This window comes from Kogia breviceps, chromosome 3 (assembly GCF_026419965.1).
Source record: "Kogia breviceps isolate mKogBre1 chromosome 3, mKogBre1 haplotype 1, whole genome shotgun sequence".
Taxonomy (NCBI): Eukaryota; Metazoa; Chordata; class Mammalia; order Artiodactyla; family Physeteridae; genus Kogia; species Kogia breviceps.
The window spans coordinates 136,547,815-136,617,662 of record NC_081312.1 but is presented as its reverse complement, the minus strand read 5'-3'; the positions used below and the strand labels follow the sequence as shown (position 1 = coordinate 136,617,662).

General features: G+C 48.7%; 4 protein-coding genes and 1 pseudogene across 6 annotated transcripts; 3 read left to right on the top strand and 2 right to left on the bottom strand.

The window, feature by feature from the left end:
- The first annotated feature begins 958 nt into the window (after nt 1-958).
- On the top strand, nt 959-5,149 carry SLC51B (SLC51 subunit beta). The gene is made up of 3 exons (XM_059057838.2): nt 959-1,122; nt 2,160-2,250; nt 4,925-5,149. The coding sequence occupies exons 1-3, from the start codon at nt 1,026-1,028 to the stop codon at nt 5,127-5,129; spliced, it is 393 nt and encodes a 130-aa protein (XP_058913821.1). The 5' UTR covers nt 959-1,025; the 3' UTR covers nt 5,130-5,149.
- On the bottom strand, nt 1,313-18,817 carry RASL12 (RAS like family 12). Of its 3 annotated transcripts, XM_067029648.1 has the most exons (6): nt 18,777-18,817; nt 18,297-18,406; nt 16,283-16,339; nt 10,659-10,732; nt 9,742-9,932; nt 1,313-7,147 (listed from the first exon to the last, which is right to left on the bottom strand). In XM_067029648.1, exons 2-6 carry the CDS (start codon nt 18,397-18,399, stop codon nt 6,772-6,774), a joined length of 801 nt encoding a protein of 266 aa, XP_066885749.1. In that variant the 5' UTR covers nt 18,400-18,406; nt 18,777-18,817; the 3' UTR covers nt 1,313-6,771. The 3 variants fall into 3 exon arrangements, with proteins under 3 accessions (XP_066885749.1, XP_058913786.1, XP_066885750.1); XM_059057803.2 differs by lacking the exon at nt 18,777-18,817 and having other exon boundaries at nt 18,297-18,542; XM_067029649.1 differs by lacking the exon at nt 18,777-18,817 and having other exon boundaries at nt 5,210-7,143; nt 18,297-18,558.
- A 6,678-nt stretch (nt 18,818-25,495) lies between these two features.
- Nucleotides 25,496-28,807, top strand: KBTBD13 (kelch repeat and BTB domain containing 13). The gene has a single exon (XM_059057783.2). The coding sequence runs from the start codon at nt 25,561-25,563 to the stop codon at nt 26,935-26,937; it is 1,377 nt and encodes a 458-aa protein (XP_058913766.1). The 5' UTR covers nt 25,496-25,560; the 3' UTR covers nt 26,938-28,807.
- A 13,950-nt stretch (nt 28,808-42,757) lies between these two features.
- UBAP1L (ubiquitin associated protein 1 like) lies at nt 42,758-63,367 on the bottom strand. The gene is made up of 5 exons (XM_059057786.2): nt 63,176-63,367; nt 51,331-51,945; nt 48,957-49,163; nt 45,086-45,187; nt 42,758-43,916 (listed from the first exon to the last, which is right to left on the bottom strand). Exons 1-5 carry the CDS (start codon nt 63,293-63,295, stop codon nt 43,782-43,784), a joined length of 1,179 nt encoding a protein of 392 aa, XP_058913769.1. The 5' UTR covers nt 63,296-63,367; the 3' UTR covers nt 42,758-43,781.
- A 3,762-nt stretch (nt 63,368-67,129) lies between these two features.
- On the top strand, nt 67,130-67,229 carry LOC131753953 (U2 spliceosomal RNA; annotated as a pseudogene).
- The last annotated feature ends 2,619 nt before the right edge of the window (nt 67,230-69,848 follow it).

Genomic DNA, 69,848 nt, shown 5'->3' with positions numbered 1-69,848 from the left:
TTTGCCTCATTGTTTTCTTAGCCCTATGACATGATTTCATGATTGATCTGTTCAAAACCCTTCTCCTCCTGTTTTCTTTACTTGGATCTCCATTTCTGTTACCTGTTTCTTCTCCCCACCCCCAGTGATAATTATCCAAATGTGTTAAATGTGTCTTTTTAAAAATGTGTTTTTGTAAAATGTGTGTTGTTTTGTGTGCATATGTAAATTTTCATAAATGGTGTGGCATGCCCCCTTATGATCCTCAGGGACACTTTCTTTGAGATATAAATACACTCAGGATTAGAACTGCTGGGTCATGTGTACACTTACTTTGCCTAATTTGCTCCCTAGATGGCTGCCCCAGTCTACACGCCCTGGCAGTGCATAAGGCTATAGCCCCAGAGCCCCGCCAACACACGGCATTATCCACCTTCCAAACTATGCCAATCTAACAGATGTCAAGTGGTATTTCATTTTGTTTTAATTTTCATTCTTGTTATTTCCAAAGAGTGTATTTTCATATTCTTGCTAGCCTATTGGTTTTCCTATTTTGTAAACTGCCTATTTATATCCTTTACACATTTATTAGGGTTCTAGTCTTTTTCTTCTTAATTTGCTAGAATTCTTTGTATATTCTAGATATCAGTATCTTCTCGGAGAACGGGAGTCCCCTGCAAGAGTCCCACAGCCCATCAGTGGCTCAGTCCTCCTCACTCCCAGGTCAGTGCTCTTCCCCACACATGATGAGTTTTCATAAAGATTTGAGTGACTCCCACTTCTATGGTCTCTGCTTCTCCAGGCCCGACCTGTTCCGGGAGTTCCAGCTGTTTTGGTCCTGTAACTTTGGGCCTGAGGAGAGCTGGGTTTGGGCAGGGAGGGGAGAGTAAACTGGGGTGGGATATCCAGTCATGCTCTCTGCTTTGTCTCCAGCAGGCTTTGGGGCTTTGCAAAGAGCCAGAACCTAGGAGGCCAGGAGAGCACCTGGGGGCGAAGGGGCCTAAGGACTTTGTTGTCAGAAACATATCCCAACCAGAAGCAGTGGAATGGGCTACAAGGAGGAGCTTACTGGAGCCCCACCTGTCACCGAGGTGCCTCAGGAGCTGCTGGAAGAAATGCTTTGGTTTTTTCGCGTAGAAGATGGTAAGGGGTGGACACAACACTAAGAGAGGAATCTGGTTGAAGCCCCCTTCATGGTCCCCTCCTCTGCAGCAGACTGCATGTTTCCTCCAAGCCAGGGACTGAGGCTGAGGGGTCTCACTACCCAGAGGGGTCTGGCTAAACTGCACCCTCCTTTTCTCAGGGCTGGCCACTCATTTACTCATCCATCCTGTCATTCACAAATATTTATTAAGTTCCTTCTGTGCACCAGGCACTGTTCTCAGCACTGGGGTTACAGAAGGGAAAAAACAAAAATCTCCGCCCTCATGGAGCATACCTTCTAGTGAAAGAAACAGAAAATCAACAAATGACTAAAATGCATAGTGTGCTGGTGATGCATAATTCGGAGAGAAATTAAGCGGAGAAAGGGAATAGGAAGTGTGCTGCAGGGAACATAATGTGGTCAAGGAAGGCCTCCCTAAGAAGGTGGTGTTTGAATAAAGCTTGCGGGAGGTGAAGGAATTAGCCATGAAGATTATGTGGGGGAAGAACATTCCTGGTAGAGGGAACAGCAAACGCAAAAGCTCTGAAGCTAGATCCTGTCTCACTTGGGTACAGTGTGGGCCAATCTTGATTATCCAAATTCAGATTAGCCACTTTACGTATTGTCTGTGGACAGTGTGTTGAATCCAATTTAACTGCCACCCCTTCTTTCCTCCCTCCCTCCCTTCCTTCCTTTTCCCCTTGTACTGAACTTGGCTAGCCTCTAGCAAAACTCTGAAGACTGTGAAGTTTATCTTCACCCACACTCCTCCTTTGCCCACTATTATTACCCAGCTGCAGTGCTGTCTCCCGCAGGTAGATGAGAGCTTCTTCAGAGCAGAGATCTTATCTCCCTCTTCCCCCCCAACACTGGACTGGGAGTTCCCGCAGGGCAGGGGGCTCATTTTCAGCTTAGAGTCTCTCTACAATACCTGGCCCACAACACAGGAAGGTTGATGCTGTGAGCTGGTCTGTTAGAAGCCTGAAGGGCACCCTGCCTATCCTCAAGAGGCTCTGTCCTGTGTGTCCCTCCCCAGCAACTCCTTGGAATAGTTCCATGTTTGCCCTGGTGGCGGTGGTGGTCGTGATAAGCATTGTCTTCTTGGGAAGGAACATCCAGGCAAACAGGTGAGGAGCTGGTCTGGGGGTGGTCTATGGAGGGGATGGGCCCTGCCCTCCCAAAGGAAACCTAGAGAGGGGTCATCTAGGGGCCTTGGCTGTCCACCCTTTGGGACAGCAAAATGCATCCTTTAGGGTCCTTTGAGAACCCAAAGCTGCTGAAAAACTGGCAACTGTCCCTGATGACCACTCCTTGGCCCTGGCCAGCAAACAGGGCACGGGCTGGTGTATCTCAGAAGTCAGGATCTCTGGCTCTGGAGTCACACAAGCTAGGTTCAAATTCCAGTTCTGCCACTCAGTAGCTGGGCAAGACACTCAATATCTCCAAGCCAGCTTCTTCTTCTATAAATGGCAGTAATAACGGATTCCCTCCTCCTAGGATTGTGGCGAGTGCACAGTGGGGGCTTTTGCAGAGTTAGGGCTGTTCTTAAAGGGGAAAGCACCTGGGGTAATTTTGACATCTTTAATAACAATACTCCTTAACCCTGGATACACAACCAAATCACCTGAGGAGGGATATTAAAAACACAGAAATCTGTACCTCGCCTTGGAGATTCTGACACAAAGGGTGTAGGGTGAGACCTGGGCATTGGCATTTTGTTAAACTCCCTGGATGATTCCAGGGCTAACTTCTGAGAGCTCCTTGAAGGCAGGGACCACATTTGACTCAATTTTGTTTCCCCAAGCAACTGGCACAAAGTCTGGTTCTAGAAGTTATTCAATAAATGCTTGGTTCACCCATTCCCACTCATTCAATAATTACTATAGCCCTAGTAACTAGCAGTAACTTTTAAACAATGAGAATCTCTCCCTCAGATCTGTATCATGTTTTCCAATTTTTATTTTTTATTTTTTTGCGCGGTACGCGGGCCTCTCACCGTCACGGCCTCTCTTGTTGCGGAGCACAGGCTCCAGACGCGCAGGCTCAGTGGCCATGGCTCACGGGCACAGCTGCTCCGCGGCATGTGGGATCTTCCCGGACCGGGGCACGAACCCGTGTCCCCTGCATCGGCAGGCGGACTCTCAACCACCGCGCCACCAGGGAAGCCCATGTTTTACAATTTTAAAGGCTTTACAATTTTAAAGGCACCTTCACATTCTCTCACTTGATCAAGACAGCCCTGTAACTACAGAATAAGGTCACTGAAGATCCATGGAAGGGTTGGCCTAACCTCCATGCTCTTCCTTCTGTGCTATATTTTATGTCATCTATGAATCCTCCTCACAGTTCTGCTGTAAAGCCAGAAAGAAATAACCCAGTGCCCTTTGCTCACATTGGTAACTAGTCGTTATGAACTGCTATGGCCCAGTCATCATTCATTCCACAGAATAAGCTGAGCACCTGCTCTGCGCTAAGCTCCGCACTGACAGCGGGGGCCGCAGGGCTGGGCAAGATAGATTCAGCCCTGGCCTTATGGAGTTTACAGTTTGGTGGGGAGATAATTGTAGTTTAGAGTGACAGGTGGCGACTGTGGGACATATAGAGTATTGTGGGAGCACGGAGATGGGATCTGGGGCCTGCGGGGCAAAAAGAGAGAGAGCGAGGGTGGGCTATGGAAGCCTTCCAGACCAAGGGACAGCACACACCAAGCTCGAGGCGGGAGGAGGAGGGCCCGTGGGGCTGCAGTGTGGAGTGTGGGGAGGGCGGGGCGGGAGGAGGACAAGAGGCAGCAGAGCCCAGAGTGCACAGGCCCTGGGGGCCACCCTAAGGAGTTCAGGTTCCGGCTCATGGGCATTGGGGAGCCACAGAAGAGCTCTGCACAAGGACATGAAAGGTTTATGTTTTGGCAAGATCAGTCTGGGTGCAGGATATAAAAAGACCCACAGGGTATAGCCTCTAAGAAGGTGACCTTTCCTCTCTCACCCTGTCGGGAAGCATCCCCCTCAACAAGGTCACTTCAGAGACAAGGCAGGTGTCCTCAGAAGCAGCAGACAGTGAGATGCTCCCCTATGGCCCAAGCAGATTGGGCAGTCAGCTCTAACCACAGCCGGGTCCCTCTACTATGGCCAGGAAATAAATCTAGAGGTGGGTACTTTGAGTAGAACCACCTCAGAGGGAAGATATTTGGGAAAGTTATTGGAAGGAAGACTGGATCTTGAATGCCAGGTTAAGGGAGTGGGAGTGGGGAGCCACGGAAGGTGCTTGAGCTGGGGAGTGATGTGTACACACAGGGACTTCAGAATCATGATTTGGTGTGTGTAGGCCAGTTTGGAGAAGTAAGCACCTAGAGGCAGGAAGATTAGTTAGGAATTTCCTGAGGTAGTTTGTCTAGAGATGGGGTGGAGTGAGGGTGGGGATGGGGTGTAGGGTGACAAGGACCTGCACTAAGTAGGACGACAGCCCTGCAATGAGAAAATGTGGGTTGGTGAAAAGAACACGGGACTCAGAGTCAGGAAACTTAAACGCACGTCCCAGGCATGTGCTCCTTTGGCCCCTTGGAGCCACATTACATCACCTGTAAGGGGAGCAATAGTAGTTGAGCTCACAGGTGGCACTGAGGAAAGATGTTTCTCTGCCAAAAACCATGGCACCATCTTGGCTTCTCCCAAAACTGTTCCCAGAACTGTGTACTGGATTTCTACCTCAAACTCACTAACCCACCTGGGAGACCCAATCCTGCCCCAAACACTCAGTACCCCAACTCAGGGAACTCACGTTCCATAGTGTTTTCTCTCCTCCCAGAAATCAAAAGAGGCTGCCACAGGAAAAACAAACTCCAGAAGTCCTGTACTTGGCCGAGGCCAGAAACAAAGATGACAACAGCCTGACCATCCTGAAAGAGACTCTGCTCTCAGAAAAGCCTAAGTTGGCCCAGGTGGAAATGGATGTAAAAGACAGTGATGTGCCGCCAGTCATTCTCCCAGACCCACGAGAATCTGAGAGCTAGTTAGGGTGCAGGGCAGTGCCCCCGTGGTGTTAGCAGACAGAGTGAGTGAACTGCAATCAAACTAAAACCCTGTTAGGAAAAAACGAACAAAAACCTTTTTATTAAAATGCTTCTGGATGTGGGCAGTTGGCATTGCATAGTTTGTTCAAATGGCAGTGGTCCACACACAAGCGGCTTGAAGCAAAAGTGCAAAATCCAGAGCCAGCCTGTGGGTCAGGAAGCCTGGCCAGGACTCCTCACGTGGCCTTGAGGAGTTCACAGCCTCCCTCTGACCTCGGCTTCTCTGTCTGCAGAAGGTGGCTGAAGCCCGGGCAAGAGCTATTGTTTTCAATCCAAGCTCCTGGAAGGGCCGAGTGAGGGAGGATCAGGATTCTAGACTCAGAATCCCCTCCCCCTCCCTTCCCCCACCACAGGCCACTCCTCTACCTGCTGATCTGCTGAGGGTTCATGAAAGATTTCCTTTGGGCCAGGGGCCCTGCGGTAAAGAGAGCTAGAAAACTAAGAAACTCCCTGCCTCTGAGACCCTTCTCTTGCTAACGGAGGAATCCCAAAGGAGTGTCTGAGCCACCGTGTTGCAGTATAAGCTGTGGTGGCAACCCCAAATAATTTATGCAAAAATTTGCTTTATGAACCAAAAATGCTTTAGGTGGTATCTTACAAAAGTGGACTTTGAACACGCAGACCCACTGCCAAGGGTACTAGGTCCTGCTGCACCAGACTACAAATAGAAAACTGTGTTTCTCCCTACTGGATGTCTGATACAGCCAGTTGTGGGCTCCCTGGAGTCCTGGGTGATTGTCACTGGAGAGAATGACTTTGTTCTACAGTTTTGATCAGTAAACTTAAGAAGGCTGGTCCTGAGGGCCTGTGGACAGAGTCCTTGATTTAAGGTTGGAAAATACGGGGGCCCTGCCTCCTGGTGGAAACACACAGGAGGCTCCCTACACTGGCCTACCCGCGGCCCTCTCCCTCTACCCTCATTGAGAGGCAAAGGACCTGAAATAGGCCTTCCTGGGACACCTTTGCTTCTCACAGGCTGTACTGTAGGATTATTGCAACTAGATTTTACTTGGATAAACTGTGAGGTTTGTTGCCTGGGGGTTTTGTGAGGTCAGAAGGCAAGGGGAGGGCCAGGCTCTGGCCCCGCAAAACCTGCAGCTGCCCTGCCCTTCCCGTCCACCAGGAGGCGCTGAGACCTCAGGGCAGGATGCTCTCAGGCCCACACTTATGCAGTGCCTCCTGACGCTGTCCACCCAGAGCTGTCCACCAGGGGCCACATCAGGCCTGGCTGTAGATGGAGCAGGAAGGGTGATGGCGCCATGATGGACGCTGCAATTTTCTTCCACTTCAGGCTGACCCCAGGTCTCTGCGTTGTCACAGTGGCTGTTTCCTTCAGGGTGAGGGATGAGGTGGTTACCATGGAAACCGAGGTCTGGAGGGAATAGGAGCAGGATTTCTACCTGTCCCTATTGCTCCTACAGTGAACTGGGTGTCAGGGACACTGCCTGGTGCTGGAGGAGGGGTCAGCTGTCCACCAGAGGGTGAGGGCTGCTGTTCCATCAGAAGGAAAGCCGGTGGTGAGAAGCCAGCTCCTGCCCTGCAGACTGCCCAGCGCTGAGCCTGGAATCCTGAGCAGGGGCCCTCAGAAGATCTTGAAGCCCTTCAACAGTGTCAGGGTGGGTGCCTTGCGCTTGCTCTGAGCCCGGGATGACTTTACAGTGACCAGCTTGGCCTGGGCCACAGTAGGCATCTCCTTCAGGCTAGCAGTAGAAAGTGTGTTGAAGGTGCAGCTGGCCAGCCCGTGCCGGGCCGTGAGTGGGGCCTGGTGATGCAGGGCCCTCTCCTCGGAGATGAAGAGGGGCCTGGCCAGGGAGTTCTTCTCCATCTCCCGCCGTGCCTCCCGTACTGCCTCATGGAAGACGTGCTGCACGTGCTCGAAGTCCAGGCAGGCAGAGACCTCGAAAAACAGGCACCCAAACCTGCCCGCCAAGGCCATGCCCTCTGCCTGAGTGACCTGCCTGGCGGGGAAGCAGGGTGAGGTGGGGTCAGGAGCAGGCATCCAAGTCAGGCAGGCCCAGGCCTACACCTGGATCCTCACTTACTAGCTCGGTGACCATCTTCATCTCTCTGAGGCTCAGTTTTCTCATCAGTAAAATGGGATAATGAGAGCTGCCTCTCAGGGTTGTTAAGATTAAGAAGATGATTTGTGTCAAGTGCCTAGCACAGTCCCTGCTTATTAATAAATGGAGGTTGATGTCACCGAAGCCAGAATTCCAGAACGAGGCCGAGGGGAAGGGAGAAGCTGGCCCAAAGTCCCTGGCTAGACCCTGCCTGTGGCCAGAGGAAGATGTGCATTCCCAGCCCCACATCTCCTTGACTCCCTTGGTCAGGAAATGAGCCACTCTCAGCCCTGCCATGTGGGATCAGCTCTGGGGAAAGGCAGTGGTCTGGTTGGAAGGATGTGAGACCACAGCGTCCACAGAGGCCTGGTGGGCCGAGGTCCTGACTCAGGACGCCTGTGGTCAGCAGAGGTCTCAGGGCTCATGGCAGGGAGTTTTGTCTGCTTGCCCAGGAGAGAGCAAGGGGGACAGCACGAGAGAGGGAGCAGCACCTATCCCCAGCTTCATCCTGTACCACTTCCCATGATGATGGGATCGCGTATTTGTAACTAGGAAGGTCCTGAAAGCCATGGTAATCAGGGTGAGAGAAAAATACTGGCCCTTGGATAGGTCAGATGTCCAGAAGAGGCAGGGGGCGGGTGGGGGGAGGGGTCCCTGAGGGCTGGAGGCCAAGGTTTCAATGGTTAAATCTCACTGCTGAGCTGCCTCACCTGCCATTCCTGAGGACAGTGGTACAGCCTGGGAGATGAGAGGGGACACCAGGGTGGGTATGGTGGGAAAAGTTTTCTGAGCCAAGCAAAGGCTGGAAGTGGGCTAGCTCAACAAACAGAGGGAATGACTGGGACAAAAAGGGTCAGGGACAGAGTGCCTAATCCATTCCCCAACCAGGGCTGCGTGTCCTGTCAGCTCACAGATTCCTGAGGAACTCCTTTTGAAAGAACACTTGGTATTATGTGCCTTTGTGATGAACTTGAATCTGAAACTTTGTCATTGTGGGGCTTGAATAATGAGCTTTCAGAAACAAGAACCCCATACGTGCATGTGTGTGCGTGAATGGATGAGCAGGGCATATGACATTATTACCCTTTTTCTTATTTTGGCGTAGCCTAGCGAAAATGTTATCAGTGGTTATCACCGCTCTAACCCACATTTTACCCTTTAGCTACAAGACAATCATGGGAGACACTGACCAATGCTCAGCTAAAGATTACATTGTCTGTGCCTATCTAATCCTGACCTACCAACCTTGGGACTTGACCAAGGAAGGAAGTGGGGAGAAATCTCATGACTCCTTCTTAGGGAAACGATGCTGTTTTGCTCTTTGCCCCCAAACCACTTTAGCACAATCCCATTGGCAAATATTGGGACCAAAACAGTGGCCTAGTTTTTTTCCCTCATATTTAAAACTGGTTTATTCACAGTCCAGTCTTCTGATCCTTATTCTAGGCTCTGCGGGATCTGTGATTCCCCAAAGACTACCTTTTGGCCTTAAGATCACACAACTTTCCTCATTCCCTGAGATGGAATTTGTCTGGGTCTGAGGGTCTGCCCACCTTTGAAGGCTCCTACCGTGAGCCCCCTTCATGAGACCACCCCCCTTTCCCCAATGCCCATCAGCCCCGATCTATATTAAGTGTTCCCTCCTTCCTAACATCAGTCAGTGGGCCTTTGGGGCCTGGGGAAGCAGGAGTGACCAGCCCTGAGAAGGAAGGGACGAGAGGAAGGCTGGTGGGAGGTGCCCTACCTCGCAGGTGGACTGGCCACACAGGACGGATGTGCTGGTCGCTCATCAGGTGGAGGCATCACAGTCTCAAACGCCTCAGGGGCCAGGCGGGCAACTTGAATGTGTGGGGAGGGTGGAGGTAAGCCGCGGAGAGTGTGAGGCCTGTGTTCAGCTGGAAGGGGCATGCCCCGCCTCAAAGCATTCCAATTCCGGGTCTTTTAAAACACTGTGCCAGCCAAGCAAAATACGGCTGCAGCACTCAGGGGTCATCTGCCCTCTGGCCCAGTCTGTGGTCTCTGATTCAACTCCAACTCTTTCTAGGAGAACCTGACCTCAGCACAGCCAACTGTGGGAATGAGCCCGGGGACCACACCTGGGTGAGGCCAGAGCTGGTTGGACCAGAGCAGACACCTGACCCAGGTGGCCAATCAGAGCCTCTCTCCCCAGAATTGGAATTGGGCACTGGATGACCAGCCAGCTCAGGAAAGAAAGGGTGAGGCTGAGAGAGACCTCAGAGCCTCAGAAGGATGGGAGGAGTGGCCTCTCTTCTGACTTTCAGGGTCCAGCCCCTGTGCAGCCCAGATGCTCTTCCCTTCCTGCCCTTGGCTGCCTGAAAGCCCTGCCCACTGTATCCTTACAACACACCCCCTTCTATCTACATCCAAGGGGATTACTCTTCTTAGCAGCCAAATAATCCCTGAAGATGACACCGCTTTTACGAGAAAGGAGAAGGCGAGCTCTAGGATGTGGGACGAAGCGCCGCACTCACCTGTACTGGGCCATGTCCAGCTTGTTGCCCAGCAGCAGAGCAGGGTAGCTGCGCTGCGTCTCCTTCTCATGCAGAGCGAGCAGCTCCAAGTAGCTGCTGCTGCCCTCGAAGCTCTGGCGGCTGTCGACGCTGTACACCACCAGGAAGGTGTGGGCCCAGTTCAGGTAGCGCTCACAGTTCCTGGGGGTGTCCTGGGGCAAAGGAGGGCAGCCTCTGTCAGGGGCAGAGGAGGCCAGGGTAAAGGCCTTCACCGGAGCTGTCTCATCCCACCTCCCCACTCCCTGCATCTCTGTATATTGTTCCCCAGCAGGGCCCTTTTCAAAGGGGCACTTGAGTGTGGATTTGGCTTGTTGTGAAAGGAGACATTGTTTCTGAGCCTCACTCCCACCACCCAGCCACAGACTTGGAGACCTTGGCCTCTGGGGCACAGAGCCAAGACTTTGGCATGGCCCCTACAGAGACCTGGCTGTGCCTGGGCACTGCTGGTTTGGGGTCAGGTTCATGGTGCCCCTTTGGCTTCTGAGAAGAACTGGCATCCAGCCTTGGAGGGGGGTGGTGAGGACACAGGGAGATGTATGTTCTGGGCGGCAGGGCGGGGTTGGGCCAGGGGAGCCTCTGTGTAAACACGTGTGTGCACCTGGCTCCATGTGTACACAGGAATCAAGCCCCAGAGCACACAGAATCTCGGAGCTGACACCAACAATCATCAGGTCTCCCCAGGCCCCTTCTTATCCCTTCCCATTTGGCAAATCAATAGATTCAGGCCCAGAGAGGTCAGCACCTCAATCAGGGACGCATAGCAAATTGGAGCTTAAAAGGTTTACAGATTCCCATCTGAGGCCCACACTCTGGAAGCAGGACTTCCCAAGAGGCTGCACTGACTCTCAGCTCTTCATGGGTCATGGGGGTAATGTTACCAGGTCTGCAGTGTCCATGACCCTCAGGTGGACAAGCTGGTGGTCCACGGTCTCCTCGGAGCTGTAGGTATCCTCTGCAACACAGACGGTCAGCCCAGTCAGAGGCAGGGCAGGCCACTCGATGGTAGGCTGGGTCTGAGTCCCAGCTTCCCTTTGCTGGATCCCCGTGCACCCCTGGGGGACTTGCTCTGGGGCTGGCTGAGCCGGGACCACTGCAAAGACCTCGGCTCTCACCCACATGGAGGACACGGGCAGACCCTCCCACCAGGGAGATGCTGTTCCACCTGTCATGGCCCAGAGCACCAGAGGGCACTCATAGAACATGCCACAGGGTATGGGATTGTGTTCTGGGTCCACCCACCACACCTGCAGGATGGAGTGAGTGTGGGGCTCACGGGCCCAGTGAGCAGCAGAGGCCTCAGGGGCTGCACTGCCAGCCCCTCCCACCTGAACCCCAAGCTTCTCCACCCCCTTCTCCTCCAACCACAGTACCTGGCCCACAGGAAGACCCCAAGGACAATCAGGACAACCCTCTGGCCCCCGGTGGGGAAGGGACAAGAAAGGAGAAACACACAACATGACTAAGGCAGGGGCCGGGAGGGCGGGGCGGGTCAGACCCTGTTTAGAAGACCCGAGAAGGAGGGGCAGGGGATGGGGGAGGGAAGGACTGGGAGTTTGGGATTAGCAGAGGTGAACTATTATATACGGGATGGATAAACAAGGTCCTACTGTATAGGACAGGGAACTATAGTCAATATCCTGTAATAAACCATAATGGAAAAGAATATTCAAAAAAGGTCTCTATGTGTGTAACTGAGTCACTTTACTGTAGAGCAGAGACTGGCACAACGTTGTAAATCAGCTGTATTTCAATAAAGAAAAAGAAGTCCCAAGAAGGTTTTACAAATAATCCTCGTCAAAATAATAGCAGAGGAATCTAGGATGGTTGAAAGTTTTAGGTTGGAGATGGGAATCAAACCCAACTTCAGCTACTTTTTAGCTGTGTGCCTTGGCCAAGTCATTTCAGCATTCTGAGACTCTGTTTCCTCATTTTAAAATAGGGATGATGTGATAACAGTGGCTAACAGTTTTCAGGTTTTTACTCTGTGCCAGGCGCTGTGCTAAATGCTTGTCCCTGCACCATTCACAGGGCTGCATGAGGACTGGATGGGCCCCTAGGCATGAGGCCTGGCCCTCCACAAATGCCTGGTAAAGGACAGTGGGGACATAGTGCTCCAAAGTTTCCAGGGCAGGTTCACATTCCTAGGTGATTTTTTTTTATACTTTTTATTTTGAAATAATTTTAGACTCATGTGGAAGTTGCAAAATAGTACAGGGAGTTCCTGTGTACTCTTCCCCCCACCTCCCCCAATGTTAGCACCTTACATAACCATAGTACAATGGTCAAAACCAGGAAATTGACATTGGTACCATACTATGAACTACACCACTGACCTTATTTGGATTTCATAAGTTTTTACAATTTTTTTCTAAGTTCTCATGACCTCAAACCTGAGAAAGTATCAGGTGGCCAGGCCTGCAAAGAGGACCTCGCTGTTACAATCATTCTCCCTACCCCCAACTTTCCCCTGTGCCACTGGCCCACACGTGTGAGTGCACTTGGCCCTCACCTTTCCCTGGGGAGGGGGTGCCCCTGTGCCCCAAGTGACCCCAAAGAAGAACCCTCTGGGCAGAACTGGAGCCCTCTCTGCCTGTTGGTAGCAGTCACTGTGAGAAGAGTACCCCCCAGCCATGGTAGAATTCACAAACACTTCTCTCTGAGGGCCACTGGCAGCCAAGCCAGACCTGGACACACGCCAGGTCCAGTAGCAGCCAGCAGGAGTCATAGACAGCTCCTGTCCCCAGCCTGCTGTGGGGACTTGGATAAATAGCCGTTCTTGTTCAAAGACAAAAAAAAAAAAAAAAAAATCTAATGGAAAATATGCCCTAAATGTTTAACTATATTTAGTGCAAGAAGAGCTGCCCCTGGATACCTACATCTTCTTCAGATTTTTCTTTATTTTCCTGCCAGAGTTGTCTGATGCATGCCTTTTAGGTGCTTCCCAGCTTCTGTGCCCAAACAGGCACCATGCTGTGCCCAGCTCAAGGAAATATATTAGCCCAACCTTGGTCTCCTACAGTCCCTTAAATGCAACAGCCTTTTGAGGTTGCTGTTAGCTCTTCCATAGAGAGATGACAGGAAGGTGAGGCCCAGAAAAGGAGAGAACTCTCCCACAGCCACACAGCACCCTATCAGAAGGAACTTGATCTTGGGGCTCTACAGTGGGACCCCCTCACTCCCTCTGCTTAGTGGACAAGCCAATTCTCCAGCTCTATCTGTGCAGAGTCCAGGGAAAGAGCAGAAGCTACCCGTCCAGCTGAGGCCATGGAACATGCATGGGCCAAGTGGAGAAGGCTCAGAGGTCATGAAATCATCTTATTCAGCTCCCTCCCCCTTTGCAAGTGAGGTGACTCCAGGGGCTGGGGATGCAGTGGGGGCTCCTTTCCAAGTCACAGTAATGTCCTGCCTCCCCATCACAAAGTCCCTGCCCTCAGGTCATTCTAGAGTCCTTTAGTAAATACGGGTTTCATAACTTCTAGTTCTAAATAACATTCTTAGGACTTCAATGCTGAGAGACGATCCCTTTCCCAAAGTATTTTTCTCTCATTTACAGTAATAATTTTTAAAACATCACTAAAGGAGCTCTGGTCAGAGTGTATATGGGATGATGCTTCAGAAATGGTGCCTGTATCCTTGTTGGAGCAGGATGAGGAGAAGAGCGGTGAGAAGCTTGTCATTCTGCCCTGGGCAAACCAGGTGAGATGCCCCCAATCCCTCTGTGAGAGGAGGGTGTTCTCCTGGATACCCCTGCTCGCTTCCTGGAGTGCTCAGCACAGGCGAAGCCCTTTCACAGGCACTGACTCTCTTGGCTCCTACCAACTCTAACAGTCACAACCTATAACAAGGCACAGCTCACACACAGAGCACAGTCTATTAGTCCTATATTCCAGATGGGGAAACCAAGGCTCAGAGAGCCCAGTGCCACACAGACTTCTGACTTCAGGTCCTTGACAGCATAAGGCCACCCTTAGTGGAGGGCAACTGGAGTGGTGTCTCATCTTCCTTTGTACCTGAGGTTCTCCATGATCTTAGGCAAACCACTGAGCCCTCTCTGCCTCAGTTTCTTTACCTGTAAAATGGGGATAATAATAGGAGCTCTTCTTTAAAGGGTAACCCTAAAACCAAAATTCAAATCCCATGTTTAACAGCATCTGTGTTGTGCCTAGCACTGCACTCCAAGCTGGAAATAGGAATGAACACCACAGGTGTCCACCCTCAAAAGGCCCCTTTGAGCTCAAGCTCTTGGAAGGTGTTTGAAAAGGGGAAAGGATGGTTTTACATCTCCACATGGCTAACTCTTCCTTGGACGCTCAGACCTTTCTCCACAGAAGGAAAGGCTCTGGTCCAAGAGTCCCCCACTGTTGCTGGAACCAGCCATGGGATGGTGGCAGGAATGTTCAGACAGTGGACAGGACCCCCAAGGAGCAGCACTGGCCTCCCAGAATGGCCGACAGGAGAGCGTTTGGCCATTTCTCCAGCTCAGAAGCTCTCAGGGTGCGGTACAAGACCAAAGGCTGAGGTGACTAACCACTGTAGGGCTGCCACACCCCTGCCCTAGACGGTTTGACCATACATTCCCCTACCAGTTCAGAACTCCAAAATTGCTCAACCAGGAAGCTCAAACCACCACTGTAATAAGCTCCTCTGGTGGGACCCTGCCTGAAGGGTATGGATGGGGGACAGGAAGAAGAGAGACTGGAGATAGGTTGCCAAATAAAATACAAGATAACCAGTTAAATTTGAATTTCAGATATACAGCTAATACTTTTTAGTATAAGTATGCTCCATGCAATATTTGAGGTAGGCAGAATCTGTCTTTTGAGGCACTGTCCTTGAGAATCTCCATTTTCCCTCCCCAGACGTCCCTGCTGTGTGCCTTCCCTTCCCACCCACTCCCCCACCCCGCCCATCTGACTTCATGCTCCTGTGTCTCACTCCCCTGGGCACTGACCTCTGCTAATCAATGGGCTCCCCTCACACCTGCTGGTGACCTTGGCCCACAAAGCTCCTTGGGCCTACTTCCTCCGCTGTAGCCAAGGGGCTGTGTCAAAGCACAGGCGGTCACACCAAACTTTGAGGAACAAACCCCCTAAGGACTGTCCGAGAGTTGCCTGCCCTGCACTCCTGACTTAGCGAGGGGACCCCCTCTGCTTCCTCTGCTTGACCTCTGGGGTTCTGTGTAAGATCTCCTTGGAAGAAGGGATTCTGCTACGTAAGGAATAAATTCTGAAAACCATTGGACTAAGTAGCCTTGACATCCCTTCTTGCTCTGACACTGGGATTCAACATCCCAGCCTGGACTGAGGGGCTGAGGGGCACCAGTGAGCTGAGGAGCTCTTTCCTTCCGGCGTGAAGGGCGCATTCCATCAGAGGCCTGCCGCCGGTGGTGCTGCACTGTGGAGGTTTCATTTGTGGGAAACCAGGGTCCTCCCGAAGCCCTCGGCTTCCTCAGAGGGACTTCAGGGGTTCCACAAATGCCTCATTCAATTCTTATGAAGGGGGAAGATAATCTAAGACTGCAACCCCCATTTCCAAAGAGCAAAGAGCATCCAGACACCCCATTTTTCTCAGTGGAAAGTTTATCATAAAGAAATGTTATAAATGTGAGCTTTAAGTTACATTTATATTAATAAAATTCTGCTTTTACGTATTTAGATATTGGGCTTCCATGTAAGAGGTTATTTGAGGAAAAGGTCCTGCTTCTAAAATTAATTTTCAGAAACAGTGATCTAATTAACTTGGGTGAATCTCAGCCACCACAGATGCGAAGCCATTTGAGGAGAAAGAAGGAAGGAGAAGTGAATACGCATTCAATGTCTCTGTGGGTCAAGTAGTACGCTACATCTTTTACATGTGTTATTTCTTTAATCCTCACAGTAATTCTCTGAGATAGGTATTTTTATGCCCATTTCACAGATGAGGAAACAGAAGCTCAGAGAGCTTAGGTGACTGCTTCAAAGGTGCAAAGCCAATAAGTGACAGAGCCAGGATTCAAATTCAGCTCTGACACCAGGGCATCCCTTTTTCCAATACACCATCATGATACCAAACAAGCTACTAAACAAGACTAGTTTTCTTGTGTGGTTAAAAAACTGGTTTAGAAGCCAGTATTACTAGGGAATTTCCCAAATGTCTTGTCCAGCTTTTCTGGAAAAGTACACTGAATAACCATCTGGAAGAAAAACACTTAATGGATGTGGACATTCTGTAATGCTTGATTTTTTTTTTTTAAGTTTCATCATACTTCATATTTTAGGGCAAATCAACTTCTCTCAGTTCTCTTAATTGGGCTACCCCCAAGTTGTCTGGGGTGAGCTGTGGAAGGGTACATTTTTGGAACTTAAAACATTTTGTCGCATGGGCTGAGTCATCCTGGTGGCTCCTCCCCTCGGCCCCCAGATGTGTGGTCCTGGTCAGGCCTGGGCCCACCACGGCATATGTGTGTTTGCAGGGGAGATCCAAGTGGGCACAGCAGGAGGGACAGGGAGGAGTGGGCCCTTACCCAAGTTGGGGTCATATTCGCTGATAAACCTCCTGGTCAGAAACTTCACCGTCAGAGCTGCAAGGAGGAGAAAGAAGTTGGCTCAGTCTCCCCATCGTGTCTGGCTGCTGGGCCCTGGAGCCTGCCCCTCTCATTTTAGGGAGGACTTATCTAGCTTCTGTGACCCCTCTGCTCTCTGGAGAGCTGGGGAACTGGTTTGAGAGGCTCAGGGGAAACCAGAAATATGGGGAACCATGTCCTCCCCGGTTGCATTCTGGGATTTTTTTGTGGGGAGGTGGATGGTGGCGAGAAAAGAAATGAGAGGCAAGCCTGAGGGGCGTTTGTGAAGACCCTAACCAAGGGGTCTGCACCCAGGCAAGCAGTTACCTTAGGGTCAACTTGCTGAGACTCAAAGTGAAGAGAGACCTCCTCCACCCTTGACAAGGCACAAAGACTCTGAAGTGTGGAGGCATTTATCCCCGCTTTGGCTACAAGCCAAAGAGAGAGTAAGAGCTGAGTTATCAGTGGGTGATCTCTGGGAGGGATATGAACCCCCGAATCCCAAGTAAACACACTCTAGTCCTCAGTCCTCGAGTCTTGGCTCTAAGACCTCCACACTCATCATGGGAGTCTCACAGAACATAAAACCTGGGGAAGTCCTCCCCAGGTGGAATGCATTAACAAGACTGATTTTGTTCAGAATTTAACCACATAAAGCTGAGGGCCAGCCCACTACTATACTGAACTCTTAAAAAGTAATGCAGTATTTTAAAGAAAATCCTTAAAATTCTTTCCCAGGATTCCTAACAGTGTCAGTTTGCAAACTAATACCCAGGGAATACATATTTTAAAATTTTTAATTCTTTCATTCATGTAGTCACTAGCTAAACTGTACCAGTGACAGGGCCGCAAATAACAATTTGATTTTCAAAGGGAAGAGGGCAATTCTTTTCTCTAGGAAAGCATGATTCAGAATCCCATCTCTGAGCCAGGGGGCTGGCTTCAAAAGTAGAGAATAGGCTCCCAGTGAGTCTCAAAGAATACTCTGGAGAAGGAAACTCACAGCTGAGTCCATGATGGCCATTCACTAATGGCTGCAACTGGAAAAACAGCCAGTGGAGGAGCCCCCTCTGCCTTCCCCCCTTCAGCTGCCTGGGACTGGGAATGGCGGGGAGAGCAGTGAACCCTTTTTCTGGATCTTTGCCTATGGTGAGACCCCCCCCACCCCCACCCCCTGGGCTCCAGCTGCCAAAAGTGGTGAAGGCAGAGTTCAGTGTTGATAGAAATGGCCTGAGTGTAAATCCAAGCGCTTTGTTCATCAAGGACAAGTCCGAGGCACCTGAGACCACAGTACAATGTGTTTCCTTAAAGTCAAGAGAGGGGTCTGACTTGAAACAAATACATTTGATAAGAATTCACACTTTGTTCCAGAATCCCAGAGAATCGGGGTGGGGAGTGGGTAGCAGCCTCTCCCTGGGAAATCCCCAAAGCCAGCGACTTTTACCACCTCCCTTCAGGGTCCTGGGGCCCCTTCTCCCCTGGCCTAAATCAAGGAGCTGCAAGGCTGCGATTAAGCTCCGTAGGGGCCCTGGGCTGGGGATCAGTGCCTAACAGGTCCCTTTGGTGCCAGTCACCAGGGCTGACTGCTGGCCAAGAAGAGGAGATGCAGGGCGGTAAATGGCAAGGCGGAGACCAACAGAGGACTGGGAGACACAGAGACAGAGGGGAGACAGCTGGGGTCACAGACAAGGAGGACACAGACACAGTAGGGAGACACAGAGGGAAAGACAGGCAAGGAAGAGAAGACAGCTGAGAGATGGAGGAGCTGAAAACAAGCTGAGGGAGAACCAAGCAAGAGAAGCTGAGGCAAAGAAGGATACCATCACGGTGTCTCATCCAACCCACCTGGGCGCAGGAAGCCCCGAAAGCCAGTGGAAGAGCCTGCCCGCAAGCCCACAGCGCCCGGTTCCCTCCACCGCTCCCCGTCACGCGCGACCCCGCCTGACCCCTTCCCTTCCGCCCGCACCACACTCACCGGACTTGCCCACCCCGCGGCGCCCCAGGATGGCCAAGTTGACCTCGAGGGGAGCGCTCTGCTGCCCGCTGCCCGCGCGGGGTTTCCCGAACACCGAGGACATGGCGACGCTGCGGAGAGGGACACGGGTCCTGGCTTAAGGGCCCCGAGCAGCGTGCCCGCCCGTCGGGGCCCTCGGGAGCGAGCGGCGGCCTCTCTGGCACTCGCGGCCCCGTCTGCGTTGGCCTCCCGGGCCCCGCGCCTAGCAGGCAGCCTTCCCGCTGCCAGGCCCGACCGTGCGGGGAGGAGGGGCCGGGGGAGCCTGGCGGGCGGGGCCGCCCGAGCGCCGCCAAACTCCTTGTAAGGGCTGCAGAGACCCCTGCGAGCGGAAGAGATCTCCGGCCGGCCGCGCCCCCCCAGGGCCTTGCTGGACCTCGAGGGCCGGGCGGCGCCGTCACCCTTCGGAGCTCCCCCCAAGACCCGGCGGGAAAGGACAAGTACCGGAGAGAGGGAGGCCAGGGATAGGGGAAGGATGTTTCCAGCCTTGTCTGAATCTCCCCTCAATCACTTCCCATCTGCAAGAAGATCCCGCCTCCCTTTCTTTTACCCAGCTGGCCCCGCCTCCTCCTCCGGGAAGCCTGCCGGGTTTAACTCCGAGCCTGGTCCTTTCTCTGGATCACAAGGCAGCTCAGCCTTGGCACACAACTTCCCCGACCACATTACCCTGCCCTTCGGTGTGGGGACTCTCAGGCATCACTACAGAACCCGTAAAGAATCCTAGCTTCTGGGAACGGGTGGGGGGGGGGAGGCTTGAGGGGAGATGACTTTACTAAGATTTCATGGCCAATCTGGGTGCAGCTTCAAGAAACCAAACCCATTCTGGATTACGTTTTCTCCCTGTTGGGAGCTAATGAGTCGCATGTGTTTGCAGCCTAGTGTGTAAATGGGGCATTTTATTCTAAAACCTGGCACTCCCTCTTGCCTATGATTCTGGGATTGGTGGATGAGCCTGGCAGGGTTACCTGTCATTCCCCTTGAAACCCGGGGTAAATCTGGTCATGCTCGAAACAGGGCAAAGGGCTGACATGAAGAATCTGGACATTTAGGATCTAGTGCCAGCTCTTTCACTGGGTGACCTTAGGCAAGTCATCTCACTTCTTTGGGCTTTGGTGTCCCCATCTATAATACTAAAGGATGGGGAAAATAAATCCAATTCAAGCCTAACTGAGAGTGACAAAATCAACCCTGGTTTCCATGTCTGAGTACTTTCTAGAACCGGGGGGCCTCTCTTTTGGAATACACTCCAGGTTTGAGTGGAGAAAGATATGGGAGTCTCGGAGACTTCTCACTGCAGCCCTTCCCCCTCCAACCCCAAACCCCTATCCTCCCATAGCTAATCTACCCACCCACGTGCAAAAGAAACCAGGAAAACCCAGGTCAGTAGGCGGAGGGTCTGGAGTCAGAGCCTGACGGTAATAGCTTCTCCTCAACCAAGAGAGAAAATTATTTTCCAGGACAGGACATGAATACTGACTCAGCCTAATAGTGTTTCTGGGAGATCATGGTAAACCAGCTGTGTTATTAAGACTCTAAGGTGTTGGGAGGAATTTGTTTAGATTACACCCACAGGCCAGAATCGCTCACAGAGCTAATAGCCAAGGGTTTTCCTTTGAGTTGTAGAAGGAGAAAAAGTGGGGACCAAGTTCTAGCCACATCCCTGGGCTGGCCCTAGTCCTGGGAGGACAGACTGGTTCTGGGTGGGGCTATGGGGAGACTCAGTCTCACTGGAGGACTGCTGGAGAGAGGGCAGGCTGTGGACCCCCAGAGGCCCAACTGGGAGTAAACCTGGGCTCTGCTACTTCCCTACTTATGTGATTTTGGAGGAGTTACATTCCTTATCTTTAAGACTCAGACCAAATAGCAGATGGGAGCTGCAAGGAGGCAGGTTCCAGCTCAGTGTGAGTGTGAACTCTAATCACCTGAGCTGCCCATAGTCAGAAGGGACTACTGTCTTTGGAAGAAGTGAGCCCCCTGACACTGAAGGCAATCAAGGGGATGACACTTCAAGGAAGTGTTGTAAGGAGACACCACAATGATTTGCAAGATGGGATGAGACGATCTTAACTCACTTCTATTTAAGAGATTATTTGAATTCTTTGCCAGCTGGTTACTCAGGCCCTTGGCTGTGACCACTAAGTGCCCAAAGTCTGCCCCTCCTACAAGGCTTGGGAGGAAAACAGTGCCCATCTCACAGCTGCAACCACTCCCGTTCCCCATCCTCAGCCTCCTCATCTGTGGGTTGCTTGTCCAGCACTCAGAAGTGCCCATTGTGGACCGGAAAGGCTCTTGCAATCAGTCACTTACTGCCAGACTGTGGAATAAGCTAATTTGTCCATCTGGGCCTCAGTTTCTCATTTTATTACTCCCTGAACATTTTTTCTCACACATCACTGTATTCTCAACCACTACCAACAGTTCCAAAATCTATCCAAAAACACAGTCAAAGGACTTCCCTGGTGGTCCAGTGGTTGAGATCTGTGCTTCCACTGAGGGGGCACGGGTTCAATCCCTGTTCTGGGAACTAGGGTCCCACATGCCGCATGGCGAGTCCAAAACAAACAAAACAAACAAACAAATACAGTCAAATAATTATGGAAATTTGATATAGGAAATTTGAAGTGCTGAGTCAGACCTAAAAGATTAAAATAGGGCTTCCCTGGTGGCGCAGTGGTTGAGAGTCCGCCTGCCGATGCAGGGGACACGGGTTCGTGCCCCCGTCCTGGAAGATCCCACATGCCACGGAGCGGCTGGGCCCGTGAGCCACGGCCGCCGAGCCTGCGCGTCCGGAGCCTGTGCTCTGCAACGGGAGAGGCCACAGCAGTGAGAGGCGGGTGTACCGCAAATTAAAAAAAAAATTAAAAATAAATAAAAGATTAAAATATAAAAATTTCAACATTTCCACCTATGTCATTCCCTGGTGGGGTACAATTTATTGAAAGGAATAGTCATTGTTTCTATACACAAATTATTGACCTGTCTTGGGGATTTTTAAAAAATCTATGAATAATGTTGAGCTGAAAGGACTCTTTGATTTAAAGGATTTGAAATACATGTGTTTGGAATTCCTACCAATGAGAAATCATCATTGACTCTCAGGTGACCTTCTTGGTCTATTTTTCAAAGACCCCAAATTCATTCAGAATTCCCAGAGCTTCAGTATAATTAAATATCTATTAGACTAAGCCAATATGATAATAATCTCCTTGAATTATTCACAGTGCTTTATGCACTTCTGTTTTTTATCCATCTGATCCTTATTATCATCCTAAGAGGTAGTTATCACACCCATTTCATAGTGGAAGAGTTACAGAGACACCTTGTCTTTAAAATAGGTATGATATTAAGTATTAGATAACATGAAAATATTCCACCTAGAGGTTGGCCTATAGCCCCAAACAGCAAATGATAGTTCCCTTCACTCCCCTGGACACGAAGAGCTCACACTTCTCACCCAACTGCCAAGAAGCCACAACTGTTTAGTGACCAGGAATTTGGGCACTTTGGGTCAAGAGAGAGGTTATTCTGCTAGGGCCAGTATCCCAACCCTCCTTATCATCACCTCCCCACGTTTAAGGCTCTTATAATGGGCCCTGAGGCCCTCGAAATGCAGAGGATGTGGCCCCTCACCCAGCCGTGGTCTTGCAGCAGGTGCTCAATAGGTGGCTCTGGAGTGAGTGGGGCACATACAGGTCTAGACAGGTAGGACTAGATCCTGCCCTTGCCACCCACCCCTACTTCCACCCCCAGAAGCCATTCCACATAAAGCTAACCTTTTGGGACCCCTTTGTGATGTCACTGCATTCCCTGGAGGCACAATATGACAACCACTTCTGTGATTTTTCAATTATAAATTCAGATGTCAAAACTGAACAGAACCTTAGAATTCAGATGCAAGCTCCACTTTACAGATGAAGAACTGGGGACTTCCCTGGTGGTCCAGTGGTTAAGGCTCTGCACTCTCAATGTAGGGGGCACAGGTTTGATCCCTGGTTGGGGAACTAAGATCCCACATGCTGCATGGCATGGCCAAAAAAAAAAAAAAAAAAAAAAAGAACTGAGGCCTGGACAGGTTGGGCAGCTTTGCAAGCCAGTGGTAGTACCAGCATCAAAGCCCAGCAGGAATCCTGACTCGTAGTCCAGTGTTCTTCTTCAGGTCCAGGCAAGCTCATCACTACCCTGTGTGCAGAAATACCACCATGGGTGGCAAAGGCCAGGGGTCACCCATCAGGCAGGAGGGCCAGGAGGTCACAGTTGGAGGGAACTTCAGTCTCATATGGTTCAACACCTTCATTTATAGTGGAGGGTCAGAAAGGGAATTGTGCAAGGTGGTGGAGCTGGGCCCAGTCCTCCACCAGATTGCAGGCTCTCCTGGGTCAGGGGTTGTATCTCCTCCAACAGACTGGGGATTCCTACTTAGGTTAGGGCCCAGGAGTCCACTGAACAGAACCCTCAGTGTGCCAATCACTGCAGATAGAGAGATGTACAAGGCGGGGCGTGTGCTCTAGAAAGCTGAGGGTCTGACACAGAGCCCCTTTCCTTGCCTCCACCCTCAACCTTGCTAAGTAGAGAGGGAGGATGGTGTGGGGTCGGGCAGAGCCTGGGAACTCCGTGGGCTGCCCACAGCCATGACAGTTTCCTTGTCCTCTCCAAGTCCCAGAGGGACATTTGTTGTCCGGGTGGAGGAAACTCTCACCAGCTGCAGAAAACACCCCACTGGGGCCTTAGGCACAGGGCCAAAGTGCTGATCCTGGACTCAGCCTCAGAGTCATGACCCCCCACCTTGGGTGACCCCCTCCCCACTTCCTGGCTGCTGAGAGTGGGAGCCGGGTGTGTGCACTAGCCCTCCAACTCAATGAAATCAGGGATGGACTTGTGAAAAACTGGGACTGGGAGCGAACTTCAGCCAGTAGGGGGTTGGTGCTCCTTCCCACTCCTGCTCTCAGGAGAGGTGCAGGCAGTGGTTCTGTTTGTCTACCAGTTACTAGATGCCCGGAACAGGCCATGGGGGAGGAAACTGTGGCCCCCTGGGGGTCAGCTCCTTCCCCACCCGCCCCTTCGTTTGAGCCTGGCAGGAGGCATCTGCTTCCCTTCCTGAAGAAAAGGCTAATGCAGGTGAGGAGAGGCTGGGCTGGGGCCTGGGGTCAAGTGGACGGGGTTCAATCCATCCCACATCTTCATTCATAACCAAGGCAAAGCCCATTCCATCTCTAGGCCTCCCTTTCCTCACCTGTGAAATGAGAACAGTCAGACACTCTCCCTATCCTTGAGGCCACTAGCAAGGACAGAGTCAGGACTGGGCACTGCAGAGCCCACTTTCCTCCAAGGAGGGGCTGTCATGCTTTCAGCTAACTTCTAGCCTCAGGGAAGGAGAAAAGCTGGCAGAGGGCCTGGGATAGTATCCATGGGGACTCCTGCCCACCCCCTCTATCTCTTCCTCCTCTTCCTGTCTGGTCTCTGGGGCAGAGTGTTGCACATTTCTGGCTGCCGCCTCCAGGCTTCTGGCTTCCCAGGCTCACACAAGTGGTCCCCACATCCCAGCCCTGCTTTAATGGGGCGAACTGGGTGGGAGTCCCCGGCAAGAAAGGCACACTCGTGTTGGGTCTGCAGATTCATAGTTGAGGATCTGTGCATGCATGTGTCTTGGCGGGGAGGGAAGTTCCCCTGCTCCCTTCCCAAGTACAGCTTTATCACTGTGAGCCACTGAGCTACCCCATCCGTCCTGAAGAAGACCTGCTGCGGAACATCTCCTGAAAGGCAGATACATGCTACACAGGGCTGGGCCTCAGTTAACCCACCTGTAGAACAAGGTAGCAGAAGATAATCACCAAGCTCCCTTCCGGCTGACATTTTGGAACCCAGAGTCTTAGGTGGTCACCCAGGAAAGTTCTGAACAAGCTGGGCAGCAGGAGGCCTGGGGCTGTCTGCTTCCAGACCCTGGGCAATTCCCTGTCTGATCCTCTACTGTAAGTGAAGGGGTTGAACCATAGGAGACTGAAATTCTTTCCAACTGTGACCTCCTGGCACAAAGTGACTGCCCAATATTTGTAGCACAGGGAGGAAGCAGAGCACAACAGTTAGAGACGCAGGCTCTGGGGTCAGACTGGCTGCACTCCAGTCCTAGCTTTGCTGCTCTGTGGCCATGCCATCTCGGACATGTGAGTGAACCTCTTGGTGACTCAGTCTCCTCATCTGTGAATTTAATAATATCTGACTCATGCATGCTGTAAGCAATAAATGGATAATATCTATCAAACGAGGGAAAATAATAGTTATTTTCTCACCTGATTGTTGTGAAGATTATAGATGTTCAAGTGCTCACAAAATGCCTGACAGTGCAATTTAAGTGTTAAATATTATTTCAAGAAGCCTGTCTCTTTCCCATCCACAGACGTATAGTCCCCTCAGCAGTCCCACTTTCCTCTTCCCAAGATCTGAGCTATAGAGCAATGGACGAGTGGGGAGTAGCAAGCGGGGAACAGACACCAGCTTCCCACACCCATCCCGAGCCAGGGAATACTTCCACATTCAGGGACTTACTGAGTGTTCACCTCTTACCCACCCATTTTTACAGAGAAGGAAATCGAGGCTCAAAAAGAGATTGGTCTAGCCCAGAGTCAGGGGCAGAGGCCCAAGCCAAAAGAAGACCTACTCTGGACCCCAGCCCGGCCCACTCTACGTGCTCCACCTCTGGCACCCAAGTACCCCTGCCCCACCAACCAAAGGCGTGAGCTAGGTATTCATCCTATCCTTGCTTTCCCAGCTGAATGACCTTGAACAAGTCATGTAAATTCTCTGAGCCTCATTCTGAACACTGTACAGATATTGTCGAAATACCGTGAAATAGGTGTTATTACTGGCCCCATTTCGAAGAAACAGAGGGTCAGAGTTAGGGTACCTGCATGAGGGCTTACAGCTGCTTTAGTGCAGGTTAAATGGGATATTTTGTAAACTGCCCTCACAGTGCCCTGAATGCAGTAGGTGCCCGGTATATGGTCACCATTATTACTATTTTTCTTACGGAAGTGAGTGACCTGGCAGGTCTCCAGATGCCCTCCGGGCCCTCGGCCATCCAGCCCGCTGGCCACCACATCACATGAGCCGTACTATCTTTAGCCAGGAAGATATTTATATGCCCCGGGTAAGTTTTTGCCGGTACGGGGGAGCCCCAGAGTCGGTGACTGCTGCATCCAGGCCCCCGGAGGCGGCCTCCGCGCCTGGGCCCGCCATGCCGCAGGGCCCTGGGGCCCTGATGCAGGTGTGGGTGGGCAGCCAGCTCTTCCAGGCCGACCGGGCCCTGCTGGTGGAGCACTGCGGCTTCTTCCGCGGCCTCTTCCGCTCGGGCATGAGGGAGGCCCGCGCGGCAGAGGTGCGCCTGGGCGCTCTGAGCCCGGACGGCTTCCGCACCACGCTACGAGTGCTGCGCGGCGAAAGGCCGGCGCTAGCGGGCCCCGACGAGCTGCTGCAAGCCGTGGAGTGCGCCGCCTTCCTGCAGACGCCGGCGCTGGCGCGCTTTCTAGAGCACAGCCTCACGTCGGACAACTGCGCGCTGCTGTGCGACGCCGCCACCGCCTTCGGCCTGCACGACGTCTTCCTCAGCGCCGCGCTCTTCATCCGCGACAGCGCCCCCGAGCAAGCGGCCGAACTGGCGCTGCCCGAGGCTCGCGCCTACGTGGCGGCGCTGCGACCCAGCAGCTACGTGGCCGTCAGCACGCACGCACCGGCGCCCGGCTTCTTGGAAGACGCATCGCGCACTGTGTGCTACCTGGACGAAGAGGAGGACGCGTGGCGCACGCTGGCTGCGCTGCCCCTGGAGGCCAGCACGCTGCTGGCCGGCGTGGCTGCGCTGGGCAACAAGCTCTACATCGTGGGGGGCGTGCGGGGCCCCAACAAGGAGGTGGTGGAACTGGGCTTCTGCTACGACCCCGATGGCGGCACGTGGCGCAAGTTCCCCAGCCCACACCAGCCACGCTACGACACAGCGCTAGCCGGCTTTGACGGCAACCTCTATGCCATCGGGGGCGAGTTCCAGAGGATGGCCATGAGCTCCGTGGAGCGCTACGACCCGGCCGCGGGATGCTGGAGTTTCGCGGCCAACCTGCCGCAGCCAGCTGCCGGCGTGCCCTGCGCCCAAGCCCGCGGCCGCCTCTTCGTGTGTCTGTGGCGGCCAGCCGACACCACGACCGTGGTGGAGTACACGGTGAGGGCAGACGCGTGGCTGCCCGTGGCCGAGCTGCGGCGCCCGCAGAGCTATGGCCATTGCATGGTGGCCCACCGCGATAGTCTGTACGTGGTGCGCAACGGACCTAAGGATGACTTCCTGCACTGCGCCATCGACTGCCTCAACCTGGCCACGGGCCAGTGGACGGCGCTGCCTGGCCAGTTCGTCAACAGCAAGGGCGCGCTTTTCACGGCCGTGGTGCGCGGCGACACCGTCTATACGGTCAACCGCGTGTTTACGCTGCTCTATGCCATTGAGGGCGGCACCTGGCGGCTGCTCAGGGAGAAGGCCGGCTTCCCACGGCCCGGCTCCTTGCAGACCGTTCTGCTCAGGCTGCCTCCCGGTGCCCGGGGGCAAGTGGCCTCGACGACGCCAGAACTGTGACCCCTGGGCTGGGCTTTAGGAGGGGATGCCCAGAGTCTTCTCTGAGCCATGGCTGGGTCTATGAGACTGGCCTTAGGAGGTGCTGGGAACTTCTCTCTCCCTGCCCCAGGTGAGACGTCAGGGGCCTTGTGCCTTCTGCCTTCTGGTGGTGTGAACATGTCCAAGAATCTCAGGAAGCAACGACTCTGGGATCTCAACCCTCAAGTTACTTGGGCTGTCCTGAGAGCTGGTGGGTCACAATGTCAGTGGAAGGCATGGGGGTTAGGATTTCAATAATCCAGGCTTGTGTGTGAATGGGCCAGTAATTGAGCACCAGCTGGGAGTGGGTTAAGTGATGTTAATCAAACTGCCAGTGAGGCAAGAATTAGGCACCTACTGTGTGCTCAGCAGGGTGCTGCGCCTAATGTGACTGTAGTTGACAGGGGTCCATAAAGCTTAGAGTCTAGCCAAGGACAACAGAAGGTTTACACACATTTGTCTTGATCCACATAGGGCTGAAGGCAATGGGCAAAAACAAACAAAAAAACCCAAACCCTGCAATATAATAAAGTCCTGAAGAAATCAGGGCAAAGGGAAAATAGGGAGGGGAAAAATATGTTACTCCAGGCAGAAGGGTAGTAAACAAACTGTATGTAGAAGACAGGCAGGATAATTAGCTGCTAAATGGGGAGATTCAGAAGAGGAGAGACGGGGAAAGCTGGAGCAGATGGGAAGAGTCTGCGAGCCCTGCCTTTAAGGCAGAGCAGCTGTAGATGGAGGCCTTTGGGGAGGCAGTGAGGCTGCACTGGCTTGTAGAGACAGAAACTGAGCTGAACCTGGAGTGAGACCTGTGAGGGAAAAAGGGTTCCCCATACCCTGTAATGGGATGTGGGCCTGCAGGGGAGAACCCAGTTGGAAGTCCCTTATCCACTGCCCTTTCTGTCATCACTCCAGGGCAATAGACTTAATTTCCATGACTTCAGGTTACTCAAGGTATGAGCCCAATTTTGGGCAGGTCTAACTGCCTCATCTTCCTCACCTGTATCCCTTCCTCTACATTCTACAGGTTAATTCTTTCCTCCTAGCCTCCACTCTTGCCATTCCCTGGACCTGGAATGCCGTTCCTCTTCTTCTGTCTCTGTTGGCTCTGTGCCTACCTTCTCTGTGCAGGGTTGGCTTTTCCCGACGATGGCTGCATGCATTGCTCATTGGACCCCTGGCTGACATCCTTTTCCATGTGTGTATGTGCACGTGCGTGCAGCTGTGCACATATGCAGATAGCAAGAGCAGATCCTTTTGTGCTGTCAGCTGAGCTGGGACACTTTCCCACCTACAGAAAAAAATTATGAGGTCCTACAAAAGAACATGTCTACGCAACAGAAACAGACTCACAGACATAAAGAACAGACTTGTGGTTGCCAAGGGAGAGGAGGGGTCAGGGAGGGAAGGATTGGGAGCTTGGGATTAGTAGATGCAAACTATTATATATAGGATGAATAAACAACAAGGTCCTACTGTATACCACAGGGAACTATATTCAGTATCCTGTGATAAACCACAATGGCAAAGAATATATATATGTATATGTATGAGTCACTTTGCTGTACAGCAGAAATTAACACAACGTTGTAAATCAACTATACTTCAATAAAATTTTTTTTTAAAGAAGAAAAACATGAGGTTCTGGGACTTCCCTGGTGGTGCAGTAGTTACAAATCCACCTGCCAACGCAGGGGACATGGGTTTGATCCCTGGTCCAGGAAGATCCCACATGCCGTGGAGCAACTAAGCCTGTGTGCCACAAATACTGAGCCCACGCACCACAACTACTGAAGCCTGCACACTTTAGGGCCCGCGCTCCGCAACAAGAGAAGCCCCCACTCGCCGCAAAAGCCCATGCACAGCAACGGAGACCCAACACAGCCAATAAATAAATAAATAAAATAGTTTTAGAAACAAACAAAAAACATGAGGTCCTGAAAGACATCAGGCTGTAGAGATCACTAGTTAGGGACCTGCTGCTGACCTCTGCTGCTGACCTCTGGTGTTAGATGAGGACTCTTATCTCACCTCTAGAATACCCTTACCCTGGTTTCTGGTCAGATGCCCAGCTCAGTCCTCCAGCCTCTCCAAGCCTCTGGGCAGACTTCTCCGAGTGGTCCTAAGTGGTCTCCATCCTCCCAAGACCCAAGGGCCGTGGGAAATCCTGGCCTCATCACAAATGGAGAATGCAGCATCAGCCTGGCACCTCCTGGGCATGGAGCCTAGTGTCTGGGATGCCCCTCATTGCCTTTTCCCCTGACCTATGTTCCTGTTCCAAGCCCTGGAGAATGCTGCCCTCAGAAGCCTGGGACCTTTTAGGCCTGGATTAACCTAATCTGATGAGTCACAATAATAAATCCTGACTTTTTCATCCTGTGAATGATGTGCAAAGTACTTTCACATCCATGTCCCCACTCCAGCCCTACCTCAGTCATGGGAGTTGGGTACCTTCTCCCAGCTGATGAGATGTGTGAGGTTCAGAGGTCAAGTGACTGGCCCATGCCACAGAGTCCCTCACTTTTTTGTTCTATCAATATGTAATTTTATTCACATGTCAAAGATTTATCTAACTCATTAATAAGGGAACCAAAAGAATGGTAGGGCTGGTTCAAAGGCACATTTGAGAGACGAGATCTGTATATTTTGTTGGTAAAGATACACTGAAATAAGTTTGCCAAGGTAGAGGTAAAGCCGGTTGGTGTCTTACAGGGAATAAAACCATAACTTTTGTGGTTCTCTACTGGACTAAATTCCTTTTCATCTTCACATACACGCACATACATACTTGTACATGCAGCTACGTTAGCATGTAACTTTACAAAGTCAGGACCCTAATCAATAGTAAATTGTAGAACAAAGGCACAGTCTCCTAGAGAATTAAATAACTCTTAGTGCTTCAACTCTGCCCCAGAATGACACTGAAAGGACATGCAGTCCTCCTTTTGCCTATTTTCAAGTTACAGATAATTTTTCTTAACAGCACAGACGGCTCTCCTCCTTGCTCACTCCTCCTGATCAGTGCTAAGCGCACTTGCAGTCTTGAGATCCATTAGCTCATCTGCTCTCTCAACCCACAAAGTTTTGTTTGTCGGATTTTAGAGCTGGCTGCGTGGACCAGCCCAGACAGGCCTGCTGGCTCCAGCGTTCGGTTATCCTTAGGTCTAGACCAACCCTTTCTGAGATGCCTTTTATGTGTAATAACACAGTGTTCACAGAGAGCGTTCCCACAGTGGACTTATTTAAGCTTTGTAAGAATTTTAAGTGGCAGGCAGCTTGGCAACATCCCCACTCCCTTCTTAAAGATAAAGGAAAAAAAAACCCCAAACACCCAAAGGTCCTGGGTGACTAAAAGAGGCACAGGTAGGAAGTGGCAGAGCCAGGCTTTGAACCCAGGGCCATGTGCTGTTTTCTGTTGCTGCCTCCCTGCTTGACTGACATCCTGGGACCGACGGGGTATTTCTGCCAGTCTCCTTTACACTCCCCTCCCTGTTACCCTTCTCTCTGTGCCTCTTCTTCTTGGGGTTCATCTGCCCCCCCCTGGACTCAGCCCTTTCCCTCCTCCTCCTGAGACAGGAAAATTAACTGTCCTGGGTTCTCTTGCCTTAGGATCTAGCTGGTAGAGGAATGGCCCCCTTCACGAGGGTGTTAATGACTGAAGGCCCTGGCGGGTATCCGCACTTTGACAGATACTCCCTCCCTCTCACAGTGTGGGGAGGTTTTCACAATCCAGCCCACCTTACCCTCTGGCCTCACAGGTCAGGCTCCATTGTTTCTTCCTATAGCCTGCCACCCTCAGCAAGGATGGTTACCATGTCTGGTTGGCTGGTGAGGAAATCAGCAGAAAGCTGGAATGAGTCACCCAAAGTCACATAGCCAGTCAAGTGGAAGAGCAAGGACCTGGGACTAGGGCTTGGGATTCTCAGCCTCTCATACCCTAGCATCCAGACTTGACCACTGCATGAAGGTGTTGGGGGATGCAAGCCAGCTGCAGGAGGGCAAATTACAGAGATACTTAGAGGTTACTAAGCCCAGAAGGCTGGGTTTGAAATCTCTCTGTGCCTACCCATAGGGACACTCTAAGAAGTTTGTCCTTCCAGAGAGATCTACACACACACACACACACACACACACACACACACACACACACACGGCTTAATGCAGCAAGGAGCATCTTCCTGAACCTTGATGACAGCCCTGTAGCCCCACTCTCTGGAGCCCTTTCCAGTCTTCTACAAACTTTCTCCTTCACCCTGACTCTGGTTGCCCTGCACCGCAAGCTTTCCTCTCCCTGGGAATTATCCTGGTTTGCTTACATAGCCTGCCTGACAGAGGTAGAAGGAGACACCAGCCCTTCCCACACTCTACCCAGGGCCTGCTTCCCTGCTGGCCTCTCTTCGGCCTGCTCACGTGGGCAGAGTCAACCTGATGATGCGCCAGCCAGACCCTGTTGCTTTTCTGCTCAGACCCCTGGGTGCTCCTCATCTCCCTTTAGTGAAAGCCCAAGTCCTTTCAGGATCCCCTGCCCATTTCCTCCCTGACTTTATCTATCACCGCTCTCCCCCTGGCTTCATTGCTCTTCTTCAAGTACCCCGAGCACACTCCCACCTCAGGGCCTTTGCACCATGTCCCTCTGCCGGGCACACCTCCCTCCCTTAGCCACCTGGCTCACTCCCCACCTCCTATGGGCCTTTGCCCAAATGTTGCTTTCATTCTGAGGCCTTTCCTGACCACCCTATGTTAAATCTACCTCCCCCTTCTCTGCATTCCCTACTCCTTTTCCTGTTTTATTTCTCTCCATAGCATCTAGCATCATCTCCTATGCTCTATTTTTACTTGTTTAGTGTGTGTTTCCATCTACTAAAGTTGAGCTCCATGAGGGCAGAGATTTGTGTTGTTTGTTCACTACTGTATCACCAGGACAGTGAACAGAACATAGTAGGGCCTTAAAAAAATTTTGAATGAATAAATGGTGCTCAATGGATGTCAAAAGAATAAACGAATTAATCACATGGTCAATCAATCAAAGGAAAAACCCATAGAGAGAGGCTGTTGGATTTCAGAGGAGAGTGGTATCATTTCTGGCAGGGGGTGGGGTGGGCGGATGACCAGGGGAGACCTTCATGAGAGGGTGATGAGCTGTGGGGTGCACAGCACACTGTGGGAAGGGTGGGATCTCAGAACAGCGGCAGCTCAGAGGCCACTTCTCCGGCTCCAGTGGAGGGGAGGAGACGGGAATTGGAAGTGCTAATCATCCTATGAAGAATTGCTCCTCTTGGCGGTGGAATACACACAGGGCTGGTCTGTTTATTTTCCTTTGGCCCCAAGCAGCTGGGCCTCTTTTTCATCCTAATTGCTTTGCTTCAAGTTGCTGTCACTTCCCAGGAACAGTGGCAAGTTTAACTGTGCTGGTGGGAGACACAGCTGTCGGCAGACACGCCACCTCTGAGCAGGCACATTGTTGCCATGGAATACGGGACCCCCATGGAGGGGGATCTCCCGGGACTCATCCCAGCAGTGTCCTCTGCAACCCTCATGTTTCTGCCCCAGCTGAAGTGGGGAGCTGCTCTCTCTGGCACCTCAGCAACTAAAAAAAGAGGTAAAGGGGTCCTTTTTTTTTTTTTTTTTGCGGTACGCAGGCCTCTCTCACTGCTGTGGCCTCTCCCGTTGTGGAGCACAGGCTCCGGACGTGCAGGCTCCGGATGTGCAGGCTCAGCGGCCATGGTTCACGGGCCCAGCCGCTCCGCGGCATGTGGGATCTTCCCAGACCGGGGCACGAACCCATGTCCCCTGCATCGGCAGGCGGACTCTCAACCACTGCGCCACCAGGGAAGCCCTCTTTACCTTTCTGATATTAGTGTCTCAACTCTAGACAGAGAGGGTAATTCCTGTCCCAGAGGATGGTTATGAGAGTCAAATTTGACCTAGAGGCTAGCACAGGTTATGCTCACCATGCATATTCCTTTCTCCTGTCTCCGCCTCCTCACTCCTTATTGAGACCCTTTCTGTGAGACAGGCATGGGTGGGATGGCCCTGCAGTCCACGCATTTATCACTCAGTGAGGAAGCAGGATGGCAGAACAGGTAAGCATCAGCTTTGGCATCAGGAGACCTGGGTTCATATTCCGGCTCCATCACTTGCCAGCTGTGTCATCTTAGGCAAACTCGGTTTCTTTATAAAATGTTGAGGATGATAAGGCTTACCGTACAGAGTTGTTGTGCAGGTAGATCACGGGAAGCCCCTGTAGCTTTCCCAGGAGGGAGGGAGGTTGGAGCCTGAGTGTGAAGAGCCTTGAATGCCAGGCTGAGAATGTGGGCCTGTTCTGTAGGAAAAGGGAGCCATAGCAAGAGTTTGAGGTGGAGACCGTGGAAGACGGATATCGTGCTTCTCAAATTACAATACTAGGCCCCTCGCCTGCCCTGCCTGCCCCTCTAGATCCACTCTCCCCTTCTCCTGCCTCCCGCCCCAGGAGGCTGCCCTTTGGGTTGTATCACCGGCTCTCTTGATTTTGGCTCCCCATGGGGGCACCTGAAGAAGACAAGGGGTAGGGAGGAGTGGGTGGTCCAGGGACTTCGTTGGTGACTCCCTCCTTGCCGGGCTGCCTCACACTGACTTTTTTTCCTCCAGTGACCAGAGTCACAGCTCCTGTCAGGTCGCCCTTCCCGTGCAGCCCTCTCAGTCTCCAGGTTGTGGTGGCCACCTCTCCCCTCCCCCTGCAGGCCTGGGGGTGGTGAGAGCCCCACTGTTGCCAGCCTGGCACTATCCCTATAGTAGTAGCCTCCGCCCTTGGTAAACAGCCTCTTTCCTCAAGTCTCCTCTAATGACGTGATGTGACTTGCCATCTCTTTCCTGCCATGATATGTGCCCTGTTCGCTCTGGCTCTCGTCTCTCTGGGCATCTGTCACAGAGTGGCTTGGTTTGCTACAGCAAAGGATACAGGCTTACCTCGTGTTACTGCGCTTCGCTTTATCGTGCTTCGCAGATGTTGCTTTTTTTTTACAAATTGAAAGTTAGTGGCAACCCGGCGTTGAGCAAGTGTCATGCCATTTTTCCAACAGCACTTGCTTACTTTGGGTCTCAGTGTCCCATTTTGGTAATTCTCACTGTATTTCAAACATTTTCATTATTATTATATTTATTATAGTGATCAGTGATCGGATGTTACTGTCATAATTGTTGGGGGTGCCATGAACTGTGCTCATATAAGACTGTGAACTCAATGGATAACATTAGTTTTTATGTTATTTTCCATAACATAACATTTTATGGAAAAACCCGAACGGACTTTTTGGCCAACCCAGTAGAATACAATATAGTGTAAATATAATTTTTACATGCACTGGGAAACCAAAAAATTTGTGTGACTCGCTTTATTGTGATATTTGCTTTATTGAAGAGGTCTGGAACCGAACCCGCAATATCTCTGAGATATGCCTATACTGGAAAATGTCCATCTCAGTATATTGGCCTGATTACACAGTGATGGGAACCAGAGAAATGTCTTACCAGAAGGGGTGGTGCCTCAGTGACCAGAAGCTAGGGCCTTGCCTCCCAAGCCACTTGAATTTGAGGGGAAAAAAGTGACCTTTAGAAGCTCTTGGAGGAGTGGCTGGGAACGAAACAACAAAATGCAGGAGCTCCAGGGAACACAGCTTCTGCTGCCCCCTCCCAAGTGAGGGACCAGGCAGGTCTGCAGCCCTGGCCGCTAGGCAGGGCCTGGTTCTCCACTGCCCTGGTCAGACCTGACCTTTACTAGGTTTAACCAAGGGGTCCTGAGGGGGACAGCAGGGAGCCCTAGAGACATTTTATTCCAGGCCCAGCCCTGCCACCCATTTGCTGGGTGATGTCACGCCCAATGCTCTACCTCTCTGAGCCCCACTTTGCATCTGTCACTGAAGATGATAGCCTTTGGTGCACACATTCTCTGTGTGGTCAAGTGAGGGGATGTGTGCACATGTTCACTGGTGGTCAAGTGAGGGGACATGTCTGCAGGCCCGTGGTGAGGGGAACCCAGTGCTCCAGCTTCTAGCTCAGACTTTCTGGATTCTAACTCAGTCCTAGCACTTTCTGACCAGGTGACCTTGGGCAGTTCTTAACCTCTCTGAGCCTCAGGTGGCATCTGTCAATGAAGACTGTTGAGTGGTGAGCGAGCTAGTACACAGAAGGAGCTTAGGATAGTACCAGGCCCACAGCAAGTGTCAGTAAACCCCAGAAAACTTTCCACTCTCAGGTGAGGTCAGTGGGTTATCTTGCCAGTAGCAGTCGTTCTGGCTTCAGATGGAGAAGGCAAATAATGACTACATGGTGTGGTTGGGAACCTCAAAGAGGGCCTTTGGCCTTGAAAGCATCTTCCACCATTCTTCCTGGTTGGCCATTATCTCCAGAGTGTAACCCCGGGACCCTGCACTGTCTTAGGGTCACAGGCCCGGTGGGGTGGAAGGGCAGGCATGTGAGTCCTCTCGCCAGAGACTGAGGCAGTGTCATCCCTGTGATCCTTGGGCCCCAGCCCCTGTACCCGAAGGCACTGAACCCTTGGGGAGCTCAAAATACTTCTCTTAGCTTCAGCAGCAGTGACCTACCTTGAACCCCGAGAACAATTATCACTCAGCCATTTCCTTGGCCACCTGCCCCCACACAGCCTGGCATCGGGGTGGGCAGAGCAAAGCTGCTCATCCTAGATACAGGGCTGGTCACCTCCTTGACCAGCAGTAACCACCCCTCTCCTCAGAGCTCAGCCTGGTCCACCACAGAGAGCATGGTCACTGCTTCCAGCCTGCTCAGGGACAGTGACCCATGCTTGTTTCTGTCCAGCCCTGCTGCCATCAAAAAGGGGCCATGTGCTCCCTACAGGAGCACATCATGGGGACCATGAGCCAACTTGGACCTCTGTCCCTTCCACGGGGCACTAGGGGCCTCATGCAGATTAGCACCGGCACCCTCCCAGCAGCCACAAGCATGCCTTACTCACTCTGGTCCCAGCCACGTGGTCCCTCCAGGCTCTGAGGGGCTGGGCACTAAGGAATGGGGACCGGCTGCCTTTGTCTCCTGAAACCACTGTGCTGATAGTGTCATCCCAAGTACCCAGAGCTTCCCTTAATACCTTCTGGTGAGTCTTTCACCTGGCAATTCAGTGAAACCTCTATGGAAGCCAATTACCTTCGGCATGGCCACTCCCCAGAGGGCTAACTTTCATGGTTTCCCTCCTTCCCTACCTTCCTCCCTCTTCCTTCTGCAGACACTCAGAGCACCTCTACTACCACAAGCTGAGCCAGGCACGGGGGCAGAGAGACAAAGCAGGTTCGGTCCCCACCCCCAGGGCTTCACATGGAATGACGGAGGTGCCCCTTCAGCAGTTACAGGACCACAAGGTGTCTCTGATGGATATAAGCCCCTTGGTGAGACCCAGGACCTCCAAGCCTCCTGGCTGCCCATGGCTTGGCCCATATTTCCCTCATCCTGCTTTACAGTCTTAGACTTTTCTCTAGATTTGAGGGGTGACAGGACACCCTCTGCCCCATTTGGCGCTGCCTTTACTCTTATTCTCTCATTGCATCCAGCAAGGTGCTTTGGTTGTCAGCAAGAGAAACCAACTTTGGCTAAGTTAAGGAGAGCAGAATTCTAGTGGAAGGATGTTGGGTTGCTCCAGGCTCCCAGGGAATGTCAGAGCACTGGCTGAGAAAGGACAGAATGAGTGTGCTCAAGGTGACACGCCAGAGTTGGACTGGCCCTGTGCAGGTGACATGTGCCCACCCACTGGTCAGGAGAGGACAGGGCACTTTGACAACAAGATGACCCACAGCTGGGGGAGGTAATTCCTCCAGGTTCACTGGGTATCATTTAAAAATAAGGGAGGGGCTAACCAAAAGTTTATCCAAGTTTGCTTTCTAAATCAATAAACTCTGCCAAATACTCAACAAAAAAAAAGGGAGAATGGCCCCTAGCTGGGTGGCCAGAAAACAGCAGTGCTCACTATGGTTTCCCTTCCATCCCCCATGTTGGCACCACTGTGTCAACTCTGTAGCTCGCTGGCTGCAACGTCAAATCCAAACTCCCCAAGGCCCAGCCACAACTCTCCAGGCACACTGAGGAGCTCACCACTTCCCTCCCACCCCAGGTGGTCTCATGCCTGGGTGACAGCGGCCTGGAATGCCCTTCCTCTCCTTCTCCATGAGAAGAACTCCTGTCCATCCTGCAAGACCCAGCTCAGTTATGCCCCCTCCTGGTCGACACCTCGTGCCAGCCTGAGGTTCATCTCTCAGCCTGGCTCAAGCTCCTGCAGGTGGGGGCTCACCTCTGCCTGGAGGCTGCCCTCCCTGCACCAGCATCGGTGGCTTAGGAGCTGTCTGTCCCCATGGCGGAGCTCCTGATGCTCTCCCCGCCACCCCCCATCTCCTCCTTGTGCCCAGCACAGGGTCAGCGGAGGCTCATGACATTGCTTGGCTGCTGAGGGTTTCAGAGTCTGTGATTAAGCCATGCCCTGGGCTGGACTGTCCTGGGTCCCTGGTTCCCCAGCCCCCTGGCTTTCATCCTTCTACCCTCACCCGGCACCCAGTGAATGTCTCTGTTCAGCCTGGAAACATTTTCTTAACGCCAATAAATAAATAAATAAATAAATAAATAAAATCATAGGTTAAAAATCTCGAGCAATAAAACAGCAGATGACGTTGCATGGGCAACTTCCCAGAGGACACAGAACACACGTCTCCTGAGTGGGTGGCCTTATAAGGACAGGTTCAGGAGGAGATGGGCAGGAGGCAGAGCCACCCGCCAGCAGAGGGGGAGGTTGGCGTCGGGGTGGGTGCCCCACCGCTGGGCCGGGAGTGGAGCCAGCAGGCTCGGACCCAGCTCCATAGGAGGAGGTGGAAAAGTACCAACTCCAGAGGTCCTCGCTGGGCCAAAGCCCGCCTGTCCTTCCGCCTTCCCTGCATCAGCAGCACAGGCTCTGACCTGCTGCCAGCCAGCTGCCACGCTGCCCTATACCGCCCAGCCGAGCACCGGGAAGCCGCCCACCCTAGGACAGGCCATTTCTCATTCTTCTTCCCACTTGCCTGCACTCGTGGCCCAGCAGGGCTTGGCACACAGCTGGCACCCAGTAAAGCTGTATTGGCTGGAAGATTAGTAAGTGAGTGGTTGTTTGGTGGTAGTTTTAGCTCATCATCTGGGCTGTAAGACCTGGAATACAGGGGCAGCGCCTTCTCAGGGAGACCAGTGCACAGCTGAGCAGGTGCTTAACAAAGGATTTGGTGCTTGAGTGGGGCCTGCCTTTCAGTAGAGCTGAACGATCAGTTCTTACCTCATTCAGGATCACTTTGTCCCCGGCATGAAGGCACACACCTCCACAACTGCTCCAGAGAATGCCTGTGACAGGGGCTTCACTCCTCCTGAGGACTGTGTGTGGGGGGGGTATAAGAGAGAGAGGGAGTTTCTAGGAGATTCCTGGTTGTTTAAGGGTTCTTCTGAGCCCAGCACGTCTGGAAACAAAGCCCTCACCCTTGGGGTCAGAGGGTGAGGGGAGGTGTGCACCAGGAGGCCCTGTCCTGAGGGAGGGGCTCTGGTAGCCTCCCCCAATCTCATTAGGAAAGACTCTTTCCAGAGCTCCCCAAAGCCCCAAATCCTCCTTGAAGTGAGCCTAAAAAGAGACAGAATGGATGGTGAAATAAGGTGAAACCTGGGAGTGCCACCCCATCCCTTGGCAGGCTTTTTACTCAGCCAAACTTTATCATTTATGAGCCACTGTTCATGAGGTAAGCATTGCTGTCTCCCTGAATCCTCTTTTAAAAGGCAAAGCGTGTTTCTCTGCAGGGGCCGACAATCACCTCTCTAATCACGAGATAAGATAGGAAGACAGGGCAGCGAGAGGTCAGGATGGGGAGGGGGCAGGGAGGGAGTGTGGAAGGAAGGGGGCTGAGAAGGGAGGAGGGTCCGGGAAGAGGAAGCTCCTGACACCTCCATGTGATCCTTGGAGGCCAACTGTGACCTGAGGGTGTGTCCTCCTCCACTGTCTCCAGAATGGAAGGGTCAGGGCCAAGAGGAGGCACTGGCAGCCCCTCAGCTGGCACTGCTCCCGGTGCCAGGAGAATGTTGTCAGCTGCAGAAGGTTGACTCAAGTTGAAGCAGGGGCCCCAGAGGCTCCTGTTAGAGGTGAGAGAGAAGAAGAGCCAGCTGAGTCAGCCTGAGCCTGGTGAAGGCCCAGGCTCAGGCCCTGACCCCTGGGTAAGGCTTGTTCCACTGTCATTCTGTTCCAAAATAGAAATGTCCTTTGTATAAAGAGTAATGCAAAACACAACAAAACTCCCTTATGTGACTGCCTGAAATTCCACCATTAGTCACGTATTATTTTGGGTTAAGCATTGCCCCCTGTGCTGGACTGAATAATGGTTCCCCAAAGACATCCATGTCCTAATCCTTGGAGTTATCTACCTTACATGGTAAAAGGGACTTTGCAGATGTGATTAAGTTAAGGATTTTGAGATGGGCGATTATCCAGATGGGCCCAATATAATCATAAAGGTCCTTATAAGAAGGAGGCAGAAGGGTCAGCTAGTTAGAGGGCACACATTTCCCTGGGAAAGGAACACACAAAGAACTTGAGATTTCAGCCTGAAATAGTTTCTGAGGACCTCCCACACACACACACCACACCCTCCCCATCAGAGTCAGGCGGGCTTCTTCAACCTGCTGGCACTGGGTCTCTGAGGGAAGATGTTTGGGACACAGAAGAGGAGACAGAGTATATGGGGACAGAAGTAAAAGCAAAGCCTCAGGGAGAACTTGCTTCATTCTGCATCCTTGGGCCAGGCCTTGGTCACCACCTGGTCCCCTGACTCCACCATCCACCTGGCTTCCTCTCCAAGGGTCACATTGTTTAGACTCTGGCTTCTGGTAGCTGAGTGTGTCGTCTGCTGCTGTTTCAAGGGGCCACCAATGACCCTTACTGTTAGCTGTAGAGATTATTTTTCTCCCAGAATCCTCTGCTCAAAACACCTTCTTAAACCCTGCTGAACAAAGAGGGCGAGTCACTGGGGGAGAGTTTCTCCCAGGTTTTCTGAGTTTGATTATAAATTCTGGAGATTTGTTAACCATAATGATAATGAGAAAGATGACAGAGTAAAGGTAGTAGTGATTATAGAACAAAGCAGGGTATAAATATGTATAAATAAGTAAATAGCTACTAGATGCCATGTCACAAGCTTCCTGTACACTCTCCTGTTCAATCATCCTAACTGGGAAATTTTAGTGTCCATATTTTATGAATAAGGAACTGAGGCACAGAGAGGTTATGTGACTTGCAAAAGGTCACATAGATAGTTTGTAATAGGGCTGTAGTTTCAGCCCAAATCTGACTTCAGAGTCCATGACTTTAACTACCACACTATTCTACCTCCTAAAAAATAATTTAAACTAACTGTGTCCATTGCTGTCTCATTTTTAACCAAGCAATAGTTTTCTAGGGATGGGAAAGTTTGGGGCAGGTGGGAGAAGGATGGGAGAGTGACATGGAGGAAGGCCCTGTGACGTGAGGGAGAGGCCAGCCAACTGGTCGCCTCTAAACAAGGGGACCTAATAAGGTGGCAGACTGAGGCCAGATTACCTTAATCAAAACATAAATAGCTTTAGATTTAACATTACATCTTAGAAATTGAATTTGAATTTTACTGTCTTTTCCAAGAGTAGTTTTATTTTTTACTAACTTAATGCCATCTCGCCAATTTCTCAAATAGTTTTATGTTGCCTTCAAGTTATTTAAAGCAAGTTTCAAGGCCAAAGAATATTTTTAATGTAATTTCAAGTTGGCAGGCATTGAGGCTTAGTGGAAAGCACCCAGGGGCTTTATGGGCCACAGGAAACCTGGGTTCTAGTCCCAAACTTGTTGTTTAAGCCTGTGTAGGCCTCCAGAAGTCCTCACTGCATGTTCAAACAAGATTTTATTTGCGTTTTTTTTTTTTTTTTTTTTGCCGCTCCGGGGCATGTGGGATCTTCCCGGACCGGGGCGCGAACCCGCGTCCCCTGCATCGGCAGGCAGGCTCTCAACCACTGCGCCACCAGGGAAGCCCTATTTGCGTTTTTTACAGGTCTCAACTCCAGGTCCAGTCCTGTTTATTGGGTGGAGGGGGCTGAGAGGTTTTGGTTCTGTGCTAATTGCTGCAGGTCATTGCTCAGGGCAGCTGAGAAGGGCAGAGGCATCAGCATCTTGTCTTCTGACCTCTGCTTGCCTGAGTCATGGGCAGCTCCAGCAATTTGTCCCCTCAATCCCTGGGGACCTCCAGAAGCTAGGCCTGGGGTGACTGGAGACAACTTTGGTCCCAACCTGCCCAATCCCCAAATGAGGAAAGACTGACATAGGACTACAGATTTTGAGAGCAGAAGCCATGGGCCCATTACATTGACTAAAGATCCCCAGAGATACTGGCCTAAAAACAGACACGTAGATGAATGGAACAGAATAGAGAAACCAGAAATAAACCCACACATATGTGTGGTCAATTAATTTACAATCAAGGAGCCAAGAATATACAATGGGGAAAAGACAGCCAGTCTCTTCAATAAATGGTGTTGGGAAAACTGGACAGTCACATGCAAAAGAATAAAACTCAACCACTATCTCACACCACACACAAAAATTAACTCAAAGGAATTAAAGACTTGAATGTTAGACATGAAACCATGAAACTCCTAGAAGAAAACACAGGCAGTAAGCTCCTTGACATCGGTTCTGGTGATGATTTTTTGAATCTGACACCCAAAGCAAATGCAACAAAAGCAAAAATAAACAAGTGGGACTACATCAAACTAAAAAGCTTTTGCACAGTAAAGGAAACTATCAACAAAGTGAAAAGGCAACGTACATAATGAAAGAAAATATTTGCAAATCATATATCTGATAAGGGGCTAATATCCAAAATATATAAAGAACTCATACAACTCAACAACAAAAAAAAACACACAATATGATTAAAAAATGGGCAGAACTGAAAGGACATTTTTCCCAAATAAGACATACAGGTGGCCAACATGTACATGAAAAGATGCTCAGTATCACTAATCATCAGGGAAATGCAAATCAGAACCACAATGAGATACCATCTCACACCTGTCAGAATGACTATTATCAAAATGACAAGAAATAGCAAATGTTGGTGAGGATGTGGAGAAAAGGGAACCCTTGAGAACTGTTGGTGGGAATGTATATTGGTGCAGTCACTATGGAAAACAGTGTGGTGGTTCCTCAAAAAATTAAAAATAGAACTACCATATGATCTGGCAATTCCACTTCTGGATATTATCTAAAGAAAACAAAAACACTAACTTGCAAAGGTACCTGCATCCCCATGTTCATTGCTGTACTATCTACAAGAGCCAAGATATGGAAACAACCTAAGTGTCCATTGATGCATTCATGGATAAAGAAACTGTGGTGTAAATATACAATGGAATATTATTCATTGTAAAAAAAGAATGAGATCTTGCCATTTATGACAACATGGATGGGCCTTGAGGGTATTATGCTAAGTGAAATAAATAAGACAGAGAAAGACAAATACTGTATGATCTCTCATATGTGGGATATTAAAAAACAAAGAAACAAATAAAAACAAGCTCATAGATACAAAGAACTGATTAGTGGTTGCCAGAGGTGGGGGATGGAAGGGGGAGAAATGGGTGAAGGGGGTCAACAATAACAACCAAAAAATCAATTAAAAAAAGAAAAAGAAAGAATCTCCAGAAAGCCTGTTATAAAAACAAAACAGATTCCCGCGTGCTGCCAAGCTGGACTTTCTGAATCGGATTATCCAGGAGTGGGGCCTTGGACATTTTAACAAACTCCCCAGGGCATTCTTATGGATAGCTGTCAGGGCTAATCACTCCACTTATCCTAGGGAAACTTAGGCCCAAAGAGGTCTTAAGCCAGTCATCAGCAGAACCAAAATCAGAATTAGGTCTTCTGACCCACAGTTAGATATTCTTTGCACCCCAAGACCAGAAACCTACAGGACCCAAAGAACTGCACATCATTTATTTGTTTTAATTTTCTTAAACTCAAAGTTACTAATGCCCATAGTTTAAAGAATCAAATATAGGTCATTTTACACAGCTTATATGAAAACACAAAGTTCCTCACCTATGCAACTCCATCTGTCCCTCCCCACAAGGAACCACTTTTAACTCTTTTAGCTGATTCTTTTGGTATTGAAGGAAACCAGACTGTCACCCCAAAATATGTCTCTTTGACATAATTATTTTGAGCTGAAGGCAATTAAGAAGCAGCAAATGCAGGAAAAATTCTCTCTACCCTTCCCCTCTTTTCTGCTTAAAGCCAGGATATAAATTCTCCTTTTCTGGAGACAGATTCTTGTCAGCCCAGAAATGTACCAGGGGAACCTACAAACAAACCTTACTCCATTAGTTCCCTCCCATATATTTACCTTCCCACAGTTTGCCATCCTTGGAAGCCTAAAACTGTTTTCCTTTGTCCTGTCATTTCTCTACAAATTTATTGTTCTCTGTTGAAGATGTTATATAAGCCAGAGTTCTAAACTGCTATTTTGAGTTACTTTTCACTGAAGTTTCTCAGGCATGATGTGTGCCGCATGCATTAATAAACTTTTATTTTTCCCTTGTTAATCTATCTTTTTGTTAAAGAGTCCCAGTTGATTCTAAGATGGGTAAAATTTTGCCTCTTACAGTATTTATTCCCACCCTTGGCATCATTTGCATTTTTACGAGTATGCATCAATTTGTTATTCTTATGTGGTCTTCATAATACAGTCAGGATGGACTGCCAGGGATACATGGGCACTGCGAGGCACTGCGAGGTGCGTCCAGGGTCACTGGGCACAGGCTACCAGCTCCTCCAGGGCTTGCTCATGGCGGTTGCCGTGGACCAGCAGCACCTCCTTGATCCGGTCCTGCTGGAAGCCCATGTCGCTGAACTGCTCTGAGAGGCGCAGGAACTCCCCTGCCTGAGGAACAGGAGGCAGAGATGGTGTGGGGGACTCTGTGAGGCTGGGCCTCTGCCCTGAGGAGCCCCCTCCCAGGTGCCCACTGTACATACCCCCATAAAGCTGTGACCCCCCCACAGGCCAGGTGAGCCTGATCCTGGGCAGCACCTGTGGTTTCCCTGTACCTCAGAGACATGGGCTCAAACCTCCCTTCCTGTGCCAAGGAAAGGGAGCCCAGCCAAGCTGCCAGCTGTCTCAGTCCGGCTTTCTTTCCCCACTCTGGCTCACTCCTGGCACCCTGTGCTCGGGTGCTGCACTGGGGCAGGAAGAGGAAGGCTGCATACTGGTGCCCAGAGGATGCACAGCACAGGGTCTCTGTCCAGGCCCCAAACCCTGCCAAGGTCTCACACAGCACAGCCTCTACCTGCCTTCCTCCTCCGGCCCCAGTGCTTGAAACTTCCCTGCCCCTCCTCGCTCCTCCTCCTCGGCATCTCTTCCACCCCTGCATCCCTCCCTCAGCCTCTGTGAAGACTGCTGGGCCTGGGCCAACTGCCAGTTGTGGACAGGTCACATTCATCAGGCACTTAGAATGTCCTCCTACTGGGACCACAGCCGCATGCATTCTGGGTTTCCAGGTAGGCGGCACACTCCCCGAGTAAAGAGTTCAAGCACCTTTCTGCTACCTATCTGGCTCCTATCTGGGTGTCTGACAAGGAGTGAAAGTCAATGTTTGTTGTGTTGATTCAGTTAAATAACACTAAAGCCCTCCCTCCTGCTTCCTTCCCACCCCTTCCCCTTCCCCTTCCCCTTCCCCTTCCCCTTCCCCTTCCCTTCCCCTTCCCCTACCCTATCCCTTCCCCTTCCCTTTCCCCTACTCTTCCCATTCCCTCACCCCTTCCCCTTCCCTTCCCCTACCCTATCCCTTCCCCTTCCCCTTCCCTTACCCCTTCCCCTTCCCTTACCCCTGCCCTTCCTCTTGGGTCCACTTCCCTTCCCCTTCCCCTTGGGTCCTCTTGCCTTCCCGGTGCCCCATCTCCCTGGGCTGCCTCCTTCTCCCCAGGGCTGAGCAAGCAGGCTGTCTCCTGTGGCCCCCAGGCTGGCTCTGGCACTGGTCCTCCCCGGCACACCAGGCTCATGTGTGCACCCCACACCTCCCCTCCCCGGGGGCCCAGGCTGGAGGCCCTGCTGACCTGGCTCTCGGAGAACTGGAACATCTCCATGGCCTCATCCACCAGGCCTTCCTCGTAGCCCTGTCGCAATAGCCGGTCACAGGCACTAAGGTAGCTGAGAAACTGGGCCGGAAAGGGGCACAGAGGGAAGGAGGTTAAGAGGGGTGGCAGGGGCAGCAGATGGGGTGGAGGAGGCACCCAAGGGCCTCGTTAAGGCTGAGCTCAGGGCCAGGCTCACTGGGCAACCTGCCACACACAACGTGGCCCCAGAGACCCATGAGCCAACAGAAGAGGGTCAGAGCCCTCCCTTGGGGACAGGTAGACAGCAAAGCCTCACCAACTGTCCCAAGCTGGGGGCTGGAATCCAGGAAGAGGGCTGTCAGGGTGGGCTAAGGTGTTCCTAGAACCTAAATGGGGAATGGGCCAGGGCTCAAACACAGGTATCTACCCACCACCCACCCAGGATGCTTACCCTCCCTGGTGAGCACCCACCTGTGAGAAGATAACCTCCTCTCCCACCCACAGCTGTGCACCCCACCCACAGCCAGACACATAACATCTCTGCCATCCAGGACCCCATGGGCCCCACTCTCTGCAACAGTCCTGCACCAGCACTGGAAGGGGGAGGGGACAGTGGAGGACCCACAGGGTGGAACACCTCTTCCAGCCACTCCCTGCTTAGTCATCAGGGGCTACTTTTGCCCTCAGGATAAAGTGCTGCCTCCCAACCCAGGTTCAGTGGCCCACTTACCTCTGTCAGCAGCCCAGCTGCTCCCTCAGCACCCCGGGACTCCTGCACATCTGGCTCCAAGGCCAAGGCCAGCGCCAGCCTCACTCCTCTTCCCTGGGGAGCCTCTCCCCACGCCCCCATCTCGACCAGGGAGCACCCCATGCTTCCCCTCACATACAGCTTTGTAATTGCTCTACTGTCTTTCTCATCCACAAACTTTTTGTTCCACAAGGGAAGAGTTGTGTCAGTCTTGTTCACCACTGTGTTTCTACAACCCAGCATGGTAGGCAGGCAGAAGGAGCTCAATAAATGTATAAATGCTGTGTTTATAAAATGAATTAAGAACTACCTTCCGGGAGCTTACAGCTCAGGAAAACATGAGTGCCAGGCAGATCAAAGCAGGATTTACAGGGAGCCTGCCAAGTGAAGGCTCCAGATGATTAGAATTACGGATATAAGTGGAGGAGAAACAGGTCAGGTTTCTGCAGACCTTCAGAACTGGGCAGAAAACACAGATCATAATAGACTAATGGTTTTCAAACTGTTTTAGCTTTTGAACTGTCCAAGCACCAGGGGGCTTCAACAGTAACAGGGTAAGGTTGAAGCTGCTCTGGGAGAACTGTGGGCAGGAGGTGGAGGGAGCCCAGAGTCCAGCGCCCCCACCTCAGGGACCTTGCTCTGGGCACATTTTGAAAACCACCTAACCAAGCTCTCCTTGCACAATTGAGGAAACTGAAGTCTAGGCAGAGCAGGCAGCTTGCCCCAGGTCCCAGGACTAGGGCTCAGGTCACCTGACCTCTTGGCCAGTGCCTTGTCCATCGGGGGGCCAGCTGCTAGAGGAGGGGCTTTGAGCTGGCTTGAAAGTAGACATGGTTTCCGAAGGTGAAAAGAGGGGCAGGGCAGATGGGGGATGCTCCCTTCACCTCTTGGTTCATCGACAGCAAAGGTTCTCAGCCTTGGTGCTGACTGTAGCTACCTGGGAGCCTTAAAACTACTGGTGCCTCAGTATCACTACCCATAAACTGCTGATGCTCACCTCCAGAGGCCCTGATATGACTGGTCAGGGGGACAGCCTGGGCCCTGGGACTTTTAGAGCTCTCCAGGTGATTCTTGTGTGCAGCCAAGGTTGAGAATCTCTGACTCAGTCCATACTAGTAGACCCAAGCCAGGCTGCATATCAGAACCATGCATATCAGAACCATCTGCAGACATAGGGCCCTGGGCCCACTCCAGATCCACTGATTGGGACTCTGCAGAGTAGGTTCTGAGAATCTGCATTTGTAAGGATTCTCCTGCTTGGTCAGTTACCAGGCCTATCTCAGGCCCCACAGTAGGTGAGGATGTCACCATCAGACTCCAGGATGGGACCTCCAGCAGTTATTGATTATAAACACATATTCCCCTCCATTCTGTGAATGGGGAAATTGAGGCTCAAAGAGGGGATCTGATGTGCCTAGAATCCCATGGCAAGTCTGGGCCTGGCCTATGGACCCTCACACATGCCACCCACACCTGTCCTGCAGGAAGTCAGTGGACACATCGATACTTGTGGAAGGAAGGAAGGAGTGATGGACAAAGCTTATCTTTTGTATCTCTTCCTCTCTCCTTGGTTCTTCCAAGTGCCCTGTCTCTATCACCTGATGCCCTCCCTCCTGGACCATCCGTCATTCATCTCTTTTCAAAAGGATTTACTGTAGTGTTTGTCTTTCAAAGGAAGAAGGGCTGTGAACCCAAAGGAGATGCTCAGTTAATGGTGGAGCTTCAGAGAACAGAGAGGAATACTAACTTTGTGGGGGAGGATAGATGAAGTCATCCAATGGCCCTTCAGGCCCCCCCCCTTACTGCCTGGCCCCTGACTGCTCACTGGAAGAAGACTCACCAGGCAGGTGGTCAGTCTGTGTCTGGAAACACAACGTTCCTGATGCAGTGAGATTCTCCCAGCCCACCCACAGGGAGGCCAGTGCCCTGTGCTGCCTCCAGCTAATCTTCAGACCCCCACAGTGATGGCCCGAGACCTCAGCCTTGTCACAGGGTCTGGAGGGACTCAAGACATATGTCAGAGTCCCCTACCATGGACTTGGCCCCTCACAGCCCTCCTGGACAGCTTCTTGGCCAAGGTCCTGGCTTTTCAGTGGCAGCTGAAGGTGGAGGCAACTTCTTAAATCTCAGATCAGCCTAAGGTGCTGCCCTGGAAGGTTCTCACACAGAAACTATCTGTCCCTTCAGGAAATGCCTTAGCTGCAGAGAATCACTTCTCTCAAGTCACCCTCTTCCCACATCGGTGACTGACTGAAGCAGAAGTATGAAGGCCTGACCATCTCATCCCCAATTAGGACAACTCTGAAGGGCCATATATGCTTCCGAGCTGTGGGGTTGGCTGTCACTGGGTCTACAAAGCTCAACCTCTCCCTCTACCCATCCTTGCTTCTGTCATTTCCCTTACCCAGAAGTTGTTCCCAAGGGTCTCCTTAATAAATATCCTGTATGCCAAACTCTACTGGAGTCTGCTTCCTGGGGAACCTAACCTACAATACTGGTTTTCCCCACAGCTCCTAGCTGCATCTAAACACCCAAGAAGTGCTCAGCAAATACTGATGACTAGATTGATGGATAGGTAGATGGAAAGAGAGAGAGATGGATATGGGTACGGATAAACTGTTGAGGGAAGTGGTTAGAGCTGTGTCATCCAATATGGTAGCAAGTAGCCACATGTGGCTATTTACCTTTAAATTTTAATTAATTATAATTAATTAAAATTCTCAGTCATACTAGCCACATTTCAAGGAACCACATATAGCTAATGGCTACTGTATTGGACAACACAGGAATAAAACATCTCTCCTGCTGCAGAAAGTGTTATTGGGCAGCTCTGAAGAGATTCGTGGCTGCCCAAAGCTTCAGTCTTCTGTATCTGGGGCAGAGACTGGAACAGGAATAGAATATTGAGACTCCCCAAGTAGGTATGGGGATTCCTGATAAACTCCTATGGAGGTGGTAGCATTAGGGTCTAGAAACTTGCTCACAACCCCCAATAACTGATTCCAAGCTGAAATTCTGCCTCTAGAGAAAAACATAAAATATCTTCAAGTTGAAGATAAAAAGAGCGTGGCCACTCACTGGGCTCCAGCTCCACAGCCCCCCAGTTCTGGGTCCTCCACTCACCTGGCTCAGGCTCTGCCGCCCAGTCTTCTGTAGAGCCATGATGGCCCTGTGCAAGGGATACCCCAGGGCGACCACTGGCCCGATGAGGTCTTGCTCCTCCTGGCTCAGGGCGGACAGCAAGTCAGCAGAATCAGGGTGCAATCTGTGGGTGGCGAGAGGCTGGGGCACCTGCCCAGGAGGTGGCAGGCAGGTATGCGAGCTGAGGGACTGAAACACAGACAAGTGGATGTGTCAGTTACCATGGAGGTGACACCTGGCTAGGCAGGACATTTTCAAAGATGCCTTTATGTATCACCCTCTCCAGAGTGTAGGGGCTAATATTGTGAGGAGCTTGGAGTCTTGCAGACCTAGATTCAAATCCCAGCTCTCCACTGTTTACTCAGTTTACTCATGTGTAAAATGGAGGCAATCAAACCAGATACCTCACAGGGTTATTACAAGGCTTAAATAAGACAAGGTGAGAAAACTGATTAGCAAAGGGCCTGGCATACAGAAACTGCCAGTAGATCATAATACTTACTGCTTAAAACCACCCTGAAAGAGAAATATGATAGGCTCATTCTATTTTACAGATATTGAAGTCAAGGTTCAGACAAGTTAATGACCTGGTAAGCAACACACTTTTGGTACCTGAACCCTACTCAGAATCAAATCCAGGGTTCTTTACCCCACACCTTAGTAAGGGGGAAGCAGGGATGATCTTCCCAGCCAGATCTTCCTTCTTGAGTTTGGCTGGCTGGGGCTTGGCTGGGCATGGAGTAGGGTAGGAACTGGGTACAGCTGTGGTGTTGGGGAAACCCACAGAGACCCTGGACTAAGGAGGGTGGCTTGAAGTTATTTCAATTGGCTTGGCTGGCATCACCCCTAACCTGTCCCCCATGAAGAAGCACCCATCTGCTAACCCCAAACATAATGCCCTGTCCCCCCCTCCTCCCCAAGAAAAGCCTAGCTGCTGCCCTGACTTCAGGAGCAGAGTGCATGTGACATGTGAATTCCCCACCCATCCTCATCTTCTCAGGGGTTTCCCTGCCATGACCTCATCCTAGGATCTACTCTTTATCCCAGGTGAAAAACATGCAAATCTTAGGATTTGAGTCTACTCTTGTGACCTTGAAAAAGATTCTTACCTGCTCTCTGCCTCAGTTTCCTCCTCTTCAGAACATCTGTCCCATCCTCCCCCCAACCGCGCTGTAGGATTGTTGCTAGAGTTAAATTTAACTGGGACCAGGGAAGAGCCATTCTGGCATCAGCAGCTAGTCCGTGATGTGGGTGTGGCCTGTGCAGTTTACACAGTCTCTTCTCTGTTCACTCTAAATAACTGTGTGAGGGGTTGCTGCCTACTTTACAGGTAGAGATGGCTCAGAGCAGTTCAGTGACTTGCCTAAGCTCACACAGCAGTGAGTGGGAAATGACAGACCTTGAATCTGTCTTTTGGATTTAATTTCACCTTGGCCTTATTCTGTTGCATCTCCTGGCCTGACTGTGGAACTGCTGGGGGGAAGAAAGCTGTGCCTAACTGCCACCTCCTGCTACTAATCCTGACCTAACCCATCTGTTCCAGATCCAGGTTTTGTGGAGTTTGATACTTACACAATCTGGACCACTTAAAGAAAAAAGACACAGTTATGGATATAAAACTATGTACAAGGCCTTGGAAGGAGCTAGTGAGGGGCCTGAGGCTTAAGCTTCATTGGCTTCAGCATATGTTCATATCTGCTCCCAGTTCTTCTTGGTACACATCCTCTGTCCTGAAGCCTTCCCATCCTGCAGCAACCCTCACCTCTCTCTCAATACCTGATTCCTCCCACTGTACAGTGCTGCCTTGTCTCACACTTCCTTGCCCAACTCTCCTTGTCCTGTGCGTTTGACCTGGTCTCTTCCAACCCAGTCTCTTTAAGGAAGTAACTGTACAGTGAATATTCCTTGATTGAGTCTTCCGCTCACCCATCCTACAGCAAGCCTTGCTGGGTGGGAAGCCCTAGATCTGAGCCGCGTTCACTGATTCAACAGGCATTCACTGAGCACCCCCTATGGGCCAAGTGTGCTGCTGGGTGCTGTGGAAACAAACATAAATGCGAACCAGTTGCTGCCCTAGAAGAATCATATTCCATTGGAAGAGACAGACAGTTACTGTGACATGTGCCCTAATAGCAAAGAAGGCACAGTGAGAAACAGAGGGATTAGGGACCTCTGAGCAGGGAATATTCTAGGCAAAGGGCCGCAGGAAGGACTGCATGGTATAGGGCCAGGTGAGAGCAGGTAGGGAGGAGGAGCACGGAGAGGAGGGGACCGAGGCTTCGAACCAGGCTGGACCCAGACTGCGGGGGGCCTCACTGCTGAGCTGTGGCCTCGGCCAAGGGGGCAGTTTCCTTACCGCAACCGCGGGCCTGTGGCTCCGCAGCGGGGGCACGGCGCCAGCCGTGGAGGGCCGCGGGGGCAGTGCAGGGGTGCTGGGGAGCGATGGCTCGAGGCCCGGCGGCGGCGTGGGGGCGCTGGGGAGCGGGAGTGCCGGGCCCAGGGCTGACGCGGGGCCAGGGCAGAGGCTCAGAGCTCGGTGGCGGATGCGGTGCAGGAGACTGCGGGGGCGGGCGACCAGCCTGCACTCAGAGAGCCGACGCCGCGCCCCGGCCAGCTCCGACCTCACGCCGCGCAGCACGTCCAGCGAGCACCGGTGTTGGCCCAGGCTGGGGCTCGCTGAGGGGCTGGGCTGGGGGCTGCAGGGATCCGGCTCTTCCTCCATGGCAGAGGAGGCTTCTTCCTCATCCTGGTCCTTCTCCTCCACCTCTTCCTCCTCAGGATGCTCCTGCGGTCTGGCCTCAGGACCTTCGGCTGCGGCAGGCATGGGCTCCAGCCCTTGCTCAGGGCTGACCAGCAAGAGCCAAGCGGGAGGGGCTGAAGCTGCCCCGGGGGCATTGCACTGGACCAGGCAGGGTCCCCGGACTACAGCCTCCACCCAGAAGAGTGCCCTCCTCTCCAGGCTGAAGTCGTGCTGTGGAAAGAAGGCTACATGAGGCTCTGCCAGTCAAACCAGGGCCAGGGGCGCACCCCTACCTTCTGGCCTCTGGGGAACCTATTCAGGCATAGACTCGCCAGGCCTGGACAGTTTCTGATTCTAAGCCCCAGGCATTCATCGCAGCCCACCCTCACACTTGGTTTTAGCTAGCACTGGGGTGGATGGATATCAATAACAATTTAATGGCAAACTATGCAGGAAGGACAAAGTGAGGAATAGGTTAATAGACTGAAACAGTGAAAACAAATATCTAAGTCCCTTTGCAATTCAGTATATAATTGAACAACAGGGGCTTAAAAAAATTCTCCAACAAAACTTGTTCTTAGCAAAGAAGCTTTCACTTGAGCCCAGCATCATTTGTCACTGAGCAGTTGACCTTGGAGGCCGGCCCAGGCCTGCCAACCTCTCTGTAGAGTGGTACTTGCCCCTATCCCATTCGCTGCCATCCGAGGTTACTTTGGTGCCCAGGAAATGTAAAAATCGCTAATTTTTGTTGAACTCTACTTAGTAGGTCCTAATGTTATTCCTATTTCCAGATTACCAAAATGAGGCTCAGAAAATTTAATTTGCTCATGGTCAGATTAGTGGTGAGTGGTTGAGCTGGGATTCTTCTGTCCATCTGACTGTAGTGCTTTCTCCACTACAGATCAAGCCACCTAAAAAATAAATCTGGAGCCCACATAAATCATCTAAATTGAGAGTTTGTAAATGAGGCAAAAATAAAATATTCCCGGCACCTACCATTAAAATTTAGAACTGGAAATATAAAACTCCATTAAAAAATATATTCTCAAAAGGCAATTTCAGTGCTCCATGATGGCCAGTTAAGGCTGGGGGAAGTGATGTGTGTGGGGAAAATGGGAGGCAGAAAGGCAGACAGGCACTGCCCCCTCCCACCCCTGAATGACCCTTATGTTGGAGAGAGGAACATAACTTAGCTGTTCTAGGTGTGGCTCCCTGAGTGTACCTTATTTCTCTCTGTATTCTCAGGGCCCAGGGCAGTTCTGGCCCCAACGGGATATTTGTAAGTGTGTGCAGAATAAATGGACAGAGAAAGAGATTGGAGCAAAATAAGTGGGTTGTGAAGGACAGAGGAGGGAAAAAGACAACTTCAGAACTGATGAGGCAGTCATGGAGAGAAAGAGACTGAGAGATAATGAGACAGTCAACAGGACTTAAGGAATAAAAGGATCCAAAGACCCAGGCTGAACAACCAGTAAGACAGGAATACAGCCTCATCCATCAAAAAAAAAAAAAAAGAAAGAAAGAAAGAAACGACAAAAAAAATGTACGACAAAGGAGCAAGGTAAAAACCTACAAGACCAAATAAATGAAGATGAAATTGGCAACCTACCTGAAAAATAATTCAGAGAAATGATAGTAAAGATGATCCAAAATCTCGGAAACAGAATGGAGAAAATACAAGGAATGTTTAACAAGCATCTAGAAGAACTAAAGAGCAAACAGTGATGAACAACACAATAACTGAAATTAAAAATACTCTAGAAGGAATCAATAGCAGAATAACTGAGGCAGAAGAATGGATAAGTGAGCTGGAAGATAAAAAGGTGGAAATAACTGCCGGGGAGCAGAATAAAGAAAGAGGAATGAAAAGAATTGAGGACAGTCTCAGAGACGTCTGGGACAACATTAAATGCACTAATATTCAAATTATAGGGGTCCCAGAAGAAGAGAAAAAGGAAGGGTCTGAGAAAATATTTGAAGAGATTATAGATGAAAACTTCCCTAACATGGGAAAGGAAATAGTTGGTCAAGTCCAGGAAGCACAGAGAGTCCCATACAGGATAAATCCAAGGAGAAACACTCAGAGACACATATTAATCAAACTATCAAAAATTAAATACAAAGAAAAATATTAAAAGCAACAAATAACATACAAGGGAATCCCTATAAGGTTAACAGCTGATCTTTCAGCAGAAACTCTGCAAGCCAGAAGGGAGGGGCAGGACATGTTTAAAGAGATGAAAGGGGAAAACCTACAACCAAGATTACTCTACCCAGCAAGGATCTCATTCAGATTTTTTTTTTTTTAAGAAAGGTGACTAATGAGTCTTTTGTTTAGAAAAATATTTTATTTATTTATTTTTGGCTGTGTTGGGTCCTCATTGCTGCACACAGGCTTTCTCTAGTTGCAGTGAGCAGGGGCTACTCTTCATTGCAGTGCACGGGCTTATCATTGCAGTGGCTTCTCTTGTTGCAGAGCATGGGCTCTAGGCATGTGGGCTTCAGTAGTTGTGGCTTGTGGGCTCTAGAGCGCAGGCTCAATAGTTGTGTTGCATGGGCGTGTCCATGCGGGACACGGGACACGGGATCGAACCCGTGTCCCCTGCATTGGCAGGAAGGTTCTTATGCACTGCACCACCAGGGAAGCCCTCTCATTCAGATTTGACAGAGAAATCATGAGCAAAAGCTATGAGAATTCAGCACCACCAAACCAGCTTTACAACAAATGCTAAAGGAACGTCTCTAAGTGGGAAACACAAGAGAAGAAAAAGACCCACAAAAACAAACCCAAATCAATTAAGAAAGTGGTAATAGGAACATACATATCAATAATCACATTGAATGTAAATGGATTAAATGCTCCAACCAAAAGACACAGACTGGCTGAATGGATACAAAAACAAGACCCTTATATATGCTGTCTACAAGAAACCCACTTCAGACCTAGGGACACATACAGACTGAAAGTGAGGGGATGGAAAAAGATATTCCATGCAAATGGAAATCAAAAGAAAGCTGGAATACCAATTATCATATCAGATAAAGTAGACTTTAAAATAAAGACTGTCGGGGGCTTCCCTGGTGGCTCAGTGGTTAAGAATCCGCCTGCCAAGGCAGGGGACATGGGGTTGAGCCCTGGTCCAGGAAGATCCCACATGCTGTGGAGCAACTAAGCCCGTGCACCACAACTATTGAGCCTGTACTTTAGAGCCTGTGAGCTACAACTACTGAGCCCTCATGCCACAACTACTGAAGCCTGTGCACCTAGAGACCGTGATCCACAACAAGAGAAACCACCACAATGAAGAGTAGTCCCCACTCACTGTAGTTAGAGAAAGCCCGTGTGTACCAACAAAGACCCAATGTAGCCAAAAACAAATAAATAAAATAAAATTTTTAAATTTATAAAAATAAAGTTTTTTAAAAATAAAAAATAAAGATTGTTACAAGAGATAAGGAAGACACTACATAATGATCAAGGAATCAATCCAAGAAGAAAACATAACAATTATAAATATTTATGCACCCAACAAAGGAGCACCTCAATACATAAGGCAAATGTTAACAGCCATAAAAGGAGAAATTAACAGTAACACAATAATAGTGGGGGACTTTTAACACCTCACTTACACCAATAGACAGATCATCCAGACAGAAAATAAATAAGGAAACACAAGCTTAAAATGACACAGTAGACCAGATAGACTTATATTGATATTTTGAGGACATTCCACCCCAAAGTGGAAGAATACACTTTCTTCTCAAGTGCACACGGAACATTCTCCAGAATAGATAACATTTTGGGTCACAAATCAAGCCTTGGAAAAATGAAGAAAATTGAAATAATATCAAGCATCTTTTCTGACAACACTATGAGATTAGAAATCAATTACAGGAAAAAAAACAGTAAAAACCACAAATACATGCAGGCTAAACAGTGCGCTGCTAAGTAACCAAGAGATCACTAAAGAAATCAAAGAAGGAATAAAAAAATACCTAGAAACAAATAACAATGAAAACGCGATGATGCAAAACCTATGGGATGCAGAAATGCAGTTCTAAGAGGGAAGCTCCCAGCAATTCAAGCTCACCTCAAGAAACAAGAAAAATCTCAAACAAATATTCTAACCTTACACCTAAAGCAACTAGAAAAAGAAGAACAAAGAAAACCCAAAGTTAGTAGAAGGAAATAAATCATAAAGATCAGAGCAGAGATAAATGAAATAGAAACGAAGAAAACAATAGCAAAGATCAATAAAACTAAAAGTTGGTTCTTTGAGAAGATAAACAAAACTGATAAACCGTTAGCCAGACTCATCAAGAAGAAGAAGGAGAGGACTCAAATCAATAAAATTAGAAATGAAAAAGGAGAGATTACAACTGATACCACAGAAATACAAAAGATCCTAAGAGACTACTACAAGCAACTCTATGCCAATAAAATGAACAACCTGGAAGAAATGGACAAGCCCCTGGAAAAGTACAACCTTCCAAGGTTGAACCAGGAAGAATTAGAAAATATAAACAGACCAATCACAGGTAATCAAACTGAAATTGAAACTATAATTAAAAATCTTCCAACAAACAAAAGTCCAGGACCAGATGGCTCCACAGGTGAATTCTATCAAACATTTAGAGAAAAGTTAACACCTGTCCTTCTCAAACTCTTCCAAAAAATTGTGGAGGGAGGAACACTCCCAAACTCATTCTACGAGGCCACCATCACCCTGATACCAAAACCAGACAAATATATCACAAAAGAAGAAAATTACAGACCAATATCACTGATGAATATAGATGCAAAAATCCTCAACAAAATACTAGCAAACAGAATCCAACAACACATTAAAAGGATCATACACCATGATCAAGTGGAATTTATCCAAGGGATGCAAGGATTATTCAATATATGCAAATCAATCAATATGATACACCATATTAACAAATAGAAAAAGAAAAACCATATGATCATCTCAATAGATGCAGGAAAAGCTTTTGCCAAAATTCAACACCCATTTATGATAAAAACTCTCCAGAGAGTGGACATAGAGGGAACCTACCTCAACATAATAAAGGCCATGTATGACAAACCCACAGCAAATATCATTCTCAATGGTGAAAAACTGAAAGCATTTCCTCTAAGATCAGGAACAAGAGAAGGATGTCCACTCTCACCACTATTATTCAACATAGTATTGGAAGTCCTAGCCACAGCAATCAAAGAAGAAAAAGAAATAAAAGGAATACAAATTGGAAAGAAGAAGTAAAGCTGTCAGTGTTTGCCAATGATATGATACTATACATAGAAAATCCTAAAGATGCACCCAAAAAACTACTAGAACTAATCAATGAATTTGGTAAGGTTGCAGGATACAAAATTAATGCACAGAAATCTCTGGCATTCCTATACACTAACAATGAAATAGAAATTAAGGAAACACTCCCATTTACCATTGCAACAAAAAGAATAAAATACCTAGGAATAAACCTACCCAAAGAGGCAAAAGACCTGTACTCAGAAAACTATAAAACACTGATAAAAGAAATCAAAGATAACATAAACAAATGGAGAGACATACCATACTCCTGGACTGGAAGAAGCAGTATTGTGAAGATGACTATACTACCCAAAGCAATCTACAGGTTCAATGCAATCCCTGTCAAATTACCAATGGCATTTTTCACAGAACTAGAACAAGAAATTTTACAATTAGTATGGAAACACAAAAGACCCCGAATAGCTAAAGCAATCTTAAGAAAGAAAAACGGAGCTGCAAGAATCAGGCTCCCTGACTTCACACTATACTACAAAGCTATAGTAATCAAGACAGTATGGTACTGGCACAAAAACAGAAATATAGATCAATGGAACAGGATAGAAAGTTCAAAGATAACCCATGCACATATGGTCACCTTATCTTTGATAAAGGAGGCAAGAATATACAATAGAGAAAAGACAGCCTCTTCAATAAGTGGTGCTGGGAAACCTGGACAGCTACATGTAAAAGAATGAAATTAGAACACTCCCTAACACCATACACAAATATAAATTCAAAATGGATTAAAGACCTAAATGTAAGGCCAGACACTATAAAATTCTTAGAGGAAAACATAGGCAGAACACTCTATGACATAAATCACAGCAAGATCCTTTTTGACCCACCTCCCAGAGACATGGAAATAAAAACAAAAATAAACAAATGGGGGCTTCCCTGGTGGCGCAGTGGTTGCGAGTCCGCCTGCCGATTCAGGGGACGTGGGTTCGTGCCCCGGTCCGGGAAGATCTCACATGCCACGGAGCGGATAGGCCCGTGAGCGTGGTCGCTGAGCCTGTGCATCAGGAGCCTGTGCATCAGGAGCCTGTGCTCCGCAACGGGAGAGGCCACAACAGTGAGAGGCCCATGTACCACAAAAAATAAATAAACAAATGGGACCTAATGAAACTTAAAATCTTTTGCACAGCAAAGGAAACCATAAACAAGATGAAAAGACAACCCTCATGATGGGAGAAAATATTTGCAAATAAAGCAACTGACAAAGGATTAATCTCTAAAATATACAAGCAGCTCATGCAGCTCAATATTGAAAAAACAAACAACCCAATCCAAAAATGGGCAGAAGACCTAAATAGGCATTTCTCCAAAGAAGACATACAGATGGCCAACAAATACATGAAAAGATGCTCAACATCACTAATCATTAGAGAAATGCAAATCAAAACCACAATGAGGTATCACCTCACACCAGTCAGAATGGCCACCATCAAAAAATCTAGAAACAATAAATGCTGGAGAGGTGTGGAGAAAAGGGAACCCTCCTGCACTGTTGGTGGGAATGTAAACTGATATAGCCGCTATGGAGAACAGTATGGCAGTTCCTTAAAAAAACTAAAAATAGAACTACCATATATAGTAGTTCTATATATATATATAGAACTACCATATATGGGCATATACCCTGAGAAAACCATAATTCAAAAAGAGTCATGTACCATGATGTTCATTGCAGCACTATTTACAATAGCCAGGACATTGAAGCAACCTAAATGTCCATCTACAGATGAATGGATTAAGAAGATGTGGCACACATATACAATGGAATATTACTCTGCCATAAAAAGGATCGAAATTGAGTTATTTGTAGTGAGGTGGATGGACCTAGAATCTGTCATACAGAGTGAAGTAAGTCAGAAAGAGAAAAACAAATACCGTATACTAACGCGTATATATGGAATTTTAAAAAGCGGTACTGATTAACCTAGTGGCAGGACAGGAATAAAGATGCAGATGTAGAGAACGGACTTGAGGGCACAGGGGGAGAAAGGAAAGCTGAGATGAAGTGAGAGAGTAGCACTGACATATATACACTGCCAAATGTAAAATGGATGACTAGTGGGAAGCTGCTCCATAGCACAAGGAGATCAACATGATGCTTTGTGACGACCTAGAGGGATGGGATAGGGAGGGTGGGAGGGAGACTCAAGAGGGAGGGGATATGGGGATATATGTATACACATAGCTGATTCACTTTGTTGTACAGCAGAAACTAACACAACATTGTAAAGCATTTATACTCCAATAAAGACGTGAAAAAAAATACCAGCACTTGTGATTTGTGGAAGCTAAGCAAGATGATTCTAAATTTCAATATGAAAAACAAATCAATAAGAATAGCCAGAAAAATTCTGGGGACAAAAAGAGAAATAAGGGGGACTGGCCCTACCAGGTGTTAATATATATTATAAAACCTCAATAATTAAAGCTAAGGCACTGGCACAGATAGACTTAAAGGTACAGAACAGAAAGTCCAGAAATAGAAATTAATATCTATGGGACTTAGTAAATAATAAGGTGGCATCTCAAGCAATGGGAAGAAGATGGTGTTATTCAAAAATGGTGTTAGTCAGCTGAAAGGAAACAAAGTTGGATCCATCCTCACATCATACATGAGGATGAATTCCAAAAGGATTGAAGACTCAATTGTATGAAATGAAACCATAAAAGTACTAGGAGAAAACAGGAGAGAAATCCTTTATAACCTCAAGTAGGAAAACATTTCTCTGAATTGAAATTGAGAAGCCATGAAAGTACACACACACACATGTGAAAATCTGCATGGCAAATATACCCCATAAGCAAGGTCAAAGGCAAATGACAAAGTAGAAGGAAAACAGCTCTGATAACACAGACTAATATAGGAGTGCCTAGAAATAGATAAGAAAAAGACCAACAGCCCAACAGGGAAATGGACAAAAGATACGGACAGTCCACAGAAAAGGAAATACAGATGGCTCTTAAACACACAAAACGATGCTCAACCTCACTAAGGATAAGAGAAAGGCAAAATAAAACTACACTGAGATACCATTTGCCTATCCCTGGGCAAAGATCCAACATCTTATGACTCTCTGTTGGGGAGTGGAGCTGAGGTATAGGCCCCTTGTAGAGATCTGGTTGGATGTAAATCAATATAACCCTTATGGAGGGCGATATGGCAATACACTTCAATTCAAAAGGACATCTGCATAGTCTTTCCCTGCAGCATTGTTTGTAATGGCAAAAGACTGGGAAGAACCTATCCATCAAGAGGGGATTCATTCAATAAAGTACGATGTATTCATTTAACGCAATACAGCGAAAAACAAAGTGAAGAAGCTTTCTATGTATTGATATGGAAGGTCTTAAAATATATTAAGTGAAGGGCTTCCCTGGTGGCGCAGTGGTTGAGAGTCTGCCTGCCGATGCAGGGGACGCGGGTTCGTGCCCCAGTGCGGGAAGATCCCACATGCCGCGTAGCGGCTGGGCCCGTGAGCCATGGCTGCTGAGCCTGCACGTCCAGAGCCTGTGCTCCACCACGGGAGAGGCCACAACAGTGAGAGGCCCGCGTATCACAAACAAACAAAACAAAAAAAAGACAAAGAACAAAAAAAAAATATATATATATATATAAAGTGAAAACAATCAAGAAGAACAGTGTATATAAAATGCTACCCTTGGTGTAAAAAAGGAGGAAATAGCTGTATTTGCTTGTATATACACACATAAGAATCTCCAGAAGAATACATTTTTTAAAATGAGTAACAGAGGTCACCAGTAGAGGTGGGGACAGGACAGATGGGAAGGTGTCAGTGGAAGGCTTTTCACTCTTTCAGGGTAGGCAAACTGCCTGGGAGCCAAACTGACCTCCAACCTTGTTTTTATAAATAAAGTGTTATTGGAACACAGTCATACCCATCCACTACTTTCTGTAATGTCTATGGCCCTTTCTCCCTGCAACAGCAGAGTTAAGTAATTGCCAGTTTTTACTATCTGGTCCTTTACAGAAAATGTTTGTTGACCCTTGTGCTATACCTATATATACATGTATATATATATATATATATATATATATATATATATATATTTCATTTCAAACTGTATGAATATATTTTCTTTCTAAAAATTTTAATCAGCAAAAGGGAAATTAACTCTGATTAAAGGGATGATGAAACTATGATGAAACAACAAAACACAGACTTGTTGAGGCTCCTTGGGAAGGCAGTAGGGTACAGGGAGTGGACATGGGCTTTGGGGTCTGATCACGTTGGAGTCCTGGCTGTGTCACTTACAAGCCACATGACCCTGTTGGTCACCTGGGTGGAAACTTTGGTTTCCTGTGCCATGGGGAAGGAACACCCACGTGCTAAATGGGTCATAAAAATGAGAGAGAAGAGTAAACATATAAAGAGCACCTAGCATGGGCCTGGTGCATAGCAGGTGCTCAATAAATGGTAGCTGTTTTTTCTTTTTTGCTCTTTAGGCCACTACAGGTTCATCTGGTAATCTAAGTACTATCTATAACTTTGTTGCTATGGGTAAATGTGTTTCAAGTTCCAAACACTGGGAATACAGCCCAGTACATTTGGAAGACTGACCAGGAGAGGCTGTAAATCACACTTGGAGTCTCTATTTGATTATTTGCCACAGCAGTAAAAGAAATGGAGGCTCAGGAAGGGAAACAGGCACAAGGGAGTACAGATGCCCACCCTGAGAATAGGAGGCAGAGCCAGGGCCAGCACATGGGCTAGGACACTAGATATAGACTTGGCAGAAGGGTACACATTTCTGCTTTGAGAAGTAACCTTCAGAATAGCCTCTTCCCAGCTTGGCTTGAGCCCAGCAGAGAGGGAAAAGTTGTGATAGCCTACCTCCCCTGGAGTTTAGTAAAGCAAGTTCCTCTTCCCAACAGTACAGGCCCTACTGCCAGAGAGCCCACAGCACAGGCTGCCTGGGGAGAGCAAGAGCTCCTGCCCCACAGAGCATGGGCCACTGGACACTGTGCTCTGGGCTTTACAAAGCTTATTTCTGTTCTGGGTCCTAAGGAGCTTAAGTGCAACTCCAAGGTCTGCAGATAAGTCTCCTGCTCCTGTCCCCACAGGCCACTCATGCCTCTCTACCTGACCCTCCCCATGCCTCTCCTTCCTGGACTATGCTCTCTGCATCTCACTTCCCACAACCCTTTTTTTTTTTGCCCTTGAACATTATCTGTCTGATGGCTCTCATGTTCCAATCCTTCTCTTAGCTATCAGGAAATGATCTAGACTCAGGACCTGGGTTTTAGTCCTGCCACTGCCACTATTTTTGGACAAATCATTTCCCTTCTCTGAGCCTCAGGTCCTCATATGCAAATTGAGTGAGAGCTGAACTAGATCCTCAAACTTTCCTACAAAGTTAGCCCACAGACAGCGCTGACTGAGCACAGAAGAGCCTGAGGACTCAGTCCCAAGAGACCCAGTGCCAGCTCCACAGTTCTCTGTAATCCTTTTCTTTCATTTTTTAAAAATTCATGTGAATTTTGCCTTCTACCCCATGATACATCTGTGTTATAATATAAATGCATTAGGTTTCCTCCTAAATCTTCAAGTAAATTTGACTCACTTGCAAGTTAAATAATCATGTTTATCCTGAGGGTATGTGATACCACCATATATACTGGATGCATATCCCAGTGTGTGAGCCGTGGGGCAAGGGGTGCCTCAAGGGTGCCCCCAGGGTAGATGTGCTTTGGGTCTGTGGAATAGTAATCCCTTCCGATGTGTCCCATGTAACTGTCTGCATTTTAATGGAGGATTCTGGAGATAGTATCTTAGCCCAACAAAGTGATTCTAATGGTGGAATTTTAGAATTGGCAGCAGGCTGATAGAGAACAGAGGAAGCATCCTTGCTATGACTCTCAGTCACTCTATATAGGCAACCTTCCAGTTATTCTAAACTTAAAATAAGACCCACTAAATAGACCCCAACACCAACACACTAGGCTTCTTCATGAAATATCTTTTCCTCTTGGGTTATTTCTAAACTTCCTAGAACATACCAGAACAGGACTGGCTGCCAGTTAAAATCAAGGAACAAGGGACCTCATGAGGCTCAGCATCAGACCCACAGACCCAAGGATGAGAAGACAGACAGAGAGATACACTTACCATAGAACCCAGCAGAAGCTCCCTGCAGTCTGGGACACTGAGCTCTGGCCCAGGGAGGGGCTCCGTGCCTATCACAAAGCCCTTGGGCACCTTGAAGGGGACACCATCCAGGGCATTCATTCTGTCAGAGGAATGTGGAGATGGCTGAGAAGGGCTGGGACAGGTCTCCTGCTGGCAGGGAGAGAGCAAATTCCTGAGGACCAGGCTCAGGTCTCAAATTGCTCACTGCTCTCTTATGTGGTGACTTAGCCAAGCCCCACAGAGCCAGGAAGGGAAAGGCCCGTGCTGCCTAAGGGAGGAAATGAATAAAACAAGAGCATTCAAATGGACAGCAACTGACTATTTCACGTTTAAGTTTTGCTCTCTAGACCACTGTTTTCCCAAAACACGGTCTGCAACACTAGTTCTAAAGCATTTCATCAAGTTTTCACCCAAATGGTTAAGAAAGAAATATCAAATTACACAAACTCTTCCAGAAAAGAAGGAATACATCCTAACTTGTTTTGATTTCAGCATCACCTTAATACCAAACCTGGGGGCTTCCCTGGTGGCGCAGTGGTTAAGAATCTGCCTGCCAATGCAGGGGACACGGGTTCAAGCCCTGGTCCAGGAAGATCCCACATGCTGCGGAGCAACTAAGCCCACGCACCACAACTACTGAGCCCGCGAGCCACAACTACTGAGCCCACCCACCTAGAGCCCATGCTCTGCAACAAGAGAAGCCACTGCAATGAGAAGCCCGCGCACCACAGGGAAGAGTAGCCCCCACTAGCCTCAACTAGAGAAAGCCCGTGTGCAGCAATGAAGACCCAATGCAGCCAAAAAATAATTAATTAATTATTTATTTTTTTAAATGTTAAAAAAAAACCCAAACCTGACAAGAAGATTAGAGGCTGATATTTCATGAAAATAAATGCAAAAATCTTATCAAAAATAATTATGGATAGAAAAATACAACACTGCCAGGTTGAGTTTATTTCAGGAATGAGAGACTGGATTAACATTCCAAAATTAATCAATGGGAATAAAGATAAATGTCAATAGAATAAAAATGAAAAAGTGTATAATTAGCTATCTCCATAGATGCAGAAAAAGCACTTGATAAAATCAATATCCACTCATGATTTTAAGAAACAATAAACCATTTTTAGCAACTTAAGAATAGAAGAGGGCTTCCCTGGTGGCGCAGTGGTTGAGAGTCCGCCTGCCGATGCAGGGGACACGGGTTCGTGCCCCGGTCCGGGAGGATCCCACGTGCCGCGGAGCGGCTGGGCCCGTGAGCCATGGCCGCTGAGCCTGCGCGTCCGGAGCCTGTGCTCCGCGACGGGAGAGGCCACAACAGTGAGAGGCCCACATACAGCCCCCCCCAAAAAAAAAAAAAAAAAAAAGAATAGAAGAGATAGCTAGTGGGAAGCTGCCGCATAGCACAGGGAGTTCACCTCTGTGCTTTGTGACCACCTAGAGGGGTGGGATAGGGAGGGTGGGAGGGAGGGTGATGCAAGAGGGAAGAGATATGGGAACATATGTATATGCATAACTGATTCACTTTGTTGTAAAGGAGAAACTAACATACTATTGTAAAACAGTTATACTCAAATAAAGATGTTAAAAAAAAAAAAAAAAGATGCATGCACCCCAATGTTCATTGCAGCACTATTTACAATAGCCAGGACATTGAAACAACCTAAATGTCCATGAACAGGAATAGATAAAGGATATGTGGTACATATATACAATGCAATATTACTCAGCTATAAAAAGGTATGAAACTGGGTCATTTGTAGAGACGTGGATGGACCTAGAGGCTGTTATAAAGAGTGAAGTAAATCAGAAAGAGAAAAATAAATATCATATATTAATGCATATATGTGGAATCTAGAAAAATGGTACAGATGAACCTGTTTGCAAGGCAGAAATAGAGACACAGTTGTAGAGAACAGATGTATGGACACCAACGGGGGAAAGTGGGGCGGGCACGGGGGGTGGGATGAACTGGGAGATTGGGATTGACATATAAACATGAATATGTATAAAATAGATAGCTAATAAGAACCAGCTGTATTAAATAAAATAAAATTTTAAAAATGAAAAAAAAAGAATAGAAGAGAATTTCCTTAACCTAACAAAGAAAATCTCTAAAACATTTAAAGCAAACATCCCACTTAATGGTGAAGTATTAAAAGATACCCCCAAGATTGGAAATGAAACAAAGATGTCCCCATCATCTCTTCTGTTCAACACTGCACTGGAGGTACTAGCCTGTGCAAAAAGAGAGGGAAAAATAAAACAAAAGTATAAGGATTGGAAAGAAACAAACCCACCATTATTTCTAGATGACATATTTATATGTAGAAAATCCAAAAGAATAGTAAGGTAATTTAGCAAGGTCTTTGGATACAAGGTCAATATACAAAAATCAACTGTATTTCTACATAAAAAAACAAACCATGTAAACGTTATCTTTTAAAAATTTCGTTAGAGTTTGGGATCGACATATACACACTGCTATATTTAAAATAGATAACCAACAAGGACCTACTGTTTAGCCCAGGGAATGCTGCTCAATATTCTGTAATAGTCTAAATGGGAAAACAATTTGAAAAAAAGAATAGATACATGTATATATATAACTGAATCACTTTGCTGTTCACCTAAAACTAACACAACATTGTTAATCAACTATGCTCCAATATAAAATAAAAAATTAAAAAAAATTTTTCATTAGAGATTGATACCATTTATATTAGCATTAATTACCTAGGACTCAATCTAACACAAGATTATAAGACTTCGACACAGAAAACTATAAAACATTAGATTAAATGGAGGAACATACCATGTTCATGGCTTGTAAGACTCAATATTGTAAATATATCAATTCTCCCTGAATTGATTTATAGATCCCACGTATCAAAATTCCACCACATTTTTTGGTGTAAATTGGCAAACTAAGTCTAAAATTTAAATAAAATGCAAAGGGCCAAGAAAAGCCAAGACAATCATGAGGAAGAAGCAACACAGTTGAAGATTTATACTATCAGATGTCAAGATTTAGTTTAAAGTGAAAGCAATTAATACAGTGTGGTATTGACATGAGAGCTTACAAAGAGACCAACAGAACAGAAAAAAAAAAGTCCAGAAACAGATCTACACATATCTGGATCCTTGATTTATGACAAAACTGGCCCTGCAAAGCAGTAGGAAAATGAAGGTCTTTTTAATAAATGGTTCTGGACCAACTGGATATTCACCTAGAAAAAGAAAACCTTGACCTCTACCTCATATAATAAACAAAGGTCAATTTCAGATAGACTGTAGATCTAAATGTGAAAGGTAAAAAAAGCTTGAAGATAAAATAGGAGAATATATTTTTGGCCTTAGAAATAGGCAAACATTTTGCCTATTTGCCTTAGAAAAGGCAAACATTTCGTAAAAGGTTACAAAAAAGACTAACCATAAAGGTAATATTGATAAATTGAGTTACATTAAAGTTAAGAACTTCCATTCATCACCATACAATTAAGTGAAAAAGCAAATCACAGAGGGGGAAAAGATATTTGTAGCACACATATCTGACAAAGAACTCATATCCAATATATGCAAAAAACTTCTACAAATCAATAAGAAAAAGATCCCAAAATAGGCAAGAGATGTTAACAGGCACTTCACAAAAGAGAATATCCAAATAGCCAATAAACATATAAGTTGTTTAACCTCATTTGTCATCAGGGAACTGCAAAATAAAACAATGAGATAACACTACACACACACACACACACACACACACACACACACACATACACAAAGAGTTCAAAATTTTAAAAGCCTAACAATATCAAGTGTTGATGAGGTTGCAGAATATCTGGAACTCTCATGCACTGTTGGTGAGAAAGTCAATTATTATTAGTCAACAATATCTACTAAAGCTGAAATCTAAGCATTAAAAATTCACACATAGCTTCTGAGCCTTTTGGCTAAGATCAAGTGTAGTATCTTAGTTTAATTATATTTACAACAGCCAGGGATTTGCTTTTTTATGTATTTTAGACCACATTAAATATTGTTGCCTTAGAAAACAAAACAAAACTCATTCACATAATTCAATTTCATGACTGCCTATAATATACACTTAAATCTAGACTCCTGACCACAGTCTGGCATTTTGCAAATAACCAGGGCTTAGCAGGGAGCCCACACCAGGGAGTGGCTCCCTGGCTCAATACAATGTCATCCCTACCAGGATGGCGCAAAGCCCTGCTGTTTGGGGTCACTGGGGTCATCACCATACATACCCACAGGAGAGCATCATGTGAGGAGGTAGAGTCGATAATCTGAGTGCAGAGAGGTCAAATGAGGCCAGATGGGCAAATCCTTTAATTCCCTCATTTCTACTGTCTGCCCTCTTTTGTCAGTGTCCTACTGTATGTAAGACTCAAAAGGCTTCTCCACCCCATGTTGGGAGATAGTTTCCCATCATATTGGCACTGAGTCTTTATGCTACAGGATCAGACAGCTTTCAGTGTGATCAGTAAGTTATCTGCCCCATCAACCTGTTCCTACAGGGGAACTTTGAGTGTAGGGAGTTGTAGGGGATACATGAAAGTTAGGAAGTTTTGGCATTCTTAGATTTATTGTTCACATTTTCAGCTATCATTAGAATTTTTAGCTATGGGGAAGGACCACAGTTGTGCTGAGTCCCAAGTGTGAACTGCCTGTCCAATGAGCAAGTATAGGGCCACCCTCCTGCTTCCTTCCCTCTGCCCCAGCATCTGCATCCTAACAGATATTCTCTACTCAGCATTACAGTGGCTTCTAGAGTAATTTAAGAGTTTGAGGATTCTGGAAACACCTCTTAATAGCAGCAAGGGCTACAGTGCAACACGTGATCTAGTTAGAACATATTCTATTTAGAACAAATTCTAAAATGAACATATTCTAAAATCACATCTGCATCTGCTAAATACAAAATAAGAGGTACAGATCATTAAGTGATCATATTCTTCAGAGGGAGGAGAATATTCTAGTTCTTATGGGGGTTGGGGAAACTTCAGGAAAGATGGGACTTGATCTGGACCCTGGAGGGTGGGAGAACAGCCTGTGAGCAGGGAAAAGGCTGGGTGGAGAGCATAACTCCAGGGAGAGAACAGCTTAAGCCAGGGAGCAGAGGCAGGGCAGAGTGAGGGGGAGACAAGCTGCTTGACTCAAGTATGTCCTTTGTGCTGAGAAGTTGACTGCAGTAAGATGGAAGGGTAGATTGGGGTGGAGCTGGGGAGGGTGCTGAAATTCAGGCTGAGTGCTAATGCCATTCAGTAGGCAGAGAAAGCCCTGAAGGGGTCTGAGGGATGGGGTGAGGGTGGGACAATAGGGATATTAGGAAATCCAGTCTATGCAAGCTTCAACAAACTGCATAATCCAGGACCTTTCCATCAGTAGTCCATGGGTCTGTGCCCATGTGGCTGCATCTGAGCCTGGGGCAAGGGGCTGGGTAGGTGGGGATTGTAGTAATTGGTCTAGATGGAGTCCCCACAATGACACTAGTATTACTTTTTAAAGGTGTCCACTATCCTCTCAAAACGACTTCATCCTTGCCCATAGCTTCAATAATCTAATACTCACACTTTAAATTCTCCAGTTCCCTTCTAAGATCGAACTCACAACACAACTACCCTTGAGGCATGTCCTCCAACATGTCTCAAGGGTGCCTCAAACTCAACATACCCAAAGTGAACTCTGATCTTTCCCTCCCCCAAACTGCTCCTCCTCCTCCAGTATTCCTTGTCTCAAGGAACGTCTAAGGGGCACACAAGCTTAGGACTCATCCCCAATACTTTCTTCTCCTTCACTGCCACCCATCTCAAATCCCTGCCAGGTTTTCTCTCCTAAATCTCTGGAATCTAGCCATTTCATGCTACCTCCACTGCTACCATGGAAATCCAAGCCCCCATTATCTCTCACTCAGACAACTGATGTCCACGTATCCTCTCATGCCTTATGATTCTGTTCCACACAATGGGATGAAAATGATCATTTCAAAACAGAAAACTAAGCCATTTCCACTGTTTAAAAGCCTCCAGTGGTTCCCACCTACTCTCAGAGTAAAAGCAAACTCCTGACAAGGGATTCTAAAGGCTTACAGTGTCTGGCCCCCTCTCCTTCACTTTGCTGTCTTACTCTAGCCATGATGGCCTTCAACTTGTCTTGGTCTCTTGGCCCCTCAGAGGGCCTTTGTGTGTGCTGCTCCAGATACTTGCTATGCTCCTCTTTGTCTCTTCCCACTAGTTAATTCTTCAGAGCTCTGCTGAAACAGCATTTCCTCAAAAAAGCTTTCCCTGACCCCTGAACTTGAATCAACCCAACTAGTACAGTGGTTAAGATTTTTTTCTACTGTGCCCCATAGAATGAAATATATTTGACTTTGTGACCTAGCATATACAAACATAAACTGAATAATTCTTACCCTTACTATATGATACATAGATATCTTATATTATTTCACCTAAAAGCATTACAGAACACCGTTTGAGGGAAAAAAAGGGTGGGAGGCCTAATCAATCTAATGGAACCATAGCTCTCCTTCAAAGCACTTGGCACATTTTTTACGATTGTTGGATTAATATCTATCTCCCACAAAACCTGCATTAGGGAGTATTTGGTATTTTGCTCACCATTAGAG

Excerpts from the sequence above, each read along its gene's own strand:
- RASL12 (XM_067029648.1), bottom strand. The coding sequence starts at position 18,399 with ATGTCCTCGGTGTTCGGGAAACCCCGCGCGGGCAGCGGGCAGCAGAGC. Across the intron at positions 9,933-10,658 it reads TCATGGACACTGCAGACCTG|GACACCCCCAGGAACTGTGA; the intron begins GTAACATTACCC and ends CCTTTGCCCCAG. Across the intron at positions 7,148-9,741 it reads CTGGACATGGCCCAGTACAG|GCAGGTCACTCAGGCAGAGG; the intron begins GTGAGTGCGGCG and ends CTTCCCCGCCAG.
- SLC51B (XM_059057838.2), top strand. The coding sequence starts at position 1,026 with ATGGGCTACAAGGAGGAGCTTACTGGAGCCCCACCTGTCACCGAGGTG. Across the intron at positions 1,123-2,159 it reads GTTTTTTCGCGTAGAAGATG|CAACTCCTTGGAATAGTTCC; the intron begins GTAAGGGGTGGA and ends GTCCCTCCCCAG. Across the intron at positions 2,251-4,924 it reads AGGAACATCCAGGCAAACAG|AAATCAAAAGAGGCTGCCAC; the intron begins GTGAGGAGCTGG and ends CTCTCCTCCCAG.
- UBAP1L (XM_059057786.2), bottom strand. The coding sequence starts at position 63,295 with ATGAATGCCCTGGATGGTGTCCCCTTCAAGGTGCCCAAGGGCTTTGTG. Across the intron at positions 45,188-48,956 it reads GGCGGCAGAGCCTGAGCCAG|TTTCTCAGCTACCTTAGTGC; the intron begins GTGAGTGGAGGA and ends TTTCCGGCCCAG. Across the intron at positions 43,917-45,085 it reads TCCAGTTCTCCGAGAGCCAG|GCAGGGGAGTTCCTGCGCCT; the intron begins GTCAGCAGGGCC and ends CCTGTTCCTCAG.
- KBTBD13 (XM_059057783.2), top strand. The coding sequence starts at position 25,561 with ATGCCGCAGGGCCCTGGGGCCCTGATGCAGGTGTGGGTGGGCAGCCAG.